The sequence below is a fragment of the Ambystoma mexicanum genome, chromosome 9 (genome assembly GCF_040938575.1).
Source record: "Ambystoma mexicanum isolate Mex_15411 chromosome 9, UKY_AmexF1_1, whole genome shotgun sequence".
NCBI classification, from domain to species: domain Eukaryota; kingdom Metazoa; phylum Chordata; class Amphibia; order Caudata; family Ambystomatidae; genus Ambystoma; species Ambystoma mexicanum.
The window spans coordinates 1,207,550,265-1,207,622,353 of NC_090931.1; positions in this window are offsets into that span (position 1 = coordinate 1,207,550,265).

Consider the following 72,089-nt stretch of genomic DNA (forward strand, 5'->3'; position numbering starts at 1 on the left):
GTTAACCACTGGCATTGCTCTGGGGAACCCTCCAGACCATCATTCTTCACCTGCCAAGCCATTACAAAAGGGGAAAGACCATATGCAAATCAGACTTGGTCCCATGCCAAAAAGGGGCAGTCCAGCCCGAACTGCTAGGTCACATCCCTTCTGCACGAGACCACAAGCATACCCAAACATGTTTCGGCATTGTTGGGCCTCATCAGTGAGGAGTATCTTGGGTCTCTAGGCCCAGCAGGCACGGGACCCACATCTGGGCATACCCGTCCCACTCGGGGTGACAAAGCAAAAACAAAGAGGTGATGGCTGGAAGGTTAAGAATGAATCTTAACCACTGGCATTGCTCTGGGCAACCCTCCAGACCATCATTCTTTGCCTGCCAAGCCATTACAGAAGGGGAAAGACCATATGCAAATCAGACTTGGTCCCACCCCAAAAGGGGCAGTCCAGCCCGAACTGCTAGGTCACATCCCTTCTGCACGAGACCACAAGCATCCCCAAACATGTTTCAGCCTTGTTGGGCCTCATTAGTGAGGAGTAGCTTGGGTCTCTAGGCCCAGCAGGCACGGGACCCACGTCTGGGCATACCCGTCCCACTCGGGGCGACAAAGCAAAAAGAAAGAGGTGATGGCTGGAAGGTCTAGAATGAATCTTAACCACTGCCATTGCTCTGGGGAACCCTCCAGACCATCATTCTTCACCTGCCAAGCCTTTACAGAAGGGGAAAGACCATATGCAAATCAGACTTTGTCCCATGACAAAAAGGGGCAGTCCAGCCCGAACTGCTAGGTCACATCCCTTCTGCACAAGACCACAAGCATACCCAAACATGTTTCGGCCTTGTTGGGCCTCATCAGTGAGGAGTATCTTGGGTCTCTAGGCCCAGCAGGCACGGGACCCACATCTGGGCATACCGTCCCACTCGGGGTGACAAAGCAAAAACAAAGAGGTGATGGCTGGAAGGTTTAGAATGAATCTTAACCACTGACATTGCTCTGGGCAACCCTCCAGACCATCATTCTTCGCCTGCCAAGCCATTACAGAAGGGGAAAGACCATATGCAAATCAGACTTGGTCCCACCCCAAAAGGGGCAGTCCAGCCCGAACTGCTAGGTCACATCCCTTCTGCACGAGACCACAAGCATCCCCAAACATGTTTCGGCCTTGTTGGGCCTCATCAGTGAGGAGCAGCTTGGGTCTCTAGGCCCAGCAGGCACGGGACCCACGTCTGGGCATACCCGTCCCACTCGGGGTGACAAAGCAAAAACAGAGAGGTGATGGCTGGAAGGTTTAGAATGAATCTTAATCACTGCCATTGCTCTGGGGAACCCTCCAGACCATCATTCTTCACCTGCCAAGCCATTACAGAAGGGGAAAGACCATATGCAAATCAGACTTGCTCCCACCCCAAAAGGGGCAGTCCAGCCCGAACTGCTAGGTCACATCCCTTCTGCACGAGACCACAAGCATCCCCAAACGTGTTTCGGCCTTGTTGGGCCTCATCAGTGAGGAGTAGCTTGGGTCTCTATGCCCAGCAGGCACGGGACCCACGTCTGGGCATACTCGTCCCACTCGGGGTGACAAAGCAAAAACAAAGAGGTGATGGCTGGAAGGTTTAGAATTAATCTTAACCACTGGCATTGCTCTGGGCAACCCTCCAGACCATCATTCTTCGCCTGCCAAGCCATTACAGAAGGGGAAAGACCATATGCAAATCAGACTTGGTCCCACCTGGCCTAGTAAGATTGTTGTCTCTGTCTTGCCTCTGTTCCCCCTCCTTTGCCTCGCCGTGCCTTGAAACACTTGTGTATAGCCGCGTTATAAATGCCATATCAAATCATATTATGTAACTCCCCATGTTTTTTTATATGTGGCGATGGCTCTCATTCTGCCTATAAATCACATTGCAACTTGCTAATGATCACACAGTCTTCACCTTGCAGCTTTATGGATCTGTGTAACAGAAACCAAAGCTTAGTGCACAAACTGATGAGGCAATTCTTCTGCTGTTTGCTTTCTGATGTTTGAAATAGTCCAAGAAGGCATATTGCACAATGCTTTCTTTATCAAGAATACCTCCAGAGGTCTCTTTTTCCACTTAATTGCACTTCATTGCAAACCCTATATTTCCTTGTTATCAGGTGTTCAGATGACCAGGTAGCAAACGCAAAAAGATGTGCCTCGAGGTAGTCCGATAATTTAGAAAACTCATACTCAATCTGAGTCATGGTAACAAAGGTCAGAGTGTGCACAGCACAATTGTTACCATTTTCCTCACAGTCTTAGATCAGAGAATAAGCACACAAACTGGTTATGCTTTATGATGCAAAGCCTAGCCCAGCAATTACTTTACCGCTTCCCGGACAACTCACCATAAATCTGTTAGAGATATTTCTTGGCAGTACGTTTGATGTTATTTCTGCAGTAAAGTGGTGAGTGTAGACTATATGAAACGGACTGGTGATTGTTTTTATACCAAGGTCACTAACGGTAAGCCAAGACTGGACTTAGTACACTCTAGAACATAACTTTGTGCCCTTGTATTTACAATACCATGTTATGCCCTTTTGGCAGTGTCTCAGAATACATTCACCATGTACATAAAATATTATCGTTCACACAGCGCCCAGAAAAAAACTCACTTCACTGTGTCCAATTGATTTTTATATTTGACCACATGTGATAAAGTGTAGTAACTCCTGCAGTAAAATTAGTTTACCACCCGCTCTGCATCCATCAGAAAAATGAACACAGAATAAGTACACAGAGACTAATTCACCTTTCTTTTGTTTTTTTTTAAACAGAACTACAAATATGAAAAATACAAACAAGGTGTGCAATGCACAATATCCACATGACATTTTAAATCTGTATTTCAAAGATGAAGAGGAAGCATTTATAAGCACAACTCATCTGCAGTTGGTTGTTTTCCCCGCGATAAATGAGCTAATGATTCCTAATGAAAGATTCCCTCACAGTAAATAGATTTTCTCCAAATGAGCTACAATTCATTTCTTGTTGATGAATGCCCAGAACTCTGTTAAAGCTGACCTTGTGCTGATCATAAGACTTTGCAATGTGTGAGCATCTGTCACATCTGAAGCTTGTTAAGATTGAATGCAGCTGCCCACGTTTAAATGCTCTGTGCACAACCAAAAATAAATTAGAACATTCCTCAGTCTACAATTGCATGTAACATATCCTTAGCTAGCACTTCAATTAACTAGACAGTCACCAAGAATGAAGCTTAATTATGTGCCCCGCCGGACCACCAGTGACCACCATCTATCAGGATAATGCCCACATGGGAGGTTCCGTTCATATGCTTCTATTTTCCTTTGAGCTTGGATGGAGTCCACAAAGTATTTTCCCCAGGCTGCCTGTCAGCACTTGCCGCATGCCCTCAGGGTCATCTAGAGATTAAGAGTGCCCGAGACTGCCAGACTCTTCTGAGACACCTGCACCAGCCCAACACGCCCAGTTTACTGGCTGCAGTGCTATTTAAGCCCTCTCCCTGAGACTGCCCACATTTACATTTTACTCACATTAAATGTAAAAGTGCCTGCCTTTCTCTGTGATGTAATTCTCCATCAGAACCACCTCCCTTTTAATCAACCACCCTCAAGCACGTGATTATTCAAAGCTGCATGGAATGGCAGCAAAATGGAGAAGAGAGTTACATTTCTCCTGCACTGCATTCCAGTTTTGCACAAGCAACAATAGGCTCACTTCAAGCCACATGAAGACAGCAAAACAGATCTAACTGTTCATGCTTAGTTTTCGTGCATTTCAAATTAACTTAGCACAGCACAAATTCCTGGACATTCAGTTGCCAATCTGCACCGAAGTGTGTACACAAAAATCATGAACTGACTTGCTCTGAATATTAGTAGGGGATATTAGTGGTTAGGGGATACTAGTATAACTTAGTGTATGTTAGTCTCATGTTATTCACTGCAACTCAGCCCATAATTGTGATGTGGTACAAAATAATAACATCATGTTATGAAACGCCAATTTTAAAACATTAATAATTTTTTCTGGCATGTGTTCTGTGCATTAACAATACTGACATCTACTAGATTCAACCTGAGTATCACATATGAGTCTTAGACTCTTGCTCACAAATGGGGCCAGTCTTTATCCTTGTTGAAATGTGGAAACTTAGCTACAATTCACAGTCTTCTCTCTCTACAGGATCCACTAAGAGTTGCATAAACAAACTGCAAACACTTCAAAATGATGTTGTGCGCATCATTAAGAACATCCCTGGGGGGAACACATTTCGTCTGCCAGAAGGAACTTCTCTGACTGCCATTTGCATCCACGGTTCTCTTCAAGGTCATCACCCTGGCACATAAATGTCTTTTTGGATCTGCAACTATATAGCTCAATGAAAGCCTTACCCTGAAACCACAGGGGAGATTCACTACATCTAGCAATAACCTTTGGCTTATATGTCCTAAGGCTAAGAGACCAAGAGCGAAATGACACTCCTTTCCCATTCAGGCTGCTATTGCCTGGAATAGGCTGCTGGCTGAACTGCAGAGGGAGAAGAATCTCCTCATCTTTCACAAATGGCTTAAAATGGCATTATATCATTGAGACTTCTCTATACCCATTATGACCCTTTAAGCTGAATTGATTTTTGTTGTTGTTGTTGTTAATCCTCTTGATGTGCGCCCTGATACCCGCAGACTGCGGCTTGTAAGAAATTAGCAAATAAATAAAAATAAGTATAGAAAAGCATAGAAGTCATTGTACATTGTGCTTTTTTGTTTCCAACTGATAGTAAAATGGTGATGTGTCTGCAGAAAGATCTTTGATGAGGAGAATCAGAACCTGATCATGAGGTCTATGATATTGTTAGTGGAAATACCACTAGCTGAAAAATAATGCCTCTGCCAGTAGTATTCTGCAAGTCTAACCAATTTTGAGTTTACCACTGGCATAGGTGGTGTTTCTGGAATACCTATGCAGGTATTCCAGCAATTTCCCCTCTACCAGTGGTAACTTTAAAGTATTTTTCAAAATGTTTCTTTGTAACCCATTCCCACCTTTAATGTGAAGGGGGAAATGAACAATGTACATTAGTAGTTAATTATACTACTGCACAATACTGGCCCTTTTTGCATTACATGGATGAGGTGGAGAGGGGGAGGCATCAGAGATTCCCAACTTTCCACCTACTTACTATGATCCAAAAATGAAATACCTCTGTTCCTCCTATGTACAGTGAAAGAATGCATTTTATTTTTGTGGTACTATTTTAAATTGTTTTTAAGAAGGAGGGCATAGGGGAAAATCTGCCTGGGGATTTACTGTTGATAGTATTGCCTTTGTAGGTATTCCTCCAATCCTAACTTTGGTGGACAGTAATTCCAAGTGTATTTTCTAAACACCACTGGAATTTCTGTTACCACCTAACTTTTAATGATACCGTCAGTGTTTATTGAAGCAAAACTTAATTGTTACCTCTCTCAGACACCTCTGTGCTAGTAAAATCTTTGTACTACGCCAAGGCTGGTTGTAGGACATTAACCCCCAAATCCCTTTCCTCCGTTTCTTTCCTCCAGTACCACAGTTTCGTCAGGTAGGCATGGTAGTGAAGCATAATTTATTTATGCATTTTATTAATTATTTGTACATTTGTTAAGTACACAAAACCCTCAGGCATCAAGGCACTGTTACAACCAGTTATACACTCAATATATGTCCTATGAAAACAACTACCAAGGAGGATCAGTACTCAAAAGAATGTGGACAGACATTCCACAAGCAAAAAAGAAGAGAAGATTTTAACAAGTGATGCTTATACTTGTTCCCCCACATGCTCACCTCCTCCCAAGAATGAGGTTCATTACTACCCTCTACTTCTCTGACATCTCTGTTACCCTTAAGGTGGAATGGTGTTCTGAACTATTTACGTTGGTACATTTAGCACTGCCTTTTTAAAATCTGCTCGAATATACCAAGTCAATGCTTTGAATAAAAGTGCCATATAAATAATGTAAAATGATTAAATTAACACCAGAGCACTACTAACACCAGAGTACTCACAAATAAGAACACACTGGAGACTAAACCCAATCAGGGATGTCTCACCCACATGTGCAAATACACTAGTGTACATCCTTTAAATCAATAGCACCCTCAGGATTCAGCATAGTTGGATCAGTCTCTCCAACTTCTCCTTACCAAACACTGCACCAGACAAAAATCATCAAAAAATGGAACTGAAACCCAAAAGAACCCACTACCGCAACTGATGCCTACCCCAGCTTTCAACCCAATGGTAGACTGAATCCTACCAATTTGACCTCACCATTAAACTTCCATCAGGAGGACCTCACATGAGTCTCCCTAACATTCTTCCCTTCAACTACCTACTCATTTTCAATCTATGATTACTGTGAGAAACCTGAAGGTGTCTCCCTAGCTAGTTCCCGAGGACCTCTCATCCATGTGGCCAGGACAAGGCCATCGCTATTGAATCCAGTTCCTGGGGGTGGACCAGTGAGTGAAGATCCCCTAGATGGGGGGTCCTTGGGGAGTGGGAATGGGACACCGATGGGTGAGATGCGGCATCCCACTTCTTTCAATACCTTTTCCCCATCCTACCACATAGGGCATTCAAAAACACTGCCCCGCCCACTTTTCAGACACGAACACTTTCACACAACATGAACGAGAATGGACTAACACCAGAGCCGTTTACCTGACATGTCCCAATAAAATGGTCAGGGAAAGTCAGGCCATTGACTAGAATCATACACACACCTGACGGCCCTTTCCCTTCTCCATAGGGATATAAGGTGCACAAGAGCAGAGTACTAGCAAGGCAGACCGCACAATGAGACAGCTAACCAAGCATGGCAGTTCAAGAGAACTGAGAGGGTAACAAGGAGGGAAGCAACCTTGCTCTTTCTATCCCAGGACCATAAAACATCAGTGCAAGAAAACGTAAGACTCTTTCGATTCTTCAGGTCCTGGGAAAAACCCTCCACCATTAATCCCTCTATTATACCTACGAGGTATGATTGTAATAGAGTGCAGAAATCTTTTGCCAATAAACTGCAAAAGGCCCAAAAAAAGATCACAGAGGAGCTGACGACAAAGTCTCCTCCCCTCTTGGTTACTACTCTGTCAGCACCAAAAGGGGTCCCTTACCATTGGAACCAGATATTCTGACTCAGCCTGATCCACATTTTGGGTTCAGGTTTAAGGATTCATCCACGACAGAGATGCCTGATATTATTAAAACCATGCATCCTACAAACTGTCCCGGAGAATTGCTTCCTTCTAAGTACATATTAGAGCATAGTGACCTTTTAGTCCATTTCCTCTTCAGACATGTCAACTCCTCATTTCAAACGTGACTTATCCCACAATCTATTAAGAGCGTTGCGGTTACATCTCTATTAAAAAGGTGGGTCTTGAACCTAATGATGCGGCTAATCTTAGGCCCATCACAAACACCTTATTTTTCCTTAAGCTAATTAATAAGGTTGCGACTGTACAGCTTCAGTCTTATGTCTTGGGAGCGGGTATCTTGCACAGGAAACAGTCTGGCTTTAGGAGTTTTCACGGTACTGAGAGCGCATTGTTCGATCTACAGACCCATATGCTCTCCAGGTTGAAACATAGCAAGTCAGGGCTGATGATGTTACTAGATCTATTGGCAGCCTTTGACTTGCTAGACCATAGGATCCTCCTGGACCGGATAGTTACTATGGGGGCCTTTCCAATTAGGCAATTAGATGGTTTAGGTCATTCCTTGAGGGTCACAAGTCGCGGGTTCACTGCGGCAACAGTGCGTCCGATGTGGAAATCATCACTTGTGGTGTGCCACATGGGGCTTGTCTTTCCCCCCTGTTTTTTAACATCTGCATCCTCCTAGTGCAACCCTTGAGTCGTTAGATCTATTCTTTTGTAACTACACTGACGACTTCCAATGTGTTCTGGAGATCAGTGGGGATCAAGAGAAAGACCAATTGATGCTGGACTCAGAGTACCAGATTATCAAGGGCTGGATGTCAATGAATTGGCTTTGTCTGAACACAACCAAGACAGAACTTATGTTGTTCGGTCCTTGGCAAGTCAGAGATAACCTGGTTTATTTTTATGCCAGTTTTGAAATTGATGGCAGTCAGATCATGGTAGTAGACAAGGTCAAGACCCTTGGTATCTACCTGGAAGAAGGCCTGGACAGTGATGCCGTTGTAGAAGCTATTACCAAAAGCACTAATTATAACCTTAAGGTGCTATGGCAAGTAGCACCACTGGTCTCCATAGAGAATTGCTCCAAACTTGTCAGAGCAGTAATCCTCCATCACGTGGACTATTGTAATGCCTTGTTGAGAGGCACAAATAGGACAGACATTTGAGTACTACAAAAGTTTCAGAATGCTGCTATTCGCATCATTTTCCATATGAGGCACTCCAAATCGACATCGGCAGCAAGAAAGAAATTGGATTCAATTTAAACTGCTGTCCATTTGCCATAAGTGCGTCTTTGGAAATGCCCCAACCTACTTGAAAGATAGGGTGAGCGCTTAACAACCCACAAGAAATTTGAGATCATCCAATGACTGCCTGTTAGAAGTACATCATGGTAAACGAGCCTGTGGATACAGCCGTGCCTTTCATGTGCAAGGAGCATGGGCTTGGAACGCTCTACCTGTCCAGCTGTGCAAAACAGAGAACTACTTCACGCTTAGAAAGCAGTTGAAAACCGCTCTATTCATGTGCAAAGAGTAAATTTATTGCTGTTTATCTTCTGTTCCTTCACTTTTGCCTTCTCTTGCTCCTGGATGCCCTCGGGGTTTGGCATGGTACAAATGTAATAACATAACATAACATAACATAACGTAACAAGATTGCAGACAATAGCTCAAGTGTGTTGCAGCAGATGTCAATGGTACATGGAGCGTGCCTACACTGATAAGCAGGACCGAGGAGACTCCTGCTACCGTGGTACCAGCCTTGAATCCAGATACAAAGAAAGCCAAGCGGTTCATCACAGACAGTAAGTCAAAGGGGGAACTGATAAGAAACCGAGCTGTGTTGAAGGAGAGTTGCAAAGTGGCATATTGAGAAAAGTTCAAAGAACTGTACATTGTTAAGGGAAGACGAGCTGCAGAGGGGACCAGCACCACCTGGGTGCAGACTCGAGAAACTCTGGTCAATCCTGTGTTGATTGAAACTACCGTTATACCAGAAGGCCGTAGGAGAGCCACCAAGAAAATGTCAAAATGTTCATACAGAGGTTCAGCAAAATCCCTGTACAGTCGAAAGTCTTTGATCAAAAACTTGTGAGAACATAAGGGAAGAGAATCCTGCAATCGTTGACAGCAAAAGGAATTGTAAAGTGTCAGGAATGAGCCTGGCTGAGGGTTGCCAATAAAGAGGGACAAAGTCTAAAGTCCCAAGAAACAGTGTGCTGACAAAAGTGAAACCAGCCGAGGGATGTCCACGGAGAACTGTTTAAAACACTATTAAATAGTGTTTAAAACCACTATTTTCATAGTGGTCTAACAGGCTAAGCCATGGACCGACACCTAACCCCATGTTTCTGCTAGGAGCCACCACTGAATCCCATGACAAACCATCAATTTCCTCGGTCTTTCTAAGGAACTGAAAACACACACAGATGAAACTGTCAACATTTGAAGAGAGCGGGGTCACCACCCAGGCTGGGGAATTCTGGTTGGGCTGATAAAAACAATCCCGCAAAGCAGCTCTACCATGAAACCTGGAACAAAGATATTTTATTGGTATATATGTGATTTTTTTTTATATGCACATTGCTACATGCCACCATGAGGAAAGATTATGTCAGACTGCAGCAGATCAGGGATTGCCATCTTCAACCAAAGGCATACTTAGGAATGAAATAAAACGTGGTCCAGCGTGAAGGTGAAAGGATGCTACAAAGAGTCAACACACAAAGTGGGTTATTCAGACCAGTCCTAGGCATGCCGCTGGTGTCAGTAAAAGTTTGCTTATTTCAAAATGTAAGAGTAGAAGCAAAAAGAATTATCAAAAGTACTAACTGCCTCATGTGATTATTCAATAAGACCTTCACAGAAGCACTTATTAAAGTTTGTAGTAGTGCTGGGAATGTTCAGTAAGTCCTGTGCTAATGTGTCTTTTTATGAGTGACTGAGATTCAGGGTCAGGCTGAGAACTGTGAGGGCTTGGTACGCCTTAAGTGAGAGTTGATCCTGCTGGCAAAGTGTAACCTTTGTCGCCAAATAATTTGTGGATCAGATAGCACTCAAGCAATGGCAGATCATGGGTGGTTTCTGAAATGGTTTTCACAGGCGCAGAAAGATGGGAGCTATCACTGAAGCAGGCTTGAGTTGAAGGGAAAGGCCTGAGCGAGAAAAGGCCAACCCGTGAGATGAGGATTGCACATCAACATGATGGATCCTCAGTCAGTTCCTTTAAAGATTGTGTTCGCTATAAAGTTTTATTGAGCAGATTCAAGAGAGATTTAAGACGTCTGGTTAGCTTTGCAGGTTACAATGGGAAGACCTTAAAAGATATTGAATATACTCATCAAAATAGAAATAGATACTATCAGAGGCTGAAGGAGGAGACTCAAATTCCATGCCAGCAATTTGGGCCTCATTACATGTATGTCAATGTGGTAATAATGTGGTGGTAATATGATTACTGTCACTTTTACCGCACTGTAAGATGCCAAGTGGGGAGGGAAAGTGGAGGGAAAAAACCTTCGAGCAATTGACCGGAGGTTTCCCTCCCCGTTTATCTCAAAAATAAAAGCAAGAACTACCTCTGACAGTAATTCTTTAAAACCTCAATGGAATCTTTCTAGTGCCCATAACTAAGCAATAAACCCTGATGGGCAGTGGCATTACTGGTTCAGATTAGCCCTGGAACATTGCAAGACCTGGAAATGCCCCTGTTCCTGAGGGGTTTATTGCTATTCGCATCCCGGCCCGTTTTACTCGGATACTAATATGTTTTCTTTAAGTTGCAATCGAGTTGCAAAACGATGTTGTTGCTGTTTCTCAGGTTGACAAAAACTACAAAACTAGATGGTCGCCATGGGCAAGGGAGAAGGGAACTATACTTAGTCCCTTCTTTCTTTCCATGGTGGCCATTACCACGACAGGGATACTCTGGAAACACTGAGTATTCCCGACACCGGTGAGGGACAGGGAGGTCACAGATAACAGGGGGATGGAAATTTCGGGTGGGGAGTGGAGAAAAGACAATGTGGGGGAGTGTGCGAGCACACTTACCTTCATCCCTTTGGGGGCAATGGTGGCCTCCCACTTTCAAAGAGATTAACAACAGGGATTTACCACGAGGTAAGACCCTTTTCTGAGCTTCCTGAATGGATGGTCAGTCGTCTGACCCCTCCAATAGGATGCTATTGGTGAATAACACCACCTTGGAATCTTGAGAATTTACTTTTTCCATCCGAAGTGGTAGTGCATCAGTAACAGTAAGTAGTCTGGTGGATTTACCACTGGATAATCTACGAAACTCATAAGAAGGTCCTGTGTGCTTTAATTGTGTTTTTGGGTGCTGTTAAAGAACCTTCTTAGTGTTGTGGATTCCACAGATTTCCAACAAAGTTGAGCTATCTTCAGATTAGCTTGACAGGTTTCTCTCAATCAAACTCATGGTCTTTTAGACTTTTCAGACTTTGTTTCTCGTAGGGGGAAATGCTGCCAAATGACAGTAGCTGTCTCAGTTGATGTTAATGCCTCTAGTAACAACTATGCCCTGAACATTACACCTTAAAATAGCATTTCTAGTTTTCAAGGAGCTTCCTGGTCGTCTTCTTGGATGTATTCCAAGGTTGAGCTGCAATGCACTTTCTCCCCTTTCAGAAAAATTGAATGGACCACCAATGTTACCTACAGGGCTTCTAGTGTCTAGTCTGCAGGAGCAGGTAATACCCACCCTCAAAAAACAATGCAAATGGTCCTACCATTCCAGGGGATGGACTCAAGGAGCAGGAACCATCCCTGTAATGGACGCTAACCCTGATTGTTGGAATCTTAAGGTCTTACACTGCTGGTGGGAGTCTCCCTGAAATTGAGTCATATCTGGTGTTATTACAGTTGCAGTAAAACATGTCTGACTGCAACATATGCTGGTAAAATAATCTATAGTTTTCATTTTGTATCTAAAACATGGCTAATTTTAAACCAACCATAGAAAACACAGTCTTCATATTTCCATGTCCTATCTAAAACATGGCTGACCATGAGCAATAGTTGGAAAACCTGTTCCTATGTTTCCACTTCCTGTCTTAACATTGGATGTGTTTAAAGGTTTCCCAAATGTATGAAGTTTTATACTAAATTGTCATTTAAGATTTAGATCTGTGAGAAAATACATTTAAAAACACACATTTAGGTTGCATACTTTTTACTTTACAATCAGTTGGTGGTGCTGTAGCCAGTGCATTTTTTCTCTCATCAGATTTAAAAGAAAAGACTTACAGGAGAAACCTGCAACAGACCAAGCACTGACACCACTTTAAAAGCACTGGCGCTAGTCATCTTTTGGTGCTGGGGCATGTATACTGAGGGGGCGATGTACGTTAAAAGAGCGTATCCCAAAAGATCGAATTACAAACTTATGGAACCCACTTGCCCGCATTTTGAAATTCGATCTTTTGGGATTTTACCTGTTTGTCCCCCTCACTGCCTTTAATGTATGCACGGGACACCCCCACAACCCCCGCAGACCATAATATCGAACTGTGGGAGCAGCGGACATCCTCACAACCCCTGCTCCCCTGTTCGTTATTATGGGCTTCGATCTAATATACTATGCGGAATAAACGCACATTCAGCATTTTAGCTTCGATCTGTTCATCCATTTCCCTGAGGGGGCAACTCCGTTATACAACATTCAAGGTCAATAGAGAGATGGAGTTTTTTTTCATTGGAGGTTTGTTAACCTGTGCTATAAATGAAAGCAAGCAAACGCAAGAGAATTAAAATCAATGTACAATGGTTCTACCTCTTCCTCAAATGCTGTTAAAATGGTGCATTTTATAGCACATTTATTTAGAAACATTGCGTAAAAAGCCCTAGAATTTACAGATTTTTCTGTGGGATAATACATGAACAAATCCCAGGATGCCAGGTCACAAGTAGTAAATAGGAGCATTTTTTAGAATATTCATGATGCCTGTTGCTACAGTATAGGCCAGCTCTGCCACTGTAAAGCACATGTTGATAATGCCAGTTTCCACAATATATGGCAGCATGACCATGTAAAACACTGTTTCATGTTGCTTGGGTCCAAAAGCATGGTCCTATGGGTGCTTGTCAAAGCAAATCCATTTCCCTTTGTTTCCCCCTCCTTGTCTTGTCACACCTAGAAACACTTGTGTAAGGCACGTTATAAATGACACATCATATCAGAAAACTCCTGGTGTGACTAGACCGTTACCCAATGGAAGTTGTGAAATGGATTTAATTTGCCCTATGCCCCCCTACTCATCTATTCATCCGTCCGCTGCCTCTCTGATGACATCCCCGAAACCCCGCCCTAATCTCCACCCTCCATGGTACTGTGTTACCCAACTTGACTTATCCGGTGTCCTCTCTGCAATACATGGCACACACCATTCATAGCGCCATTTCCCAGAATACATAGCCTTGTTAAACATGTTTCCATGCAACCTGGACGAATATTAATGCCAGTTTGCCACAGTAAAATATTTTCTGGATGTTGCTCACAAAACATTAATCTTACATTACTTGATTGAATTTGATTTTTTGCACTGCCATATCAGGTAATTAATGCTAAACAGACAAAATACAATAAGCAGAGAAAGCATGAAATGTTGTAGCTTCAATAAAAAACTAAAATCTCTAACGCAAAGGGGTTTCTCAATGTATGCTGCTATGTTCTAGAGTCAAGTCATTAACCAAGTTAGAATATTTATTATAGATTGCACCATATGAGTTGACAGACCTACACTTTATCAAATGAAACAAGTAAGCATGACACAACGGGAGCATTGCATTTCTAAATGTAATGTCAAATTGTCAAATTAGTTTGAACTCGAGTTTTGTTTGAGCAGAAGGCAGTTCGTTTTGGATACAGGAATGCCCAGACCCATTAGCCATCCCTTTTATAGATGTTTAAAAGAGTTAATGAGCATATATGTGTTTACTAAAGAAAAGGCCCTGCTTAAGAAATATAGTCCAATGCCAGTCATTTTTCTTAAAAGGCATGAAATTAATGTGCTTATATTCTTAGGCTAATTTGAAAGTCAACACTTCTACAGTTTGGCTGATCATTACTTGTGAATTCAAATAAGCAGATGTTTAAGGCATGTTATCAAACCTTGAAGTGTCCTGGGTCTCATGAAGAATGCTTCTTTTCCATTAAGCTGCCCAATAAAATTATCCCTTTGTTCAGCACAATATCTTTCTTAGCAGTTTATCTACATTATTGATTTAGCCCACATATCAATGCAATTCAGATAGATTGTAGGACACAATTTGAGTTTTAAATGTGCAAGAAAAAAATCACCATAAGCACTAGAGTTTCAGCTGTATAAAGCCAGAAATATAGAAACCCCAAGCCACCCAAGAGTTCAAAATTATTTACAACAATTCTATTATCATTAAAATATGAACTGTTTATATGTGCAAGCTAGGAACCAATAGTTTGTTACCAATCGTATTCAACTTTTTAGATTTGAACCAGTCCAAGAATAAGTGAACTATATTAAATCAAAATGTTTTTCTAATTCCAATACTTTTTCAGACAAAGCTAAGTAAAGTGTTATATTTAAAATGTCATTCTAAGAAATGCTTCATCTATTGTTTTCAGGGGGTGGATTTCAAGTAAGCAGAATTGTCCATGTTGTAGATTGAGCGTTTTGAAAGAAAGCTAAATCAAACGAGCCATGCCAATTTGTGTGTCTACATTGTTAAGTAATGAAGCATGTTGTCTAGATTAGTCATGTATGCTGGTTTTCATATGTCTGAGTGTTTGTCCAAAATGGAATGAAAAATGTAGTTAGGCAACAGCAGACTGGTTGTGTTATCCTTTTTGCAAACAAGCTGCCGGTGTGTATTGTAAGTTAGGGAATACCTTAAATGTTTTGATTTTTTTTTTAATAATACAAAATAGTAAGATTAAAACAGCATGTTTCTTGTCTCAGATTGTGGGTTGAGGTTGTTTTATGGAGGAGAGTATAAAATTAGTGTCATTATTTCAATAAAAATATCACTAGAAAAGTAAATATATGCCATAGATATAGAAACCACAAAAACGAGCGTGACATTAACACTCAGGAGTTGGGCACTGCTAGGCAACAGCAATGCAAGGAAAGAATTCTCTGAGGGCTAATGCAGTATTTAAACTATCTACATATTTATTTAAGTTTAAAAACAAATTCAAGAGGGATCACATCCCATTCAACCAACGCTTAATCAAGGTAATAACAAGCGACAAGGGACAATCCATTTTAAATCCCTTCTAATGTGCACTCCATTTCCAATAAGTCCATGGTCACACATCATGTTGTTACATAGTAGCCATGAAAGACAGAATTTATAACACTTACCCAAAGTGACAGTACTTTATAGTAAAACATGCGAATATTCAATAACATTATTGTTATCAAAGTTCCAGTGATTGATCAATTTCATGTGAGAATGGCATAATGGTACACCTCTAATGCCTACTAACATTCCTCTGGCAGGTATTATATTTGGCAATTAGAAAGTGCATATTGAACAAATAAATGAATACAAGTGTTGCCCCTTAAATAATGTTGAGCACAAAAACTGTACATTGTGCACTTTCATAAATTCATTATAATTTGCTCAAAATAAGGTAAAACATATTGCAAATAAGCAATTTAGGAATTCTGTCAAAGTGACAGAAACAACTCAATCCATTTGAGTGTTACTCAGTGGTTTCCAATTCCATACAAAGCCAAAACAAATAGATGCCCGAGTTAAGAATTACATTAAATGCCTCACCTGGTTAGGGAAGGCACCCCAGGCTATGAAGTACCAAGTGCCATTGCCTTTTATCCCAAAATAAACTACCAAAACAAAAACCAATTGAAACATCATAAAAAGAAAGGTAATGGGGGTATAAACAAGCAGAAAAGAGTGTAAAATCAAAATGTACTAAATGTACAAAACTGGAACCACAAGTTCAATATATGTATTTGTATTATGATTTATTGTGTTTATTGGTTAATTAAACGAAAAAACAAGAAAGGGTAACATAGTAAAATGCAAACATAGTAAAATCCAGTAAATGGCTCTGCTTGTAGCCTTAAAAAGATTCTTAAAAAATATCCTAAAATAATCTCATAAAAGGCACATATTGTTAAAAAGTAGAATACCACGCATCATCATCATACGTGCATGCTAATTTCCTTCCAGAAATAATAAATAGTGAAATTCATTACCAAATTTCCTCCTGCCCCCAAATAGGACCAAAATTGGTCCATACTGATAATAGTCATATCACAGATCAGATGGTGATACACCTTTTCATAAAAAGTGATTGATTTTCCACTGTCAGTCAGCAAGTGTCTCACAGTTGTAATTGCTTTTTTACATAGTCTGCACAGTCGGTCTTTGAGGGGAATATTGTACCAGGCACCAGAGGCTGCTAATACTGTGAGTTGGTTTAATCTTAGGTGCATAATAAACTGTCTTGCCTCAGGGTCTCGAAGTTTTTTTACGTAGTCACATGGAGTGTTCATCAAGAAGAATTGCATAGATTATTCTGAATAGAATGCTTTCGCCACTAGCTGGCTACTTCTAGAACTACGATCCCAGAACTCCACTTTTTGTTTTATTTCTTTAAACATAAGAGCCAGATTATCTGACTGCTGACAAGAGCAGCCTATCTTCTCAAGGAAATCATTAATATCTTAATAACAGATGGCTTCAACTGGTATAGCCTGTGACATGCCCAATGCCATCCTCCATAATTGTCTTTCAATGATGTTTAGTCATGCTGTTTCCTTTAACGTAAAGACCTCCAAACCATATAGGATACTAGGCACAATATAAACTTTATGCATTTTAATCAATCCCTCTATTGATTGCCCACTGTGTCAAAAGCCATACTAAAATCAACAAATTAAATGTACAGTGACTTATATTTACTCATCAGCGTGTCCCAATTAAAATACATTAAAATCCAAAGATTTGTCACTGTGCTAAAACCTTTTCTAAAACCAGACTTCTGTGGCCAAAGTATTTTTTCTTCCTCTATCCACTGATTGATATAGGCCTAAAGTCACATACTAAAAACCTTAGCACTAGCATCAATCATTGCAAGTAACCGATAGTTAGCTTGACAGTCCCTTCGGCCTTTTTAATATATCGGGATCATCACCGACTGGGTCCAAGATCTAGGAATTTTTTCTGGTAACCAAAATGATCAGAAAAATAATGTACAGAACAGTTGTCCAGAGCTTAGGGTTTGCCATCGCAAAACTTTTGGTATTACATCGGTCCTGGAGCTCTAGATGGTTTTAGATCTTGTATTAACTTCTCTATGTCTTCTTGATCGAATATAATATTGTTGTTATTGGCTAAACCTTGATTTTTCTCATTGGCCCTAGAGTAGTATTATGATAATATGGAGATAGAATATCATTTTCCCAGCTATCCCTAGAGATAGGATTAATTTCCCTCATGTCCAGGTGACTCGAGCTATGTTTATGGAAAATGTGCCGAACCTTTTTAGTGTCTCTTCCTCTTAATATATTATACAGAATTCTCCATTGGGCAATAGCCATTTTTCCCTTATGCATTTCATGCCAGTTTTTGAATTTCATTGTCAATGTTTCTTTATTTTAGCCTATAAAATGTCTTTCTTTAGTTGTTTCTTCTTATTAGCAACTTCAGTATCAAAGACTTTGTGATGGAGCTTATTTACAATACCATTGTGTTCTCTCTGCTCCTTAGCTAATTAATTAATAAGTGTCAGAGTAATCTGGCAATAGTTCTACACCAAAGAGAATTTTGGCACATTAGCCTCCATCAATACATTGAGCAATTCCGCACTAGCCTTGGTCACATTTTATTCTGTCCACTTAATTCGAGTTCCCCCATTTGGGAGGGCATAGTTAGCCTCCATTTGTGCATATATTTTAATTCGATCATTATTATTGATAGTGAATTCCACAACCACATGGTCACTTAGATTATTGGGAGTCAGAGAAAACTCCTTTACTTTCATAAAACTAATATCTGTGGTGACTACAAAGTCTATCTATAAGAACTGTATCCCATTTTCCAAGAAAAAAAACAATCTTTGGTTTTAACATTTATTAGCTGGTAGAGTGGATGTGTCTGGAAAAGGAGCAACCAGGGTCTTGTATCATTAGTTTGTTCCTCTTGCCCTGGACAAATTGCCCAAACCTGCTGCTGGTTCTCAACATAACTATAGTCCTCGGAAACCACAACCACTTTATTTGGGAAACATGGACATTGAGAATTAAAATCTCCCACCAGGTAATATGGGCCACTAGGACAGAGTTGCAGCTATAATTCTATCAAGATTTCTATATGGGCAATGACTGCCTCCAATCTAGCATTTCTTGGTGCGTTATATATATCTATCAACAGTATCTCAAAATTTTCTTTGTTTGCCCTAATATTCACCTTGACTGCTCGAAACCTGATCTAATTGGCTCATCAGGGAGAAAATAGTAGCTTTTAAGTGGTGGCCATTTTCATTTTTTTGAGATTTCCTCTGAAAAATTGTAAAACCATTCATGATCAGATCTTACATTACCCACGTCTCCTGCAGTAGAAATATATCAGCAGTGGCCAAAGAATGTAATCCAAAACATTGTCAAGAAAAGACTTACATCGCCTTGAATTCCAAGACGTTATGTGACAGGTGCATTGTTCAGTCCTTCTACCCCCTCGTATCCTGAATTATCCAGTTCTTGGGGGCAATCCTGCTGAGCTTTAGTGAGATGCAATATAAAGCAGATCTTTGTCACAATATTATGTATCACCTTCTGAGGTAGCTATTCATCAATGTTATATTGCAAAGACTTATTATTTTTCTTCTGAATTGGCTGAACCTCCTTCACCCGCTCATATCATATTTTTAATAAAGCACTCATTTGAGTCATAATCAGTTCTGTAATTATCGGAGAAACCAAATGGATCTGTAGAGAAGGAGCCAAGTGCCTATACCAGAAGTCCTGCCCCCATTTTGCATATATGTTGGCAACCGGAAATTGCGACATGCAAAAAACCAATAATGGTACCTATACCGCAAACTGTCCTTGAAACAAGGTATCCTTTGAGAAAACCCTATATGATGTATCCATGGGGACAGTCTCCTGAAGGAGGTTCTGAAAGAAGTGTGAAGATGAGTGAAAGAGAACACTGAATGACTCACCCAGAACAGATGACAATGAAGAAGGTGAATATACCTTATAGAATTGATGGCGAAGTAAAGAATAGAGCCACATTTTGGGAGGAAAATGAAGATTGCACGTGCTGAGAAGCACTGAAGAAAATACGATGCCATTTTATAACTGTACAGATTCAGTAACACAAGTAGAACTAAGTATTCATAAGACTGGCTATATGTAGTGAATAGACTGCAGGTGGTGCCACCAAAATATATATGTATAAGTGTGTATTGAATTTGGATGTTCCAAGACACATTTTTAGCAAACTTGGACCCAGTGAAGAGAAGGGCTGAAAGTGTGGTGCAGTAGAATAAAACAGCTGACGGCGAAGGAAGATTTGAGAAGGCTTGTCTGGCCCTGTGTCAAAGAGTCTGGGCACCAAAAACAGGTTATCTACTTGAGAAGATGCAATGAACGTGAGAAGCGAGCCAAGCACCTGTTTGAGGTGTAATGGAAAAACACTAGAAGTGCAAGATTTTACTCATTTAATAGTATTAAATACAAAGAAGGAGCTCAAAACGTGGTCTCCTGTCACATGGTCAGATGAAAATAGACTTTGAGCGAGCTGCACTGAGACAAGAAGATAAGGCCATGCTCTCACTCCCTTTTATTCTCAGACACAGTGATCCTTTGCAAAGCCGAGTTCAAAGCTTTATGTGAAAGGCAGACCGCAGGAGTGATGATGGATGTTGGGCTAGGGTGGGAAGGCATGACCACGCCAACCCTCCAGCACCTGGGGTACCAGCTTGTGTTTTGCTAGCGAGTGGAATATTCCAGAAGGGTACAAGCGTGTCAACCAATTATAGAGGGCCAAGTAGCAAAGAGCCCTATAGTTTGAGAAGCCAATTGAACGTTGTGTATTAGTATCACACGGATGATGACTTGCACTAGGAGTGGGTTTAGCTGTCCACCTGACCTTAGAGATCCAATAACAGGCCAGTCCCCCATAGAAAGTATACTTAGATGTTCCCTTTAAGCCTATCACATCCCCTAGTAGGTTTTCTTATTTTGCCACGTAGTATGACGTCACTCATGACAGGTTTTTCCAATAAACGATCGTTTTTTCATGAATTTATTATTGTTCGGCCCATTATGCCCATAGTACTTCCTGTTTTAGACAAGTGCAAATAAAACAGTTATGTTTTTGCAACTTCCTGAGTCGGTCTGATTATTGATGTATGAGTAAGATCTGCTTCCCGTCCATCTCAAATACTATTACGTCGCCTTAAAGGGCATATGGGTTCAGATCACTGCCCAATTGGGTTCCCAAGCTTTTCGTGGGATCTCAACTAATTTAATATCATGGGTAGTGATCATTTCAAGTTCTATTACATTTGGGGGGTAATTCATAGATTCCCACACAGAAGTAGCGCACGTGGCTGGTGCAGAGAGGGAGTGTGCGCTGTGGGATGTTTTTACCCATGCATCCAAGCCCTACCTCAAAAACTGTGCAGTACTGACATGGAAAACATCATGATGGCCAGAGCTTCCCAGAAAATGCCCAGGGAAGTGCATGAAGAATAGGCTGCCACCCATTTTGCCGATGTTATGGGCACAGAAGGGCACTGCCTAAAACCACCATTGGACTACCCACACAGTAGTCTGAAACCATTGGGAATGGCAATGCTGGTTGCCAAAAGCAATCTAGAATTGTGGGGAATTCATTTTCTTAAATCCCAAAAATGGGTGCAGTACCAGTACTCACCACTATCAGAAAGCCGGCGTTTTAAAACAACACCAGATTTTTTTTATGTGTGTAAAACTGAATAGATGAACCCAAAGAAAGACTTACTGAGAGGTGGATACAATGTTAAGTTATATTCTGAAGTGACTTGAAGGTTTATAACAAGACTGGCTGAGCTGTGGATTTCAACAGTTTAAGTAAATTTGGACTGAAAGACACTAAAAATCTAAATGTTTAAAAGAAATGAGTGACCTACTTTTGAGTGTCACATAGGTTGCAATTGTTTAAATGTCATAGTTTTAAACTTAGAATCAGCATTCTAGCTGCATATGTAAAAATAGTTAGTTTTATTTGAATGCAGGAAACTGGGTAACTAAAAGTGACATTAGCTGGGGCCTGGCTTAAGGAACTGAATTCTGCCCACCAGCTACCCCCGACAGGAGTTGAGACTTGCACAACAGCTGTGTTCCCAGGCCGACCTGCATTTTGCTGCTCCCACCAAAAGGGATATGACACTTCTCTGATTGAATTACCTGGGCTCTGCAGGAAATTGAACAAAGCCCTGTCCTGACTCAGGCAAATGTTTTATTATGGGGCCATAAATGGCTTCCTCTTGAACAATGGGCCTTCCAGGGCCCAGGCAGATGGTTTATTGCAGGGGTAATAAAAATGGCTTCCTCTTGGCAGAAACTGGGAGGGGGAGAAACTGGAGACAGAGGCTGAGCTTGAAGAAAGTGGAAAAACTGGTTTCTGTACCATGTGACCTGAAAAGACACACCCCTGTAGCCAGAATATGGTTTTAGAAAAAGATGAATAACTCATAGTACGGACTTGTCATAATTATTTAAATGATACCATAATTCTTGTGATTTTTCTGCCCACATTTTAAGGGGTTTTTAGAACCGGTGGCATGATCTGGGGGCAAGCTAGCAGTTAAGAGGGTATTACTTAAAATGTATGCATGTTAAAAATCTGACACTTCATCAAGTAATGTTCATACTCCTTGCGCACATGTGTATAAATTTGGGGTAATGTCTGATATTGGTAACCTGATTAAAAAGTGAAATATGTTGCCATTTCTGAATGCAAGCTCCCAGGAAGAGCAGATTTGGACAGGGTATACCTCCTGTGATATGTGATGGGTGCATGTAATTTTAAACAAATGTGTACCTGTGCAAATATGTCTTTTGGGTCAAAATATAGATTGTGTGTAATTTGACAGGGGTGGGTTCTCTGTATCATAAAAAGACCTCATCATGATGACACTTCATTTCATTCCCCCAATCAAGGGGAAGAGGATGAAGTGGCCAATGACAAGTGGAGAGGGGTAGAGCCTAGTGATGCTGCACACACACCCATTTTCAAAACACATAAAAGCAGACAGTCAGGACAGATAGGGACTTTCAAATCCATTTGCTGCGGGACGCTCTGCCGGGAAAATCCATACTTTACCTCCATCAACCTTCAGAGAGCCAACATAGAGACTTCAAATCTATCAATATCCAGAACCAGAGGCAGAGCAGAGCTGACCCAGACCACTGTTAGCAGAACCAGAGAGCTGACCCAGATCACTGTGAAGTGCCGAGACCAGACCAGAGTCCAGTCTAAAACCTGACCAGATCCGTGGTGAGGCCCATTTATTTCAAAAATATATTGTGAGTACCTAGCAGAACTGTGTAGAACCAATCTCTTAGTTAAAATAATATAATTCAATCTATTTTAATCTAAGTAGAACTGCCTCCTAACTGTCACCTGTCATTTTCTAGTTGCTAGCTGTCACTTGTCTTTTTGAACTTTAAAATTTCAAATCTGAAAAACGACCTTTACCATATCGCTCATATCTCCGTGACCGTTTGTCCTAGAGACTTGCAGTAACTTTCCTCTGAAAGCTGGGAATCGTGGCTTTTCAACGAACCTAGAACCGCATTCCCTATACTTTTTCCGCAATCGCGAAAAACGCACTCGCGAATTTGCCGCGATTTGCAAATTTCTCCACGTGTGAAAACAGAAGTTTTCTTGCTTTCCTTGCTAAAAATTCGTTTGCCTCTTAAGAACCATCCCTGAATCATTGCTAGAGTGAGCCTGGACTAATATTAACTTGATACCACTCACCCTGAACCTCTAGAGGGAATTAAAAGCATTTTAGCATATTTTTCACTTCATTGCCAGCACATATAAAAGCATTTTGGGCCTGTGTTTCTAACTTCTGTAGTCTAAGCTTGCTGGGGTAAACTGAATTACATTTGATTGCATTTCTGAGAACTGTGTGCTTTCCTTCCATTTCCTTGCATTGCATAAAAGGGGAGGGGATTGCCAGAGAAAAGTGATTACATTGTTTTGTTGAAATCATATTGAGTATTTTCTGTATTGCATTTTTCATTCAACATTACATCCATCTCAACTTATATAAAGCATTCTCTACCACCTTATTCTTCTGTTCCTATTCACAAGTGTGCTAGTGCCAGACTATCCATTATTGATTACTGCTCAGATTCAGTGTGATATTCAATTATTAAATTATTATAAAGTGTGATATATATATCTATTGTTTAAATTATCAAATAAACCTTTTAACTTGCAAAACAGAACTACTTCTTGGCTCAGACGGGTCAGGGGGATTCCACGAGAGGGGTGTCATATAGGGGTAGTCATCCAGAACGCATGAACTGGACATAAAGATATATCAATGAGGGTTTCCATTCAGTATCCCAAACTAGGCATTGACTTAGCGGTAGTGTTGAATTGAATCCTCTTACAAATTGGGGGCTCGAGCCAGACGTTTGGGTTAGATCTATCACTTGTGCAGATTAATACACTGTGCCAGCTGACCAGATACACATATCCGGTCGGATCACCACGCTGTGTTACGCTGTAAAGCACTCCTCAAAGGAACGCTCTAAGGATAAGGTCTGTTTTGCAAAAATAAAATACAAACTTCTGTAAGTCAGGAAGGAACTCAAATTCCAGAATGACGACCTTAGTAGACATGAAAATAGCCAGAGAGCACTTCTTACATAAGTTATTTGTGAGAGGTGAATGGACTCACCAGGACCGCATGGTCTGGTTGCAGGCCATCACGCAACAGGTCACGGAAACAGGGTCAGATATATGGAGAGATCAGGGTCCCTTACATGTGGCCCTGAGTGAACTATACATGGCTCCTAAAGCTAAGGATGAACAAGACAAGATGGTTAGGATAGCGGCATACCTGTACCTATATATGGGAGACATGCAGGATAAATGTACTGAAAGCCAAGATCTGGTGAATAAGCGACAGATGGCGTTAGAGAAGGTCCAATCTGACCTGGTCTCTTCTGAGCAGAGACTGCAGGGGAGCCAGGAGTCAGAAAATGAGAGTAGACAGCACATCATTAAAATAAAGAAGGATATGGACATCCTGCAACAGGAAAAGGCTGACCAGGATACCAGATTTCTGGCCTTGCAGAAGGAGTACCAAGAAGGTTTGGACTCCCTACTGCAGAGCCAGAAAAGGCTGGAGCAACAGTTAGACTTCAATAGGGTATGTGCTGAGCAGGTAGTCACCCTGCAAAGCCACCTAGATAGGGAGAAGGCAGAGAGCAATAAACTGATTCTGAAAGACCTGGATACCCAGGCAGAGTTTGATCAGGAGCGCCAGAAAGCTGGTGCCTTCCAAAGGCAAAGGGACGACCTGATGGTACAGATGCAGACTCTTAGTCAGGAAAGGGACACCTTAGGCCAGGAAGTCTGCCACTTAAAAAGAAAAATGGAAGAAAATCACCTGGCCCACCAGGGACTGGGTGACCTCCAAAAAGAACACCAGAACTTGTTAGAGCACTCCAGGAGGGTGGAGGATGCTCTAGCAAGAAAGGAGCAGGCCAATAGGGAGACAGCTCAGGAGGTAACCCTCCTGCAGCAAAGACTGGCCCAGTGCTCCAGGACCAATCGGGAGGCACAGAGAGAGAATGAGGCTCTCTGCCAGCACAATGATAGACTCCAACAACAGGTAGCGATGCAGGAGAGACTGATAGAGTCTAGTAAGGCCTTAACTGAGGAACTGAAGGCGCAGGCTCTTGCATTGCAACAGGGAGCAGGGGCGGATAGAGATGAGGTTCGCTGGGAAAGAGAAACTCCTGAGCATAACCCCAGGAGCCCTAGTACCAGAGGCCTTTATTTCTCTCAGTCCCTGGACTCTGCCACCCCCATGTCCCCTGGCGCACATGAGCACAGGGCCACAGGGATGGCAGATTACTATCCAGCCAGAAGCATGGGGCTCATAGGCCAGTACCACCCAGGAATGGAGGGACGGGCATCCGGGTATGGGCACCCAAGTACAGTGCAATTTGATGGGGAACCCCAGGAGAGTAGGCCCATTAAGGGCATCCTGAAAACCTCTGCCCAGTTAGGTCAGTGGGGGGGGTACCCATCAAATCCTGGCAGCAAGGAGGGATCTGAAGACTCCTCTGAGCGGTACAGGACACAGGAGACCAGGTCCCCACATTCTGCCAGCCATTCCCAGGCTCGCACAATCCGGGAAAACCTGGAAGAACAGACGGGAACCTCTTGGAGCAGTGCCTCTGAGTCAGAAGATGAATGGACCAGGGTTACCCGGACCAAAAAGGCCAATAAGGCAAAAAGGGCCTTGATTAAGGACCCATTGAAACAGATTAAGGCAATCAGGAGTGTCATCACGCCTTATCATAAGAACGCCAAGTACTCTGTTTGAGAACACTTGGAGCTCTATGAGCAAATGATGGAGACTTTTCATTTGAAGGACAGCCAAAGCTGTATCCAATATGTAAAGTGGACATTCTCCCCAGAGTACTCCAGTTTCTTTGCAGGGCCTGTAGGACCAAAATCATTCCAGGTGGTCCACCTATAGGGCGGCCATATTAAAACATTTTTCTGTTCATAGAAATCCTCAAGAGGCTCGCAAGGCAGCCTACAATTTACAATGTGGGGAGGATCAGGCCCCACAAGAATTTGTGCAGGAGTTAAAGCGTGCTTTTGCACAGACCACAAGAAGGGTGCGCACAGATAGCAGAGAATTTATTAATACGTTTTTCCATGCCTTGCCCAAATACATAATGACCCAGCTCGTGAGGGATTTTCACGAGAAAAGATCTTTAGACTGGGTCATTGAACAGGCAACCCGGATCTATGAGGTGTAGAAGCCAATAGAAAATAAAAATAATGCGCCCAAAAACCCCAAAGTCAACAACACCCCTGCTGCTGCCAAGGTGGCAGAGGTAAAGGTCACCCCCGTTTTAGAGTTGGAGATGGGGGGGCCTAAAAACCTACCTGCACCTAATAATGCTAGGCCCAGAAGGTCCTCGGGCCAGTCACAGACAGGGAGCCAGGGAGGCAGCCCCACAAATGGGGTCCCTCGCTCTCCTGATTATGTAAGCCCCCGTTACAAGGGAAACAGACCCATCCTGGGTTATGTGTGGACTCCTCCAGCCCAAGGGGGGGGATCCAGCCAAGCACCTAACCCAGAGAACTTCCCTCCCAACTTCTCACAGGAGGGCAGAAACTCACCAAACCCTGGGCAGAACTTCTTCCCCAGGTATCCACCCAACTTCCAGCCCCAAAATCCTCCACCCTTCTTTCCCCAATTCCCTGAGCCCAGACAACCGAATCCAGGAGAGGGGAGGCCAAGGGTGGAGGGGTATCCAAATCTTCCCAACCAGGGGTACTACCAAAGAAGGGATAGCTACCCTTCCCGGGATCAGCCCAGGGGAGAAAACAGGGCCCCGTATCAGCCTGAGCGGGTTTCCCAGTTAGAGCGCCAGGTTCAAAACATGGCGCGGGATCTGGGTCACATACTGAGGGCTCAGCAGAACCCTCAGATCGGCATGCCGGCGCAGAACGCACCCAACTCTGGACCTGGTGCTCCAGAACAATGACGGGGGCAGCACCCCGATAACTCACCGGTTCCCAGGGAGGAGGCACAAGGGGAAGGGGGGTGTAAAGCCTTGGAGGAAGCTTCCTTCCTCACTTGTAAACAGCCCCTGGAAACCCAGGAACCGGAAACAAAATCTCTTGCCCCTGAAAGTCTGCCTCCTAAGGAGCAGAGGGGGGGTAGGAGAAACAAAAGACCCAAACAGACTCAGTTTGAGGAGGAGGTACAGATCTTCCAATTTGAGGGAGAGGGATCCTCAGACGATCCTGGGAAAAGGATCTTCTCCTTCAGAGAGGGGGGAACTCCTCCCAAAGAAAAATGGGTCCCTAGGGATGCAAATCCAGACTGGGGAGATATGGAGACTGAGCTACCGCCGCCCACCGTCTCATCCCAGAACCAACAGCAAGAAAATCCCCTGGTTCAAACCCATTCTGGTGACTGCCTCCAAAAAGGGGGGGGCGGCCCGGAACCGGAGCCAGGGAAACCCACAATGGCTCTGATCTCCAGTTGCCAACTTTTTCTTTCAGATTCCCAAGGCTCTCCACAGAATTCTTCCCAAATCTCTTCGCTAGCGATGTCCAAAACCAGAAAGTTAGCCCACCAGTTGTCCAAAAATGTGCATTATCTGTGCCCCCTTGAGGAGAAGGAGGGAAGATACTATGCCCCGGTACAAGTACAGGGGCAGGGTACGATTTTGGCACTGGTGGACACGGGATCTCAAGCTACCCTTCTGTCCAGAAGGGCCTTTGATGAACTGAATGCAGGAAGGGGAGGGAATTACCAAATTCCTCTCACCTCACTTCCTGGACAACTCCAGAACTTTGACGGGAAGGAAATTCCCATCGAGGGGACGGCAGACTTGGACATTAAAATTGGGCGACACAAGTTGAAACACCCGGTCATATTTTTGACTCCAGAGGGCACCCCTTGTTTACTAGGGAATGACCTCCTGAGAAGGTTGTCACCCCTAATAGATTGTGTAAACAAGGTCCTCTGGACCCAGACTAGCCGACCAATAAAATTAAAACAGAGTGTCATCCATGTTAGTTTAAACGGCACCTGCCACATGGTTGAACAAACATCTGACCAAGTAGAATTTCACTTCCAGAATAGCCAAATTCCAGACGTGACAGTAATAGCAGTAGGACAACAGACTGGTGATGGAGGGTCCTCTCTATTTCTGAAAATCAACCTTCCCTCCAGTTTAAGGTGGTACTCCACGCTGGAAGGAAACACTCTGAGATTCTATACTAATCCACAACCAGAAACTCCCACTCCTCTAGTCCAGAAAGATGTGAAATCAGCTCAGAGCCTGGCTGATATTCAGCAAATTGGAGAGCAGTTGTTCATCCCTGTTCAGTTAAATGATGGGAAGGACTCTGTTCTCGCTCGAGTGTGCGTGAACAATGGTAAGAGCTTCATCAGCGAAGCCATGTTTCGCCAACTCCCAAAAGATCCAGCCATTCCCACATTCAAACTGATAGACAAATGGGAAATGGACCTGGAAGCACCTAATTCCAAAAAGCTCCTGCCAAGCAGGTGTATGCTCAAAATCTCCATTGGCAACAAGAGCATAGTCCACAATTGTTGGGTCGTGCGAGACGTCCCTGCCGCCTTTTACTTAGGCAGTGACATTCTCAATCGCTTTGCCATTAGTTTGGACCTAATAAACTTCAAAGCTTGGTCCCGATTAGTGGATAATCCCATGGGCTTTGATGATCCAGAAAAAGCATTTAGGTCAGCTCAATTGCTACCTTATGCAGTTGAAATTCAGATCAAAGAGGAAGTCACCATCCCAGAAAGGACCCGACAATTCTCCCTGGAAGGGAAAGTTAAAAGAGGACAATATCTGCAAAACCCTGATGCTTACATACATCTAAACGCTTCTCTCCAACAGCAAGGGTTGGGGTAAACCCAACACCATTAGTCAACATAGAACATGACACCATTCTAATAGAGGTGGATAACAGCGACTTAAAGAGTATTACTCTAGCCGCAGGCACCATTATTGGAATGGCGGTTGATGACCGACATTTTTCCATAGATTTAGGTAATGAACTGTTAGGGCCAATCCCCAAGGACTGCTTTGACAGTGACAGTGATGACAATACAACACCAGAGAGGATTTTTACCCGGCATGGGGGGAACTTCCTGGTGTACACTTCTTGCCCTTATGGTAAGGAAGATGTGACTTGTGACTTCAGGAGGGATGAGGTGATTTTCCAGGTCCATGAGGGCTGCCTTTCCCACCTGAAGCCTCCAGTCCAAATCAGCACTCTGACCAGGGACTTCTCCACCCAGCTGGAGGAGGCCGCTGAAATAGCCAAACCAGAAGTCTTTCCAGGCTTCAGGCAGATGGTGGAAGAGAGAGTCAACCTAGCTGATGCCTTTTCTTGGATTTCCAAGATCTCTTTGCGGTAGACTCATATGACTCTGGTCGCACCGACATCCACACAACAACAATCCCCACGGACCCTGGCATGACTCCTGTGTTTGTGAAGCAATATCGCTTGCCTCTCGCATCAATGGAGTCCCTTACTGAAATAATTAAGAACCTTGAGTCCCGGGGAATAATCCGTCCAGTCCACAGCACCTTCAATAATCCGGTGCTGGAAATATTAAAGCCAAACGGCCAGTGGAGACTCTGCGCCGACCTCAGGGAGCTCAACAAACGGGTCCATACTTCCCGATGGCCTCTTCCCTACAGTGACCAAGGGCTGGCCCAGATTCAGGGGTCACAGGTATTCACTGCAATAGACCTGACCAATGGATACTGGACCGTGCCGGTCAGTAGGGAGGACCAATACAAGCTGGCTTTTACCTTTGGGGGCCAGCAGTATAGATGGACCCGGACTCCCTTCGGATACCTCAACTCCGGCAATGAATTCAACATTTTCCTACATAAGGCCATGCCCGACCTGGGTGCGAGGGGTAACCTGGCTTATGTAGATGATGTCCTCATCAAAAGTTCATCTGTGGAGGAACACATAGCGGAGATCCGTTATGTTCTGACGCAGTTGAGGGCCGCCGGAGCAAAACTTTCCTTTCAGAAAGCACAGTGGTGTAGAACCCGTGTTAATTTCTTGGGGCATGAGATTACTGCTCAGGACCTCTGTCCCCAGGAAAAGAAAGTGGAAGCACTTCAGAAACTGAAAGACCCCACAACTCTGCGGGAACTAAGGAGCCTCCTTGGACTGACTAATTACAGCAGAAAGTTCATTGAGGGCTACGCAGAGATCACCAGACCCCTGATTCATCTCCTGAAGGGGGGGGTCAAGTGGGAATGCGGTCCAGAACAATCCGAGGCAGTAATACAACTCAAAAGAAGCCTCTCACAAGCGCCTTGCCTAGCTTACCCTGTCAGAAACAAGGAGTTCTTCCTGGAGATGGGGTTCTCTAATACGTGCTTGACGGCGGTATTATACCAAAAGCATGACAAGGTCAATAAAGTAATCTCCTATGCGAGCAAAACTTTATCCTCTGTGAAGGAAAAATTCAACGATTGTGAGAAGGCACTCCTGGCAACGGTGTGGGCATTGAAGAATTACCGTCCGTTCATCCAGGGGGAACACATCATAGTGGAGACCCCACACCAGCCTCTGCAATATCTCCAAAGTGACAGAATCGGCGCCGGAAATGTGAGTAATTCCCGAATTACTTCCTGGATTCTGTCAATGCAAGGTTTTCCGGTGGAGGTCCGATATGGCCAAAACAAGAAGAGTCCCCTCGCGCAAGGTCTGGCTGACTTGCATGATTGTGCCAGAGAAAACTGTCTCGAGGACGAAAGTCTAAAAATAAAGGACAACATGGAGGCACACCTTAATTCCCCACACAAAGTCTTTGAAGAGGACAAGTGTGAGGGAATGCCCACTGTCTATGTGGATGGATGCTCTTACCATGTTGACAACGACGGGGAGAAAGAACTGGTGGCTGGCGTAGGGAATGCATGGGTGAAGGAGTTCCCAGAACCCTCCGCTGGATACAAAATTGGTCCCCGAAGTAGTCAGGTGGCAGAATTGATGGCTGTGCATCAGGCCATCCTCACTGCTGTCCAGCATCAACTCCACGAACTGGTCATAATCACAGATTCGGATTATGTACGGAACGGGTTCGTGGAGCACCTGGTTAATTGGAAAGCCAGAGGCATGTTATGTGCTAACAACAAACCCTTGAAACATGGGAAGTTGATCCAAAACATTGATGATCTGGTCACCTCGAATGAGATGACCATCTATTGGAAAAAGATCAAGGGTCATTCCAAAGTAGAGGGACCAGACAAAACTGGAAATGACTTAGCTGATCAGCTGGCCAAAACCGGGGCCATCCAAGGGGATCTAATTGAGATTGAGTCCCTGTTGGGGGAAATCCAGGTCACTGCTATCACTAGGTCCCAGACAAATGCTCACAACGACCTTTCAATTGCACAATGGAGTAAGGAGACCCCTGATGCTGATTTGATTACCGCTCAGAAGGGGGATCCAATTATTGGTAAGTTTTACCAACACCTTGAGGACCCTGAGAACTTTCCCCTGACGGATACCGATTACACTGGGAAAGAGGACCTAAGAGTGTTGATGAAACGTCCAAAAATGTTCGGAATCCAAGACGGTTTGCTGGTAAGGAAATCCAAAGCTGGCCACGATCAGTGGGTGGTTCCTACCTCATTCCGAAGCCTGATGTTAAGTCACGCCCATGATGCGGCCACCGCCGGTCATAGGGGGTTTCACACAACACTGAAATCTTAAGAGAGGTTGCATACTGGCCACACATGGGGCAGGACCTTGACCAATACTTGAAGGGGTGTCTTGTGTGTGCACAATTTCAGCCATCATCCCTCACGCACCGTGCGCCTCTCCAAAAGAGGGGGATGACCCTGCCATGGTCAGATTTACAAATCGGCCCTCATTACGACCCTGGCGGAAAGTAACTGACCTGACCGCCATAGCGTAAATAGCGTTTCCGCCATTGCACGACGGAGTAAAGTGCGGCTAATTCTGACCCATCGGGCACGAGCACTACGCCATGGCGGAAGTGCAAAGTCTGCAATGGCGGAAATGTCCCCAAAACGCCCCTCACCGCCGTCGTACGGCGCCCTAGGTGCAATTCCGCCACCCATCATAGCGGTCACCGTAATGAGCGGCAATCGGAAAATACGGTGACCGTAAATATACGGAAAACGGAAGCAAAAACATGGTCCCGGAACGGGAAACAGCACGCCGTACACCTATAAAATCAGAATTCCCACACAACCATTAAAAATACTACCCTGAGACACATCCCAACCCGTCATCCACCCTAGTGAAAACAATAAAAATGGGAAAAGTAGCGAAAAAAGCGTGCGACCGCAAGCGGCAGGTCCACTTCTCCCGTGAGGAACTCACCGTGCTCACAGAGACCCTCCAGGAGAATGCTGCCGTCGTCTTCTCGACGCAAATGACCAGGACGGCACTTGCGAACAAGAAGGCCATATGGGCCCTGGTGGCACAGCGGGTAAGTGCGGTGGGGACCGCACCCCGCAACCCACAGAAATGCAGAAAGCGATGGGACGACTTGCGGATACGCGTACGGAGCATACTATCCGCCAACCGTAACATTGCCACAGCTACCGGGGGAGGATCGGAATCACCCATCAAGTTGACCCCCTGGGAAGAAATCTGTGCCTCCACCATTGGAATGGAGAGTATAGAGGGAGTCGGAGGGATGGAGAAAGGAGTGCAGACATCCGAAGAATCAGGTAGGTGGGCCAAATAAAACAATGCTAAATCCACAATGTCCAATCATGTGAAGTACCATGTGTCCACATAGTGCAACAGAAACACATGTCCAGGAGAACGTCCACATACATTGGCCTGATAGCGCACTTTAAAAGTCACATTAAATACATAAATAATTAAAAATCCTAAAAACACCCTCTACACGTGCAGCAGGCACACCCTAACTGCAGGCTGCAAAACAACTGCATCCTCAATCCACACAAAAATGAAACCACCTCCAAGGCCCTGACCCAAATCACCCTCAGGTACCACCCCAATGCATGTGATACATTGCCATTCCAATTTCCACAGACCCATTAATAACGCTCGCCCTCCTTTACTCCACCACAGGGTCCGATTCAAACGACGAGCTCCAGGACACCCCTACCAGCACACCTGCAAAGAGGGCCAAGACCAACGGCCAAAGACCCTCCACCTCAGCTGCACGGATCAAGACACGGCAGCAGCACAAATCAAGTGGCAGCACACAGGAGGGGACTTCAACAGGCACCCCAGCAGCCAGCATGCCCACAACAGCACCACCACAGGTCCCCCCAATGGATGCCACAGAAGGCACTGCTTCTGGTGGCAGCAGCACCATAGGTGACACTGCATTAATGGCAGCATGCTCCGACACCGAAAACGGTGATGTCGATGTAGGATCCATCCATGACTTGTCTCAATCCCCCTGTTTGTTTCATCCCGTACACCATGAGGATACCACGCAGGGGCACCCACAAGACGACGACTGGCCATCCCCCACAAGCCCTGTGTCAAGGCAACATGAGGTGATCAGCCCCTCTGTGACACCACCGCAAATGGCCATGGCCCAGCAGAGGCAACAGTCCCTCGACCAGGTGATCGTGCAACAGCAGCAACTGGCCACGCTCCTCAAGGACCATGCTGATGAATGTGGGGGTACTAAGGCAGCCATAGAAACATCTACTGAGACACTTAGGGCAGAAATGGAGAGAAGTACAGAGACACTAAGGGCACAAATGGAGAGAAGCACCGAGAGCCTGAGAGTACAAATGGAGAGAAGCACCGAGAGCCTGAGGGGGGAACTGCATGCGACGTCCAAAGACGTATGAGCTGAACTTGCCGCTGTGCGCCATGTGCTCACTGAGCTCTCACAAACCCTTAGGGACATGCATGGACGTGAGCAGGCAGAGACATCATCTGTTGCAAGTTCCGTCCAGGGCAGCCCCCAACGTAGATCTGGGAGGAACCTGCGCTCCACAGGCAGGGGTGCCCCTGATACCCGGAGAGGGGGCTTGCAATAGAGTCTGCCCACTGACAATGAGCATCTTTGGACACTGGTGTTCGGGGGGGTAGGAGGGTGGAGGGGGTGTGTTGGGCTTACTTGGGTGGCGGGTCGATGGGGTGTGTAACATAATTTCACATATGCTATAAACATTTCACAATCATCCAATGAGATGTGTGGACATTGATCTTTGTGTACGAGGCCATTATAGGTGTACAGTCCATATTGTGCATGTTCCAGACACACACAGTAACACAAGTCCCGTGTCCATGTATCAGCCACCAGGCGTGAGTGCTAGAAGCATGAATCTATGATAATCTGACGAATTTCACGGCCCTCCTGTGCCTCGCTGACTCCTTGAGGTGCTGCCACATCCCCACCCTCATCATGACCATATTCAGGTGCTTGCAGTTCTGCGTCAGGGGGCATGGGCACATTTCTACGTACGCACATGTTGTGTAGCATGACACATGCCATGACCATCTTTGCAACCTTCTCATGGCGGTACAGGAGTGCCCCGCCAGACCTGCTGAGGCAGCGGAAACGACCCTTCAGTAGGCCGAATGCCTGTTCTATGACTACACGGGTACGTGAGTGGGCATGGTTGTAGTCCTCCTCATGCTGGTTCTGTGGGTTCCGGAGTGGTGTAAGGAGCCATCTCTTCAGTGGATACCCGGCATCACCTGTATGTGGACAATAAAGGATGTTTGTGGAATGACATTGCTACGTACGCATCCCCCCCCCTTCCTGCCAGGTCATTGCCGCATCACATACCCCACATTATCATGCATGAAATGAGACTCACTGAGTAGCCAGGATCTGTTCCCTGCATGTCGCTCCATGTAGCGTGGTATTGTAGAGTTCCTCAAGACCATAGAATAATGGGTTGATCCACGAAATCGGGCACAACAATGTGTAATGATCCTGTTGGAGTCACACACCATTTGTACATTAAGAGAATGATATTGTTTTCGGTTGCAGTACTGGGCCTCCATGGCATGTGGGACAACCAATTCCACATGGGTGCAGTCGATGGCACCAATGCAACCCGGTATGCCGGCAAGTGCATGGAATCCCACTTTTGTGTTCGTAATTTCCTGCTCCGAGCGTGGTAGAGAGATGTAGTTGTCTGCGTGCTTCAGGAGGGCATCGAGCACTTGCAATAGTGTCCGTGACAACAGTGGCTGTGAAATGCCATGCAACTGTCCGACTGTGTGCTGGTAGGTGCCTGTGGCCAGGAAGTGGAGTACAGACACCACCTTCAGTAGGGGTGGGATGGCGGTTGGGCTATCTATCATGCTGACAAGGTCAGCGTGTGTCATGTCCACAATGGCGGTTATGGTGTCCCGGTCCAAACGGTAGAGGGTGTGGATCTGCTCATCAGTGAGGTTGAACGGATGTGCTCGGAGGCGTGGGATTGCGGGCTGCCTGCGTGATGGTAGTGGCTGTGCTGGTGGGCCTTGCTGGCCCTGCCTTGCCCTCCTCCTCCTCCTGCGTCTCCTCTGTGCGGCCGGTTATTGTAGTAGTTGGTGTTCGTCTTCTTCTTGAAGTTGGAGTACTTGCAGTGCTATCAGGTCCCCCAGGGCCAACATCGCTAGTCCTGCCGGTAGCATTTTGGAGTGGGTGTGGTTGTGGGAGGGGGTTGGGTGTGCAATTTATGTGTTTTCAGGCTGTATAGCCTCCACCTGTGGTGATTCATTCCACCTGTGCAAGCTGCAATCCCCTTTGGGCGAGCACGTCCCGCACACAACGCTGCAATTCGACGCATGGCATCTTGCTATCCCGATGGCAGTGAAATATTGGTTCATATGTTCATTCTGCTATGGTCCCATTGTTTCACATACTATCTGTGCAGTCGCGAACAAACTTGTGAAGGGTCAGTGGAATGTAGTACTCGATTAACGGTGGACCCTCATGCAGCACTGTACCGCGGTTCACCGACGGGCGGGGCGTCCCATTTGTGAGTGAAGCCAGTTGCCATTTTCACACACTGCCGCACTACATGGATGGATTTGTGATTTCAAGCGGTCACAGATGCCTTTTCGACGTGATGTTGCAAATGAGGAATTCGAAGGACAGCGCTTTCGGTTTCCAGCTAGCAGTGAGGAGACGCCCACAGGTCTGACTGCAGATATAAAGTTCTATTGTTTAATGTCCTTGGGACAGGGGCCATGGCGAGAATGCAATGATTGATATGAATAGTATGGGATGCGCAATAGCGTAGTGGACGATAAGGCAGGACGTTCCCAAATACATGTTACTTCACAACACTAGAATTCCGGGCTGGAGCACAGTGGATTTTGCAGACTGCATTACGCACAGACTCAATGGAAATTTCACATGTTATGTGAGTAAATAATCAGGCGTTTTCATACCGGGATGAGGGAATGATGTATGGATGCATGTACAGATGATTTAATAGAGAGTTTGCCATGTACATGGCTTTTTGTAATCTATCCACTTCCCCTGCGCTATGTGATGCAGGGCTGCCATAGTGGGACCATCGTCTATCTGCCCTTGTTGAACCCTCCCTGTCTCGACGCGCCTTCAAACACTTGTGTCTATGCACGTTACTAATCCCATCTAATGGATTCTGTTTTAACAGACGCATGCACACAAACACTCGTTTGTAATAGTGTTTTCACCTCGATTTATATAGTTATGATTCGCAAGTGATTTTTGGGTGGGAATAATCCTTTTGAGTGGGCTAGCATCCATATGGCTGTGGATTTAGTGTGATCATTGAAGTGAGTAATTCAAATGAAGTTCTGATGCCCATACTATTCTTTTTCATTTCATTTGGGTGACAGGTATCTCCTCCCCTTTTGCCGCTGCCATCTGTATGCCACTCCTGCAGATGGCTTTTACTCCCGACACCTGCTGCTTCGTGTTAATCAGTGGAGCACCATTACGATCTTATGGAACGATCGCCAATGGGCCACATGCCCTTACACAGTACTAGTGGCTAGGAGCAACATATCGACCTTTCAGCTGGACTAGTGCCTAACTAATGGGACGGCCCTGCGGTTCTAGGCGCTTCCATGTTGCCTTTTTGAACGTGAATGTAGCCCCTGTGTACCATGAAGGAACAGGGCGTCACACAAGAAGAAGCTGGTCATTTATTGCGGATGCAGCCCACAATAATGAAATATATTTTTGAGTTCATGACCTAATAGCTGTATGGGCTTGGTGATTTTGTTGTGCATTAAATTTTGATTATGATATTGCCCGTGTAGCGTTATTCTTTGCAAGTAATGTAGCATATTCCTATTTGTGGAGCGATGTATTGTGAGAAGATCTGCTTTGGGTTCCGGCTTCTGAGTATAGTTGCGTGGTACTGTACTGGGCGCGTTTGCCTACGAAGCCCAGTGAGGTCAGGGATAGGGGCTGCCATTATGACTGTTTTAATGATGTCATGCTCAGGGGCGGGGGATTAGCTTTTGTGTAACAGATGCCGGTCAGCCAGGTGGATTGGTGGAATGATGTGATTATCAGAATATAGCTGGTCACAGGTGCCTGTGTTTGCGTGCGTTTCTTGGAGGGAGACTGAGGTCATGTCCATTGGAATAGCTTCTGTATTCGTGCCATCTGTGCCCTGCAGCTCCCATTGGCCCCTCTTGAGATGAGCCTGGCTGCTCAGTCACTCTGCCAACTTGTGTGGTACATGCTTATGCTGATGGTTGGTTTGTTTACTGGCAGGAGTACAGGGCTGGTGCAGTCTCACTCAGGATACTGCTTTGAATGTTGCCTTACACTGGTGTCAAGCGATGGGGGCCTGTTGTTGTTTTGGCTCATATTTCAGTTCATGTCGCTGTACTTGAACCTTCACATGCCTGTGCTGCATCAGTACGGCAATGGTGCCATGGCAAATATGGGTGGCCACTCACAAGGCACTTGGAGCCCCTACATTCATTTGTTCGTTGGCATGCATGGGTGACTTGTACATTTCACTGGTTGCATTGTGTGACTTCATTGCACCTACGAGGAGTTGTGCAATGTGGCCAGGGAGTGGTGTACAGGCACTCAGTAGGGCCTTTTACGGTTGGTTTGCGATGCCGTACTTCTCACCATGGCGGAATGGTACTTTCCGCCATGCTTGATGGCGTTAGGTAAATGTCCGCTAGGGTCAGAATTCGCGTACCGTTGCACCATGGTGGTAATTACGGTTTCGCATGGCGCGCGTGCGCGTACTTGGTGCAGTTAGCGTTGGCGTTCACTACGGTGTCGCTAATGGCATCGTACTTTACGGTGACGGGTCATAATAGCACCGAGCGCTATTCGATGGCGGTATTGCATTTCCGCCATCGTTTTTCGATTTCCGCCAGGGTCGTAATGAGGGCCATATTATTTTAAACTTAGAATCAGCATTCTAGCTGCATATGTAAAAATGGTTAGTTTTATTTGAATGCAGGAAACTGGGTAACTAAAAGTGACATTAGCTGGGGCCTGGCTTAAGGAACTGAATTCTGCCCACTAGCTACCCCCGACAGGAGTTGAGACTTGCACAACAGCTGTGTTCCCAGGCCGACCTGCATTTTGCTGCTCCCACCAAAAGGGATATGACACTTCTCTGATTGAATTACCTGGGCTCTGCAGGAAATTGAACAAAGCCCTGTCCTGACTCAGGCAAATGTTTTATTATGTATTGCAGGGGTAATAAAAATGGCTTCCTCTTGGCAGAAACTGGGAGGGGGAGAAACTGGAGACAGAGGCTGAGCTTGAAGAAAGTGGAAAAACTGGTTTCTGTACCATGTGACCTGAAAAGACACACCCCTGTAGCCAGAATATGGTTTTAGAAAAAGATGAATAACTCATAGTACAGACTTGTCATAATTATTTAAATGATACCATAATTCTTGTGATTTTTCTGCCCACATTTTAAGAGGTTTTTAGAACCGGTGGCATGATCTGGGGGGAAGCTAGCAGTTAAGAGGGTATTACTTAAAATGTATGCATGTTAAAAATCTGACACTTCATCAAGTAATGTCCATACTCCTTGCGCACATGTGTATACATTTGGGGTAATGTCTGATATTGGTAACCTGATTAAAAAGTGAAATATGTTGCCATTTCTGAATGCAAGCTCCCAGGAAGAGCAGATTTGGACAGGTATACCTCGTGTGATATGTGATGGGTGCATGTAATTTTAAACAAATGTGTACCTGTGCAAATATGTCTTTTGGGTCAAAATATAGATTGTGTGTAATTTGACAGGGGTGGGTTCTCTGTATCATAAAAAGACCTCATCATGAGGACACTTCATTTCATTCCCCCAATCAAGGGGAAGAGGATGAAGTGGCCAATGACAAGTGGAGAGGGGTAGAGCCTAGTGATGCTGCACACACACCCATTTTCAAAACACATAAAAGCAGACAGTCAGGACAGATAGGGACTTTCAAATCCATTTGCTGCGGGACGCTCTGCCGGGAAAATCCATACTTTACCTCCATCAACCTTCAGAGAGCCAACATAGAGACTTCAAATCTATCAATATCCAGAACCAGAGGCAGAGCAGAGCTGACCCAGACCACTGTTAGCAGAACCAGAGAGCTGACCCAGATCACTGTGAAGTGCCTAGACCAGACCAGAGTCCAGTCTAAAACCTGACCAGATCCGTGGCGAGGCCCATTTATTTCAAAAATATATTGTGAGTACCTAGCAGAACTGTGTAGAACCAATCTCTTAGTTAAAATATGTAGTCTAAGCTTGCTGGGGTAAACTGAATTACATTTGATTGCATTTCTGAGAACTGTGTGCTTTCCTTCCATTTCCTTGCATTGCATAAAAGGGGAGGGGATTGCCAGAGAAAAGTGATTACATTGTTTTGTTGAAATCATATTGAGTATTTTCTGTATTGCATTTTTCATTCAACATTACATCCATCTCAACTTATATAAAGCACTCTCTACCACCTTATTCTTCTGTTCCTATTCACAAGTGTGCTAGTGCCAGACTATCCATTATTGATTACTGCTCAGATTCAGTGTGATATTCAATTATTAAATTATTATAAAGTGTGATATATATATCTATTGTTTAAATTATCAAATAAACCTTTTAACTTGCAAAACAGAACTACTTCTTGGCTCAGAGGGGTCAGGGGGATTCCACGAGTGGGGTGTCATATAGGGGTAGTCATCCAGAATGCATGAACTGGACATAAAGATATATCAATAAGGGTTTCCATTCAGTATCCCAAACTAGGCATTGACTTAGCGGTAGTGTTGAATTGAATCCTCTTACAGCGCCAGCTTGCACAAGCCGCGTGCGCCACAACCCATTTTGACTGCGTATTCATGGATTTAAACATCCATAACCAGCAGTGACCCTGCAGCAGTGCCAGTTACGCCCCCAACCCCGCCCCATGTGCCAAAAACATCACACAACTCCCCTACATGGTGCAGAGGCCAGTGGACCAGCACACAGCCCCCCAACCACGAAAATGCACTATAACGCCACTCAGCCCTCACGCAATAACCCAATCGCGTGTAAAACTCCCTGTGCACCCCTTGAAATATGCGTAACCTGCTTGTGCCAGCGAAATCACATTTAAAACTCCCTGTGCACCCCTCAGAATACGCGTACACTGCTCGCGCCAGCAAAATCACGAGTAAAACTCCCCAACCACACCTCGGAGTACGCGTAACTCACTCGCGGCAGCAAAATCACGTGTAAAACTCCCTGCACACACCTCGGAATATGCATACCCTGCTTGCGCCAGAGAAATCGCGTGTAAAACTCCCTGCGCACCACTCGGATTACACGTATCCCACTCACGCCAGCGAAATCGCGTGTAAAACTCCCTGCGCACCTCTCAGAATACGCATACCCCACTCGCGCCAGCGAAATCGCGTGTAAAAGTCACTGCGCACTGCTTGGATTACGCGTACCCCGCTCGCGCCAGCAAACTCACGTGTAAAACTCCCTGTGCACCCCTCAGAATACACGTACCCCGCTCACGACAGCGAAATCTCATGTAAAACTCAGCGCGCAACCCTTGGATACGAGTACCCCGCTCGTGCCAGCGAAATCACGTGTAATTCTCACTACCATACCACGAGATTCATGCAGCAGTGTGGTGAGAAGCCACATGCACTTCCTGCAGCCAGACCACGCCATAGGGGTCCACGCCACACCCCTCCCCATGCCCCGCAGGCAGCCCATCACCCCTGACCATGCCTCACAGGCAGCCCATCACCCATCCCCATGCCCCACAAGCAGCCCATCCACCCTCCCATGCACTGCAGGCAGCCCATCACCCCTCCCCATGCCCCGCAGGCAGCCCATACACCCTGACCATGGCCCGCAGGCAGCCCATCCACCCTGACCATGCCCTGCAGGCAGCCCATCACCCCACCCTATGCCCCGCAGGTAGCCCATCCACCCTGACCATGGCCCGCAGGCGGCCCATCTACCCTCACGATGCCCCACAGGCAGCCCATGCACTCTGACCATGCCACGCAGGCAGCCCATCACCCCTCCCAATGCCCTGCAGGCTGCCCATCCACCCTGACCATGGCTCGCAGGCAGTCCATCCACCCTGACCATGCCCTGCAGGCAGCCCACCACCCCTCCCCATGCCCCACAGGCAGCCCATCCACCCAGACCATGGCCCGCAGGCAGCCCATCCACCCTCCCCATGCCCCGGAAGCAGCCCATCCACTTTGACCAAGCCCCACAGGCAGCCCATCCACCCTCCCCATGCCCCGCAAGCAGCCCATCCACCCTGACCAAGCCCCACAGGCAGCCCATCCACCCTCCCCATGCCCCACAGGCAGCCCATCCACCCTCCCCATGCCATGCAGGCAGCCCATCCACCCTGACCAGGGCCCGCAGGCAGCCCATCCACCCTCTCCATGCCCCGCAGGCAGTCCATCCACCCTCCCCATGCCCCGCAGGCAGCCCAACCACCCTGACCATGCCCCACAGGCAGCCCATCCACCCTCCCCATGCCCCGCAGGCAGCCCATCCACCCTGACCATGGCCTGCAGGCAGCCCATCCACCCTCCCCATGCCCCGCAGGCAGCCCATCCACCCTCCCCATGCCCCACAGGCAGCCCATCCACCCTGACCATGCCCTGCAGGCAGCCCATCCACCCTCCCCATGCCCCGCAGGCAGCCCATCCACCCTGACCATGCCCCGCAGGCAGCCCATCCACCCTCCCCATGCCCTGCAGTGTTGGGTGTCTTGACCCACGTTCAAGTTATTAGGCTACAACATTTGTGCTGTGGGCTTAGGAAATCTAAGCGGGCGGAAACGCCCACATTTGCGCCAGAATCCAGGTGTTACTTCCACCTCCTTACATTGCATAGAGGGAGGGTGAATTGCCAAAAGGGGAAAAGTGATTATATTATGTTTGGGAACCTATTGGGAACTGCATCATAGAAATCGTGTCCCTTCTTTTGATTCAAAGCTGCAAAACTGTCATCTGTCATTCTGAAACTTTAAAATTTCATTTCTGAAAAACTTCCTTCACATAAACGTCCGTATCTCTTGAACCCTTGAAGCTGAGGTTCTAAGCTTTCCAACAAGCTCTAAACCGACTTGCTACTCCTTATAATTCCTTCGTAATTGCGCTCAACGCACGCGACTAAATTGCTGCGATTTGCGATTTGGCTCAAGTTTCTTCACGTGTCAAAATAGCAGCTCCTTGCTTTCCTTTGCTGAAATTCGTTTGCAACCTGACACTCATTCATAGAGCATTGCTAAAGTGATCCTGAACTAATTTAAAGTAGCTACCACCCACCCTGAATCTTTTATAGGGAATTAAAATCATTTTAGCATATTTTTCCCTTCTTTGCATACCACCTTTAAAGTACTTTGCCTGTGATTAAAATCATCCCTGTTTCTCTAAACTTGCTAGGGGGGAACTGAATTCGTATTGTACTGTGATTGTATTCCTGAAGACTGTGTGTTACTTCCACCTCCTTACATTGCATAGAGGGGGGGTGAATTGCCAAAAGGGGAAAAGTGATTATATTATGTTTTGCTGAAATCATATGAAGTTTATTCCTGTGTTGCTTCTTTTCCAGCTTGCATTTCCTTGTACCACATAAAGCATTCTCAGCTACCTCATCCTCTATACTACTCCTAAGTAATTAAACCAGTGTGCTAGTGTCACATCATCCATTGTTGATCACTCACTGTCATATGTCTAAGTGTGATATCAAATATTAATTTATTATAAAAGTGTGATATATATCTATTGTTTAGTTTTTCAAATAAACCTTTTCAATTTGCAAAACAAACCCACTTCTTGGCTCAGTGGGGTCAGGGGGGATTCTAAGAGAGGGGCGTTATACAAGGGTTCATCATCCAGATTATAACTTGTCATAAAAATATATAAATAAGGGCTTCCCTTGAGCAATCCCAGACAAAGCACTGACTTAGTGGGAATGCTTGATTGGAGTCATTAACAGCAGGCAGCCCATCCACCCTGACCATGCCCCACAGGCAGACCATCACCCCTTCCCATGCCCCACAGGCAGCCCATCAACCCTGGCCATGCCCCACAGGCAGCCCATCCACCCTCCCCATGCCCCACAGGCAGCCCATCCACCCTTACCATGGCCCGCAGGCAGACCATCCACCCTCCCCATGCCCCAGAGGCAGCCCATCCGACCTGACCATGCCCCGCAGGCAGCCCATCCACCCTCCCCATGCCCCACAGACAGCCCATCCACCCTCCCCATGCCCCACAGACAGCCCATCACCCCTTCCCATGCCCGACAGGCAGCCCATCCACCCTCCCCATGCCCCAAAGGCAGCCCATCCACCCTCCCCATGCCCTGCAGGCAGCCCATCCACCCCGGCCATGCCCCGCAGGCAGCCCATCCACCCTCCCCATGCCCCGCAGGCAGCCCATCCACCCTGACCATGGCTGGCAGGCAGCCCATCCACTCTCCCCATGCCCTGCAGGCAGCCCATCCACCCTGACCATGCCCCGCAGGCAGCCACCCCATCCACCCTCCCCATGCCCTGCAGGCAGGCCACATGGCACCATGCACTTGGGAGCCCGACTCATGCCCCCCCTACCGCCACCTCATTGATGGGCACCTGCCAGCAGGCCCCAACTCATGCCCCCCCAATTGACAGGCACCTGCCAGCAGGCCCCGACTCATGCCCCCCCACAATCTACAGGCACCTGCCAGCAGGCCCTGACTCATGTCCCCCTCACCCCACCCCCATTGATGGGCCCCTGCCAGCAGGCCCCAACTCATGTCCCCCACCAATTTACAGGCACCTGCTAGCAGGCCCTGACTCATGTCACCCCCCCCAATTGACAGGCACCTGCCAGCATGCCCCGACTCATGTCCCCCCAACCCAATTGACAGGCACCTGCCAGCAGGCCCCGACTCATGTCCCCCCACCCCACCCACATTGACGGGCACCTACCAGCAGGCCCCGACTCATGTCCCCCCCAATTGACGGGCACCTGCCAGCAGGCCCCGACTCATGTCCCCGCCAATTGACAGGCACCTGCCAGCAGGTCCCGACTCATGTCCCCCCACCCCCAATTGACAGGCACCTGCCAGCAGGCCCCGATACATGTCCCCCAGCCCACCCCCATTGATGGGCACTGGCCAGCAGGCCCCGACTCATGCCCCCCAATTGACAGGCAACTGCCAGCAGGGCCGGACTCATGCACCCCCACCCCACCCCACCCCCATTGACGGGCACATGCCAGCAGGCCCCAACTCATGTCCCCCCCAAACACCACGTCATAACTATACAGTCCCATGGCCCTAATGTCAACCCAAATCCCACACCCACACCCCCAGTACAAACACCCAACAATCCACTGCACCCACTCCCTAGTAAATTATCCATTCCATGATAGTCTGAAAAGAACCAGCATGCCCATCAACAAATGTCCTACAGAGCCACGCAGTGGCAAAACATTACTTAGCCAATGCTCATGGAGACATGAACAAAATAAATCATAGTACACTAAACCAATAATGTTGAATTATGAAATGTATTAAAAAGTAAAACAAATGACAAAATGAAAACCACACATGCAAATGAAGAAATAATTAGTGCAATAAGAAAAAGAAAGTCAAATCCAAGGGGAAAAAACAAATCCAAAAAATGAAAAAATATAAGTGGTCCATAGAAGTCCATAGAAAAAAATCATAAGTTGAAAAGCATAAAAAAAACATTAATCCATGTGAACACCTAAAAGAAAGTGTGTACTTGTCTGGAAAAATTGTAAACGAAAGTCTGAAGGGTCCATTATCCCAAAACAAAAGGAAACCTTCCTAAAACCCTATCTAAAATACAACTATATACAAAAAGTGGAGCAAAGTCCGAGGACTCCAAATAATAATAAAAACCAAATTAAATCTAAACCTAAATAACTATATACAAAGGCGACGAGCTAGTCCGATGGCTCACTTATTGATGTCCCGGGCCAGGGCATCATTGAACTCCATGTCGATGTTCTGGAGGCGGGCCTGCTCACTGGCCTCGAGGTCTCGCAGGGATGCAGCCATGGCCTCCTCCAACTCCCTGCGAGTTGCCTCGAGGCACTCAGCCCGCCTCAAAGCCCGGTGCATAGATTTCCCCACCCCGGTGCATGGAGTTCTCCGCCCTGGCCATTGTGAGCCGTGCCCTCTCTGCCCGCGGCTTCTCTGCACCTATTCGCTGGCCCAACCGCTGCCATACGGAAGACACTCCTAATCCTGGGTCCTCCTGCCCACCGGCTGATGCCTGCCCCGATGATGTAGAGGGCCCCGAGGCCACATGCCTCCTACCCCGAGCCTGCCGCCACCTTTCTGCTGCCTGCCGCCACCACCATGACTGCCTCCGGGTAGATGGCAACACTGATGGCTGTCATGCAGGTGCCCTGCTTGTATGTGCCTGCACATCGTCCGTTGCCAGGGGTCCAGTTGCTGGGATGACCACCTGTGCTGGAGCTCCGACTCCCGACTGTGGCAGGGATGGGATATCCACCAGCCTGGCTGCGTTGGTTGGTGCAGGTCCACAGGGGGCCCTGGTGGCATCTGGGCTGGAAGACGGCATGGAGAATGACTGGTGTATAGTGTGCACAGAGGAGGAGAGGGCCGCAAGACAGAGCGACACTTGGAGGAAACCCCTGACCATGAACCTTCTCAGCTGGGCCATGTTGGCACACATCTCTTCATGATGACGTGCGTAGTCGCTCCAGGAAGCATGCACGTCATCATGAATGTCACGTGTGCGCAACACGACACCAATCAGGACGGACTCAATCCTGTCACTGGTCCCAACGTCCGCAGGTAGAGGGGTGTCAGATGACATGGACCTCCCCCCTACCTACGGACGGGCCTGGGATGGGGCATCCCTGCTGGTGCATGGTGATGCAGTCACAGTGTCAGGGACAGTGACATGCACAGGCCCCTCCGTGGAAACCTGTTCTGCCTCCTGCCCCTGACCCTGGACTGCACCACTTGCACCAGTGGAACCACCTCCTCCAGGCCTTATGTGTGGCTCTGAAGCGGCCTCCTCCTCCCTACACACCACCAACCTGGATGGCTCTGCACTGCCTTCTGCCATCGCCTGCCACTGTGGGGGCTCACCCTGCCCCTTCCGCTGCAGCCGTAGTGACAGACGCGGCACCAGTCCCCTCGCTCCTGGATGATAGAATTACCTGGGAGGGTGACTGGGCCTTGCGTCGCCGGCCGGTGGAGGCATCCCTGCCGCTTTCCTCCACAGCGCCGTCTCTGCCCTCTTCTTCACTTGCCGCTGTGTAAAGGGAGACATTGAACACAAGCATCAGGGTATTGTACAATAGTCCCCTAGACACAAAGCAATAGCACATGAGTGGCACTGTCAAACGTCACTTCCATCATGTCCCTCCACACACATGGGTCAGTGCAGGCAACACACATGCAGGAACATGCATGGCACATGCAACAAACATTTGCATTCATGTCCAAGGCACTGTAAAAAGATCCAATGGTGAGCTGAAACTCACATACATCATGGGACATGCTGATCACATGCACACAAATCACCGGAGGGTCATGCACCCGGCCCTGTATACCCCCAGACACAGTAGATACAAGGATGACTAGGCTGTATCAGTGAATCAACAAATCGTCACAGACATTAGTCATGCATCCATGGCGTTCACCAGTCACTCACACACTACTCAGACACACGGATATGAACACCATGCATGTCCTTGACAGCAGCACCCATATCTCACACCCCAAACATGTCCAAGTACAGACACGGGCATGCATACATGTGTGCATTCTGCATGCTGCTCCGCAAGATGCATTGTAACACATACACCATCCATGTGGATCACGCCTGACTGGACTCACATGCAGCACCATCATGTCCCTGCACACACACATCCATACATGACCCATGTCACACATACAGCCAAGTAACTACCACCACACTGCAACATGCACTGTTTTAAACGGGAATGCATGGGCACTTATCGCTCGACTCCAGACGTGCCTGGAGTCCTGAGGATCCTGAGGATCTGGTGGTGAAGCACTGGGCGAATGCGCTCCTGGACCCTCATCTGCTGGGTGGTAAGGTGGACCCGGCGCCCCACTACATCCACTGGGTCCAAGAGGCGCTGGGCCTTCTTGAGGGTCCTGGACTTGTAATCCTTCCAGCGCTTCTGGACGTGGTTTATGTCATGCGGTGCCACCCCCTCCGCATTGATGGCACCCACTATGTCCTTCCAGATCCTCTTCCGTCCTTCCTTGTCGGCACACGATGGTGAGAAGAGGGCATCATGATGCTCCAGGACTTGCTCCACCAGGCTGCCAACTTCATTGGCAGTGAAGCTGGCAGCCCTCTGCCTCTCTGCTGGGGGGTTGACACTGGTGCCGGTTTGTGTTGTGTCGGACATGGCAACCCCTGAGGCAGGTGTGGGTGAGCAACTGGGTTCTGGGGCTGGGCTGTGGAGCGATGGAACACCAGTCGGGAGTCTTCTGTTCCAGCAGGGGTGGTCACAGAAACTGGACCCCTGCAGATGACTGATGTGCAGGCACCAAATGGCAGGGCACTGTTGGCAGAAGGCAGGCAGGCAGGTAGCAGCAGATGGTTTGTGGGATGCTCCCTAGAGGTCTGGGGGGCAGGAAAATGGCCTTCTAGGCAGGAGCGTGGTCTTCTGTGTGTTGTTGTGTGGCCAGCTTGATGCCGAGTGAATTGGCACGTGAAAAAACTGCACGTCAGCATGTAATTCGAGGAAAGGGCCTTAGCGCGTAAGTGACGTGATGCACGCGGTCATTTCCTACAGCATAGTTTAAAGGTCCAGCGGGGAAGCAGTCCACTGTACGTGCTGTTCGTGGAGACCGACGCATCTGTTTACTCTTCTGGATTCACACGCGATCACTTCACAGCATTTGAAGATCGTACCTCTTCTTTTGGCGGGGTGTTGCCTACGTGCACAAGCGCATGTGATTTTCTTTTCCTTTTCCACGCAAGGCAGGCGGTGAGTCACACAAGCTATTTATCCCACTGTGGTTCTCCCTGTGCATCGTGTACCGTTTTCGAGGTCATAGTAGCCCGCGTGTTTCACGTGTATGTGTATTTTGTGTCCCTGTGTGCCACACCGTACTGCTGGAGGTAAAATCCATGCATGTGGGCTACCGGCGTCGCGTGCACGTTTTTCTTTTGAAATTGTACTATTTTTTAATATATTTTTTTCTATTTTTTTTATTATATTTTTTTTTGGGAGGGGCCTGAATGTTGCATGACCCATCATTTTTCCCCAGGGGTCACATATAGCCTTGCAGGAGCACAGGGGTACCTATTCCATCCATTACCGTGCCCCCTTCAACCCAATTGCCCAGGACAATTGTTGAGTGTACCGCTCATCGGCTATTTACCATCTGTGCCATGGTTGGGAGGCCACCAAAGGGTAAGGGGGGGGCAAAGCTGGGCGTCCTCACAGGGGTGTGCCTGGTCGGGCACATGGGCACAGAGACCAGGGGGGACAGGGAGTCCAGGGTGACCAGGGTGGCTACAGTGGGGGAAGAGGCAGGGCTGCCGCACTGGGGCAGGATGCCCAGCTATGTGCTGGTGCAGACATGCCACCACCCCCTGTGGCTCCTGGTGATGCAGCTGTTGCATCACAACCTGTGGCCCATATGACCCAACAGCAACTTTCATCTGCTGTCACGGGCCCACCAGTGGTGGTAGCTGCAGGTGCAGCTGTGGGGACCACCACCAGGGCTCGGGCAGCGCATGTTGCGTTGCATGATGAGGACTCCCAGGACAATTTCCATCTTGTCAGGAGGTGCGGGTCACGTGTGTCTACTGTAGCTGTGACCGGGGCACACGTATCTGGGGCAGATATGACATCTGCTGCCCCAAGCGGCTGGATAGTGGTAACTGCATGGGCAGATGCAGCCAACACCACCCCAGCAGTGAGTCAGACCCAAGCCAGACCTTCCGGCCTCATTCAAACACCCACTCCCTTGGTCCAGTCCACCAGCGCCACTGCCCCCACTGATCAGGGCCACATTGGCCACTCAGGGTCAGTACCACCGCACAAAAGGAGGAAGCATGCTCCTGCGCAAGGGGCTGAGACCCCAGACATAGCTCCGGCGTCTGGCATGTCGAGGAAGAAGCCTTTCGGCAAGCAGGAAATAGACTTCCTTGTGGACTACCTGTTGGCACACCAACGCAATATGATTGTGGGCCGACAGTGCCATACAATGCACCACCAGCGTTGGGTCCACTGGCAGCATGTTGCGGATGGTGTGACATCCATGGGATTCCAGGTGCTCACATCTCAGGACTGCCACAAGCATTGGAATGACCTCCGACGCAGTGCAAAACAAAAGCGTGCCTCCAATTATTGCAAGTCTCTGTGGACTGGCGGTGGGCCAGCACCAGAGGAGGATGAACTCACACAGCATGAGGAGATTGCTGCAGAGTTCATCCCGGAAGAACAAATCCGTGGAGTGGGAGAGAGGATGGATTATGATGCATCGTCCGGTGAGTATTGATGCGTGTTACTCAATGACATGTGTGTTTGGCGTGTGTGACCCTCCCAGCTACAACTTGGTCCCTTCCTTTCATCAATCTCCCTCTCTACCTGTGGTGTTCACCAGGGGTCTGACCTCCCGGCCTAGCTCTCCAAACAGCACCTTGCAGCTCTCGCCTACTGCATTTTCATTTTCTGCTACAACTTCCAGTGCTATGCTGATGACACTCAACTCATTTCCAGGCTGCCCTTGGCCACCTCTTCTCCCTCCCTCATTTCTGATTGCCTCATTGACATTTGAAATTGGTGTACTGCTAAGGATCTCTGTCTAAATCCCAGCAAGACTGACATCCTCCTCATCAGTACACCTTCACCATCCTTTCCCCTCACTCTCTAGTCAGCCCCCCTTGGCCCTCCTACTATCCCCACCTGCAATGCCTACAACTTCGGGGTCACCTTTGACTCCACACATTCCTTTTCTGCACACATTTCTGATGTTTCTTGAGATATATTAACTTTTTGCTTAACCTCCTCAGGGGTACTGTGCCTTTCCTCTCAATCACCTACAAGCTCACAGTCTCTCAAGCTCTGGTTGTCTCAAGGTTGGACTATGTGACAGGCTCTTTCAAAATTCTACCTGCCTCCACACTCCGCCCTCTACCACTAATCCAGTACAGGACTGCGAGACTTGTCCTTGGCCTCAAGCCCTGGGATCCTATCTTTCCAGCTCTGAAATTGCTTCATTGGCTACCAGTGAATGCAAGGATGAAAATGTAGACCCTCTGCATTGTGCACAAGAATTTCTGGGGCCTGGGTCCAAAATACCTTCAATTATCCCTCTGCCAATACCTCCTCTCACGAGTCCTTTGCTCCTCTACCTCACACTCCCTACGGGTCAGTCGTTTATTGAAGAAACAAGCTGGGGGCAGATCTGTGTCTATGGCTGGGACCTCCCTTTGGAACAGCCTACCTGCCACGTTGAAACTTGAGGAGAAACATCTCTGCTTCTGCAAGCACCTCAAGACCTTCCTAGTTGCTCCTGCATTAGCCCCTCTTCTCCCCAGCTGAACAGTTTCCTCTCTTGGCACTGTGCACCTGGAGACCCTCTGTCCTTCAGGCCCAGGTATCTGCTCACCCTGCCTCCCTGCTGCACTGCCTCCAGGCCTCCCATTGCAATGGGTCCTGTACGTGTACCCATACAGTCCCCCACTCTTCTTCTGAACTCATCAGATTTGCCCTATCTAAATGATCTTGCACTTGCCACTTGCTGGCTGCACTACCACCTTTTGAATGCCTATTCTAACATTGGACTTCATTTTCATTCTTTGGTCTCCTCTGTTTGGCACGTTCCACTTCTCCCCCTTCCAGGGTCTTCAACCCTTTATCCTTTCTCCATGCACTTGCGTGTTCTCAATGTCACTGTGCCCAGTATGATCATTGTTTTCATTTCCTTTTCTCCTTTGTTCCCCTCCCTTTGCTTGGTTGTGCTCTGAGCCACTTGTGTAAGAGGGCAATCTTGATGAGATGTCATATCATGTCATATACATCCTTTGTCCTTGGTACAGTGTGTCTCACTCTGACTGTGCTGATGGTAGTGGCACCCGTGCACATGTGTGCACATTCATGTTCCATATGCATTCCATGTATGCCCCCAGGTGTCCTTGAACACCTGCTCATTGTAGTATGTCTCCAGGATGATCCAAGTGTAATGTTATTTGGACAGCCATTTCATGCTCACTGTGGGTCTGTGTGTCATCACACATGACTTTAGGGTGTCCAGATCTGTGTTGTGCACATGGCCCCCCTGTTACAGGCCCACTGCCTCTTTTCAACTGGTGTTGTGTCTTCTGCATGCATGGGTGTACTACTGATGGTTCCTCATCTGTACTGCATCATGTGCACTTCTCATCGGCTGTAGTGACATTTGACTGACGATATGCAATAGACACATTCCAACACTGTCTGCCAATGCACAGTTCTGTGGTGAACCTTTCATTGAAATGCAGTGCCTCCCTGCTATTGCCCAGAGGGTGGCTGTTTGACGGTATCCATGCTACATGGTGCATGCCATGTGCACATGATGGCTGCAATTGCCCTTACACTGCCATCATGTTTGGAGATTGACATTGCTACATACGTGTTGATGTTGGAAGTTGAGGGGGTACACATGCACTGCACCACACACACCCACTCCTGTGCCAATTCCAGCCCTTCAACATGCCAACACAATGCTGATGTGTGATAATGACCTGCCATGTATATACCCATGTCCCTCCTTTCACTGTATTGAAACACAGTAGCATATGTGCCTCCTGTGACACATGTACTCTGCATAGTCAGTGGTTGTTGAGTGCTGCACGTGAACATGCATGTTACATGTGTGATGGTGTGTTTGGTGTGATTGCCAGCTGTGGCTATTTGTGTGTTCCTACATGCTTATGCTGCGTGCCATCTCTTTGTTGACAACCCTCATTTCTGCCTTGGATATGTGCCTGCTAGAGGTTGTGTGTGATGCAGGTGATGGGCAACATGCAAAACATGTATTGGCTTCACATTTTGCATGCATCCTTTTCTGATTTCGGGACACCCTTGCATTTCAATGCCACTGGATGCATGTTGGGCTTTGAGTTGTGTGTGACATGTCTGCTTCATGTGTTGGCTGTCAATGTTGTGATCTGTATGTGTGTGGTATGTGCTACTGACATGTGTGTTCTTGTTTCTTTTCTTTATGTTGCAGGTGGTGAAGCACTGGAGGCAGAGGATGAAGATGTCATCCCAGACACGGTGGTCAGTTCACATGACCATCCAGGCACCAGTGGTGGTCGTGGGGTGGCAGCCCACGAGAACCCACACGTGCTCCAGGCCATCGTGCCCAGAGCGGACTATGAGTCAGGCTCTGATGTATCCTCTGACCACTATGTTGAGCCGGATCTGCATCATGACGTGTCATCATTGGTAAGTGATCCTGTGTTGGATGATCTTCTGTCTGCGACACCTGCAGTAGGGGGGCAGGCAGGTTTGGAATGTCCACCTCTGGTGGTTACGGGTGCACAGTCACACTCAACACCAGTTGGTGATGTGCCTGGGGCATCAGGTTGACGGAGGGATGCAGTCCTGCAGCCGCGGGTGACACCAACCCAGCACCACGGCTCCTTGGGCCCAGCAGGTGTCGTGTCCGGCAACACGGTGGCCTTGCACTACCGGGGTCAACTGAGTGGGAGCATGCCGTTATTGCCATAGCACAGCAACAGGGGGGAGCAGTTGAGATGATGGCTCAAGGTATGGAAAGTGTGGCCCGTTCCATCCTGCCCCCTGAAAGGCCAGTGCAGCTCCAACAGAAGGCTACGTGGTCCACGTGACGCTTACTCAGGTTGGGCATGGCGGCCTGTGACAGTGTGCACCGTGCTGAAATGGTGGCTCTGCATCAAGCTATTTCTGCTCAGGCAGAGGCACACCATGAGGCCCTGAGGGTCGAACACCAAACCCTCTACTCTGGGTGCTCTCATGATGGACGACAGTAGGCGGGCAGAAGACAGGATGGAGTGGCTTGAAAGAACCATCTCAGCTGAACTCTATGCAAGCCGGGAGGTACTCCGTATGTCATGTGAGGCCATGCAGGCTGAACTCCATCTTACATGTGAGTCCTTGCAGGAGGAAGCATGTGTGACATGTGAGGTAATGCATGCAGACCTACGTTTCATTGCCATGCAGGACTTCGCTTACCAGACCCGCATGCTTGCTGCTGCTAAGGGGCAAGGTGCGGATAGGTGTGGTGAGGCAACTGTCCCGCGTCCACCTTCTGATTTCCATCCAGAGGGTGATGACAACAACCTATCTCCCACATAGGTTGGGCCGTGCAGGCGCTGAGCCCAGTGAGTTTTTTCTTTTTTTTTATCTCAACATCTACACATGTGGGTGTTGAGGTGCACCCTGTACCTCCCCCCTCCTGGCCGCCCCTCCCACCCCTGGGTCATATGTGGGCAATTTTTCTTTTTTTTTCTTTTTTTTGTTTCCTGCAAGTATTTTTTATTTTTTTTTGTCTATTGTGCATTCATGTGACAGTGTGGTGCTTTGTGGCACTTGAAGGCATCCACTGTGTGTTCCAGCAGAGCCCATTCAGGCTTGTCTCGTGTATGTGTTTTGCTTGGGGTCCTGACACATATGCTACTCTTGCTCCCCTTTCCTTGGTTCAGTGTGACAGCATCTCACACAGGGGCATTGGACTTCTGTCATATCTGTGGCCAGCCTACATTCCTACTTGTGTGTACACCCATAGTGGGTATTCCGGAGGGCTTCTCCAATGCATGTCTATGCTTCATTTTGCTGAGTATTCTGTTGACTGTGCATTTCATCATGTTGCTTATTTTTTTTATTAATTGACTGTCTATGTTCATGCACTTCCTGCTGTAGGTGGTACCATGCACCCTTTGGCTGTGTAACGCATACTGATGGTGGGAGGGGTCTATGTGCTGACAATGTTGCATTGGGACACTTGGCCTACAGTGATTTTGATATGCCACATGAACGCTGCACGCTGAGTTATCCTTGTCACCACGTGTTTCAAATACTCTCATTTCCTTGCTTCCCCTGCTTTGGCCATCTTGCAGCCCTGCCTGGTGTTTTGTTGTGCCATTGGAAATATGGCCAAATTACTTTTGACTTGACTGTCATGTTTGTGGCCTGGACCTGCTCAACCCCTCCCATTGGTTGCACTTGGCCCTTGTGACAATCCGGCCAACCAGGAGGCTGGAGCCTGTCACCACTACCAAAGGCCCATAATGGAGGCCCTGTCTACCCCTGTGCACCGCCCTTCTGGGTCCCTTGATTGTCCTCCTGTCTCCACTGCCCCCTGTCTGTCTCCACCTGCCCCCTGCCAGTGTCCCCCTGTCTCCCCTGCCCCCTGCCTGTCTCCATCTGCCCGCTGCCACTCTCCCTCTGTCCCCCCTTCACCATCACACCCCCCCCTTCTGAACCGTCTTCTTTCCCTCTTCCCCCTGTGTGTGCTTTCTTTCCCCCTCCCCCTTCCTGCCTTCACACCTTGGCCCCCTCCTCCCTTCTCTCCTCCCTCTCCCTCTGCACCACCCTTTCCCCTCCTCCTTGTCCTCTGTCTTTTTTCCGGCACTACCCCAATTGCTGTCAGGCATGGTGATACATAGCTGCTTGTTCTTTGCAGACATTTCCCCCTCTACCTCCGTCCATCAACCCCCCCACCTTCACCTTTTTGAGTTTTATTTTGGCACTTACTTTTATCATCAGTCCATCCACCACTGATTACAGGCCGTCTGTTCCACTTTTCCCTTCTGTGTTTCTTCTCCCCCTCCCCAGCACGATCTTAATTCTTCATTGACCTTCCATAGTTTGTCACTTGTTTTGTTACTCTCCTCACCTCTTCCCTCCTCTTCCCTCACCCCCTCTCCTTATGTGACTCCTGCACTGCAACTATTGCCATCAGGCAAAGCAATGATGATGCTAGTTTTGTTTTCCCAAATTCCCTCCCTAGACTCTCCCTTATTGTTACTAGCACTTGTACTATTTACTTTGATTTGATAGTTCATTTTCACATTCTGGACTGTTTGAAGGACTTGAAGGAATGAACAGTTATTCTCCCTTGATCCCTCCCTCCTTGAGGCGCTTTGATGCAATGTGTATCAATGAATCAGTGATTGCTCACTGTCTGCCATTGTCGATGTGGGGTACCCTGTATATGATATGTTCTGCTGGTCCATGGCTGATCCTATGTTGGGTTTGATTTTGAGGTGTCAGGGGATTGGTGTGTTTTAACACACAGGGGGTCCTTGAGTGCAATGTTCACATGTGCTGTGTACAGGACACTGAAGCTCACTTCATTTCACATCCATGTATTCTATGCATGTCCCTACTGACACAAACACTTAGGCAACGCCACCCAACACCAACTACGGTGACACCATGCTCACACGTGCACCCAGATTGCCTTCTCAGGCATTCTGTGTCCCTACAATCCATGTTCACTTCCGATTCATTGATCGTGTACATGCATGACAGGTTACTATTTGGTTGATTGTACTTATTTTTCATGATGCTCCAGGGGTTTCCCCAATGCAATGCACACTCACTGTGTTGTCCGGTGAGCGGTGTGTTGCAGGGGACACACATGCAGCACACAGTGTTTGTAATGCCAATTTGCTATTGTCCAATGTGCATGGCAACAGGTATTCTGACTTTTGTTGCTTGCACCACTGGTGGCATGCATTTGTGCCACCGTTTTCAGGGTGTGAGGTTTTGGTCAGTCATTTCTTCAGATTTCAGGTCAGGTGTAATTGGCTGGTGTCTATTTACATTTCTCACGTGGCACTTCATGACTATTGCATCATGTGTTGTGCATATGGTTTGATGTTTTGCCGTTGCATTCCATAGTATGGTGTGACAGACGGGGGTCATGAGAGGTTTTGGGTGGCAAACCAGTACTTTCATGGTCTGTTTTGCAAGGGGCGGGGGATATGCACCTTGCATGTGTTCCTTTTGGTCACATGGGATTGGTTGTGTTTAAGTAGCTAGGGATGCACACAATGTGGCACTTCCGTGGACACCTTCTCAGGGTGATAAGGTTGTGACAGTTAACTGTCCCTTTCTCATCATCGATTGTCACCTGGTATGTGCCAGGCCTGTGTGCACTCCGCAGGGGTTGGAGTTTAGGTGAAAAATGCGGCCACAAGCTGGGTACGGATGCCTCGCCACATGCCCTTTCCCCTTTCATGCGCAGCGGGCGTGCGTGTGGTTGGGGATACCACCATGTCCACCGGTACACCCCGCCGTGTTGCAACGTTGTGCAGGACACATGCTGCCACAATGATCCTGCACACTACTTGAGGTGCACATAGTAGCTGTCCGCCAGAGCGGTCAAGCGATCAGAAGCATGACTTGAGAACTCCGAATGTGCGCTCCACTGTGCCCCTGGTTGCAATATGGGCTGCATTGTATCTTACCTGGGTGGTGTGGTTCTGTATTGGCGTTATCATGTAGGTGCTCAGAGGGTAGGCACTGTCCCCTGGTAAGGTGATAATGGTTGTCATTAGTTGGGCTTGTGTATTTGTCTGTGTGTGACATGCATGTATGTGCACAGGCATTTGTACTCACCTATGAGCCATGTGTCGCCATGCTTCCCAGCTTCCAGTGCCCGGCTCAGGGCGGACGTTCTGTATGTGAAGCTGTCATGGGTGGACCCTGAATAGTTTGCATAGACAGAGGTGCTGATTCCCTTGGCATCGCATACAACCTGCACGTTGATGGAATGCCAGTGCTTGCGGTTGCGGTAGATGTTTTCAGTGGTCCTAGGTGGACGTAGGGCCACATGGGTGCAATCTATGGCACAAGCACTCTGGGGAAGTGTGCTACCCTGTAGAAGTCTTGGACCACGGCCTGCCTTCTGCGGGTGTTCTGGGCATTTATATGTGCCTGCGGACTGAGGGGCGTGCAGTGATGATTGCCAACACCTGGTGTAGGCAAAGTGACTGCATGGGCTGTGAGATGCCCCCCACTATGGCAGTTGTCCGCTGCAATGACCCAGTGGCCAAAAAATGCAGTACATTGAGCACCTTCTCCAAGGGGCCCAATGCCTGGGAGCACAGGGTGGGTAATGTGAGTTCATCCTCCCACACAGTGACCAGCTCTAAGATGATATGACGTGGAAACCTTTACCTGCCATATACCTCGTCATCAGGCATCCCAAAAAGGCTGGTCCTGGGCAAATGTGGGGCCTGACTATTCTCCTCCTCCTGCGGTGTCCCACAATCACTGCTGCGAGGAATGGGACATTCATCACAGCTGTATATGCTTGTTTGTTATTTGCATGCACTTTTATGCTGTGCGGGGGCGCTTTTGCCTGCTTTCTTGTGGCAGACATATTTGTGCGTATGTATTGACGTGCGCGGGTTTTCCATATTTTCGATTCCATGAATACGTGTTGTTCACATGCGTGTGGGCGTTGTGTGTGTTTCCCAGTGGTACTTCTCACGTTACGCCTACATTTTCACACGTTGCTCCCCATTACCCTTGTTCCACCCCCTTTTTAGGTGTGTGTGCGAGAAGTTGTGCGCTTTCCCCGTTTCTGTTGCACACGCATTTGGAAAGTCGCAGTGACGTGTAAGGTAAGTGCAGATTTGACGCACATCCCGGGGAAAACACACGCAGGGCCTTCCGCATGTGCTAGCTTTTTCACGCTTACGCCAGGTGCGCCACAAATTTAGGCGCACATTTATTCCATGAATTACCCTCTTGGTCTATTCCAATAAGGGCTTTCAGATGTAGCATAAAGATCTATTATTTTTTATTTTATTTGATGAAGTACTCCTTATTCGACCTGAGAGTAGTTCTAAGTCTAACACCTTATTGCCCTTCTGCTTGAACAGTTCATAAGGCTATCTTCTCTCTTCAGAGCCATGTATTTCTTTTCTATCCCTATTTCTTTTTTGAGTGACTGTTGTCATTGTCTCCTCTTCATAATCCACTTCTGTGTTTTCTAATGAAAGCAAGAAATGATGTTTAATTGAGTACTTTATCACTGTCATTTCTTTATCTAACCTACTGGTCACCAGGACTAAGCCTGATATGATATAATATGATATGATAGGTTATTTATAACGTGCTTAATACCCAGAGGTTTCTAAGCGTGGACCTGGGGATCGAACATGTGTTGCTCCATGTCGTCTTGCTTCCAAGGCGAGCATGTTGCCGCTGAGCTATCCTCCCGAGGCCTTGGATAGAGCCTTGAGGTTTCCGCTTCATACTTGCTTGATCTATTTTTATAAATGATCATATGACGACTTGACAACTCAGATTGTTTGGAAAAGCCGACACCAAGCCTTGTGTTGTTATTGCTGGTTTTGAGGTACGATTATCATTTATGCAAACACGTTTACTCTTTTTCAAAAACGTTTTACTCTGTATTATTAGGGGCTTCTCTGTAATTAAAAGTCCTGTGCCAGGTGCATTTGGGATCATCACAGTATTGTCCGTAGTGAATGGCTCTAAAGAATCTGGGTCTATTGTTGTAGAGATATTAGACCTTTCCCCTCTCTTTGGGGGAGGACCACCACTCAGTGGGGCACACGTGGATCCCTGCGGTGCATAACATCACAGGACGGGAGATCCCAGCGGTCCACGGGAGCGAGATTCCACCTGAAGTTCACTTTCTTCAAGTAAAGTGACGCACCAAGTCACCAAGGACATGGGGAGTGGAGTACTCCAAGGCGCCAGGCTCACCCCTAAATGCCTGCAGGGCCGACGGGATCCAGGAAATTGTATTTTTCCCCACTTCTCTCATAATTAAGGGCTACAGAAAGGACAGGACTATTGGCAGGTTCAAAGCACACTTTGTTCTGGGGTACTGTTTGGAAATAATGTGACTCTCCTTAAAAAAAATTTGCACAATCTCAAACATAGTAAATAATCATAGACCCGTTTGCCATACACTGCTTTAACAAGTTACCTAAACACTTGCAGAGAGAGGCCAAAGCCTCAGGGTTAAGGCATATGCTGGGAAGTGTTTGTCACAGCTTTGCAATGGGACAGGGGCAGGCTGAAGCTCAAGTGCTAGGTTTGAAGCAAGAAGTGCATGGGGGGGTGGAGGACCCCCTCCCACTGCAATGCAAGGAGGGGTATGGTAGAACAATCATGTCCCTCGCCATCCCCACCTCTCTCACACACACAAACACTGTAGCAGAGTCGAAACCAGAGCAATTGGAAAAGCAGAAATAACTCCTCCCTTCCAGCCAAAAACTCACATACTGTTTAGCAACTGCCTTTATACCAATTTGTGGTTTTTGGTTGTATTAGGTTCTTGTGTAAGTGTAACAAACATTTCCATTGTCCAGTACATTAGATTGGTCAGGTTTTGGTGCACAGCTTTGCATTATGGGACTTGTAGTCATGCACACATAACTAGCTTTTGGAGGGAAATGTTTAAATAAATGAAGAACAATTGATGCACATAATGCTATTTGAGTACCAAGATTTGCTTCACAGTGATTGGAAAGGTAGGGAGAACAGCAGGCTGCTAATTCTGGCAGCAGTCCTTAAGTGTGTGGTTTCAAATGTAAATGTTTGTAACACTTATGCTTCACCAGAATAGTCTTAATAGCATGTGTAACGAAGTTAGATTCTCCCACACAAATAAGTTTGCCCTTCCACCACAGTCTCTGAAGTTAGCGCCTCTCCCAACATTTGAAGGGTTAGTTCCCATCCAACTGATGGGGACAAATCTGTTTTTTTATTTCTTTTTATCTTTTAACAAGATTTTAATAAAGCTAGTGAGATTTATATGACCATTTAATAAACAGCATACTCATGCAATAGAATATATCCTGATTTTATTTAATGAAAATTGTTTATTATGTTCTAGAACAAATTTGTTTAAAAAAACAACTATTCGGCTCACTATTCGCTTCTGGCCGAATAGCTCGCCAGCTATTCGTTATTCGGACGAATAGTAATTTCACTATTCGGTACACCCCTACTTGAAACTAGAGGATCGATTTTGCAGGAAGAAATTGTCTGCTTTCACTGCAACATCAAGAGTGATTCAAATTAAATCCTCCTCCCAGGGTATATGTTGGAGTCGATTTAAAGCATCACCAGTATCTTTAACAAATGAAAATAAACTAGTGACAGTTGGCAAGAGGAAGAAATCTACAAAGCTAGACATGGGTTCAGTCAGAGATACAATTGAACTAACAATGGATCTGCCAGGTGGCTATGATTGATTTTTAGAGATTTTAGTTATTAGATATAGTGTTGCGATGGTTGGGCATTTAACAGATAGTAATCGAAACTCATCTTTGTTTGATTGTTCTTCCCCATAACACCTGTCAAGCAGATTCTTCAGACGCGAAGAACCCGTCTGTTGGATATTTAGGCAGCTTCTGGTAGCTTCTTTTGTCTCTCAGCAATTTGTGGACCTCCTTGATATAATCTTCAGGATCCCAGATAACCACATTTTCCCCTTTGTCGGCGGGTTCAATCACCAATTCTGTTTTTTTGGTCAATTCTTTGAGGCAGCCCATATCACCATGGGACAGGTTAGTGGGGTTCTGGAACCAGTTGATTCTGTCAAGGTCTTTCTTTACCTGATGCTCAAGTTGTGTGATGATTTTATTATCAACAAATGGTGGTATAAAGTATGATTTGGGCTTGATGTTGCTGTGGTGGCAGAATAATTCATAATCAGCATGTGATAAATCAAAAGATGTACTCATTGAGGTAGAGTCGGTCTCCAAATCTGTGAGGCATGAAGGGGCTTCCATATCTCTGACACTCATCGTTCATTGACTGCAAGAATTTTGTCTGCCTGTATTTCATTCACCAATGCGAAAACTTTCTTTAAATAAAGTTTCCTGCAAAATGTAAACATGTTGATGAGGGTCTCAACTTGATTGATGCTTTGATCAGGAATAAAGGAAAGACCTAATTCCAGTAAGGTTTGAGTCTGATGGTCAATAGCAAATTACTTAAATTGACCTGTGTATTTGTAGGCGCCATTCCCCGGGCAGTTATTTCTTTGATCGAGTTAACATCTCATCTTTGACTGGTACTGCTTCCATAACTGCTGTCCTCTCCCTCTTACTCTTTTCTTTCCTCTGCCCCTGTCTGCCACATCTGATGTGAAGCGTTTTTCTCTTTGTGGGTCTTTGAATTTGGCTTTTTCTGTATAGATGAAGATGACCTATACAAAAAAGGACAAATTCAAAAAAATCACGTCTATTTTTGACATTTGAGGCTCTGGAGACTGGAGGTATGGCTTCCTCTTCTACTGACCTTGCATCTGAAACATGCCATAGATCTAGCTCATTACACATACCAGGACTGGTACTGTAAAGATCATGTTGCCAGTCTCCACAAAATATGCAAGCATGCCCATGTAAAGCACTTTTCATGCTGCTAAAAAATAGGAATGTATTACCATTGTAAAACACTTTTGGAAAGGTGTATACAATGAATGTCACCCACCATCCATCCCTGACCAAACGCACGTACATTTTCCACTGACATATATGCACACATGCAAATGGACTCACACATGCAGGCGCACACTCATTCTCTCTCTTACTCTGTTTCTCTCTCTCTCTCTCACACACACACGCACACACACAAACACACACACACACACACTCTCTGGAGTTCATTTTGCTCTTGGTGTAATGCGAATGTAAGGTCTAAAAGCCCTGTGTCAGGCTTTTAGACATTTTATTCACACCATGCCACATTTTCATTCATTTGTATGGAAGACAAGTAGGGCAGTATGCCACCTGCATTTCTGCCACCTCTCCCTTCCTCTCTGCCATAAAAATGCAGCAGCATTTGCGCATTAATGGATTTCAGGCTGGGGCAAATGCTGAGTATCCCTATCGAGCCCGCTGGCTTTAAAGCAATCCTTTTTAAAACGTTGCCTCCCATGACACTGCAAGGACGTCATTTCACCAAAATGCCAGGGGTAGCGGAAGTGACATCACACGACCATTGACCCTCCTATGACATCGCAGGAAGTGATGTCATTTGACCCAATCCCGAAGTGACATCACGGGAAGCGAAGGAACACAACCTTTCACCCCTTGACAAAACAGGAAGGGGCATCACATAGCATTGTTCCGAAGTACACAATGAAAAATATGGTTACGATATCACCATAATGTGATATACATTTCGTACAAGAACGGATCACCATATGTATCATTAATAGAGGCCGATATTACCAAATGACTGTGAATGCAAGCAGTCATCCCAGGCCAAATGATAATGATGTGTTATTATAAAGCACTTAAATGTAAGCATTGTATAAAGAACAAATATACATACAATATCAGCCAACCTGTCTGGTTAGTCATTTATCAATCTCAGAAAGATGAAAGGCTGAGTTGAGGTGATTAAGAACAGACTAAGTCAGGGACTCACCCCCGAAGTGTGCCTGAAATAAACCTTTAATGAGTCTAGCTATTATTGTATAAAATTCCAGAAAATCAAATCATTTGTTACTCCTATTCGTTCTTATTTAGGGTCACTGCTCAAAGTGTTACACTAGTGCAACACACAGCCAGCCCAGGAGCTTACATTTAAAATAAAATATATGTATATTTTTTTTTGTTAGGGGTAGCAAGGGAGACTGCAGTGGCAACAAGGGAGACCTCATGGTTCTCAGTTGCGACCCCTAAATTACGTCCCTGTGACACTGCCGGCCATGCGATCATGTTTGGCAGCGTTTATTCATTTGCACGGTGGGGTGAAAATGTAAAGGCACTAGGCGGCATGCGCCACCTTTTGTCCTGCACAGGTTCACTGTGCATGCAAATGAACAAAATGTGGCAGCGGGGATCCACCTATGTGTTCATTTAAAATGAACTACATTGCATTCACCTCACGCATGCACACAAACACGGTTTTCTTTTTTTAAGTTACCTTTTTAACTCAGACCAAGGCTAACTTCTCTAGCCGCTGAATTCAAGGAAATCAGGCACTGAAGCAGATGAAACCCCAACTCCTCTTGGGGATACGGGTCAGTCACAGAAGAGAACATGGCCACCAAAAGGGGAATTCTGGAAGGGGACCAAGGCTGCAATACATGAAACCCGGCATGCACCATGCCTAATATCCAGGCAGCCGAAGGTGCTTGTATTTGAATGTATTTCTTGCACAGTTTTCCCTTGTTCATGGATCAGGTCCATGCAGACCGCATGTGGGCTAACCAGGACTTGCAATCTCCTCAACTCTTACGTTTGCCAGTGGTTTCCGTTTAGCTGCTTTTTACACACACTATTTGGCACTGCAGCAATTGGCTCTTTTAGGTTTGAATCAATAAGTTTTAGATGAGCACTGTACAACAGATTTTATTCAGAGCATTCCTTCATGTTAGAAATGCAGATGAATGTATAATCAATAATTGTCTTTCAGGTGGCAGGCTGCTCGCAAGATGGCTGCTTGATCCGAAGCCTCCATCTCACAATTCCATATGCAGCCATCTGTACGCATACCCAAAGTTTATGTGCCACCCCGGGATCATACCATTACTGCGACCAATTAACTGCAACCACCAAAAATATCTACTTTTTTATTTTGTCCACCTTTACATCCCATATATATGTGTGGAAATTGGTAAAGCATATAATTCATGAAGGGGGAGGCTGTGGGGGTCTGCTCCTGCATAAATATAGGGTGAAAAGTGGGTTGAAATAAAAATAAAAGGTTTGCATTTTCAGTGGTCACAGTTAATTGGTTGCAGTAATCACGTACATCCTTCCACCCCCAATTACCTGCCACGAAGCTCAAAGTTCACGCGAATCCAATGGTGGCTCCGGTCAAGAGTTATTAGCCACAGTGAGCTTACCGAACGAGGTTGCTCACAGAGAAATGGGAGACAAAGCGGTTCAGGTTTGGCAACCTCAGAGTCCAGGAGGCTTCTAACTGAGTTGAGTAGCTGCCGGAGCTGGAGCAGAGCTTCTACTTGAAGCTGTGCTGATAGGTCAAATCTCCAGTGCGGGCTGGGATCCCATACATCTGGACTACAATACTGCAGGTAGTCCTTCTTCTATGCCAGAGCCGACCTCTCTCCTGGGGGACCGGGCAGCCATCTTGAAAGAAGTTATATTATATTTGCTTTCCACTGATGTAGCGTATTTTCTTCATATTTGGAGACTTCCACAAATTCATTGGGATATCCTCCAGTCAAGCACTAATCTGTTTGTTCTAGGGGGCTGTCCTGAAATTTTGATGCCTACAAAATATAATTCTGTCAATCTCAGCAGACTCACATCGGTAGAATGGTTCACAGAAAGTCTTTTAGTTCAAATGGGGGAAAGAAACAGATTCACCATCTGCAAAAGAAACATCACTCTTCATTCTGAGGGTCACATCCTTGTAGAAAGATTTGAGCTTGATTATGGCAGAACTTGCCGTCATTCAAAAAACAATGTCCTCAATTGATAGGTGCACCCAGAATATGTAAAATGAAATTAAATACATCATGAGGGATGTGATCTTATTTACGGGGATGATGGATCATGCAGAGGAGAGAATATTCTCTCTGGGGGATATGATAGAAGTCGTAGATCACCTGTAAGTTAGGATATGTGAAAGGGAGGCTACTGTCAAACAGCTTGAAGATGAATAAGGGAGGAATAATATCAGGATCTTTGAAATTCCTGAAATTCCTAAAAAATCTGAAGGCACAGAACCTATTGCTTAGCTGGAAAAGTGGAGTCCTACAGCGTTACCACATAATCTCTCCCCAAGTCTGGAAATCCAGAGAGCACACTTTGTAGGAAACTGTGCTAAGAACTTTGAGGTGAAGCTTAGGCCACTAATAGCATGCCTCCTTCGCTAGACTCTGGTCATCCAAATATTGGATGCAGTTAAGAACAGAATTGACCACCTCTGTTATGAGGGTTGTCCATTATTGATATTGTAAGACTTCTCCAAATGTACTATGTCAAAGAGGAAGCAATGTCTCTTTGCCGTAGAGGTCTGCACTATGGGCTCCTATCATCTGCAAGGATGGCTAACACTACCACAGCCAGTCTTTAAAAAATATTTGATGATCCAGAGGCTCTGGGGAAATGTGTAGCTGCAACATCAGAACACCCCTTGGACACATCCCCTGCTATCCCTCTCAAGGAAGGGGCAGCAGTTGCACATAAATGGTGGTCTCTCAAATGTTCCAAGCAGGAAGTAGAGTCAAGACTATCCCACTTCAGATTTCAGAAAGGATCCTCGGGCAAGCCTAGGTATGGTGTTGTCGAAATGGTTACTGTAATGCACAATGAATGCAAAGCACATGATACGTCCAGATCCCAATTGAAATCCAACAAGCAGCCCAGTCCAAGGTTGACATGGAATGTTGAATTTGGCTATGATCATCTAGGTGCAAATGGAAGATTTATACAACCAGGGGAATCTGCTTTCTCTGTTATTTCTGACTCGAAAGATGGAATTGGGACCACAAAAGCTTTTGTGGAACCGACCCCCTTGAGACCGCTCTCCAAACAGAGCCCTATCTGGTCCCAGAAGAAGTTCCAATTAGTTGGTAACATTGCTTTGCCTTTAGTAGCTAATCTCTTTTGGCTACAATGAAGCTGTTGGCTAGTTGGTTGATGGGGATATCTGATGTCAGTGGTTTGTTCTTTTGGTCTGTGCTCTTTTTCTCTCAATCTTGCTTAATGGCTTTTAATCTTATCTATTTCCACAATGTTACAACAACTAAAAAGAGTTGCTATGCTGCATGTCTCCAAACGTGCCTGCCTCCTTTCCCTCATTTAAGTAGTCAACGTGTCTTGCAAGGACTCCCTGTACTGATGAAGTTAATATACCCTATCCCAATACAGTTAACGTCACACTATGGTTAATATCATGTCTTGGAATGTGAAAGTCCTGAGAGAACCTATCACAACACAACAGATCTTATTTGTCTGAGGAAATTAGAGGATCATGTAGCCCTCATTCAAGAAGCCTGCCTCCCAGGAAAAAATCTGCATGGCTTAAGAGACCACGGGTAGCGAAAGTCTGTTACTCGAAAGCAAAGGGGCGAAATGGAGGGGTTGCTATTCTGTTTCATAAGAAGCTGTCAGTACACATTATTACTCTAGGGCTCCAGGCCCGGATGGGATTTCGAATATGGACCTGAAAAAGTACCCCAAGCATGGACTGAACCTCTGTCAAAAATCTTCCAAAACTGTAATAGATCAAACTCATTTCCTCCCTCATGGAAAAATGCAAATGTAGTCCCGATATTTAAAAGGTTAGCCAAGGATGACCCACGCCAGTACAGATTGCTGGATGTGATTGGCAAATTATTTGGAACTCTCCTTCTGGAACAACTACAGAATGGGCTACAAAAGGTAGGCTTCATTGACCCATTCCAGACAGGTTTCATGAAGCAAACTGGAACTACAGCAAACATCCTTCTCCTAAGCAGCCTAAAAGCGCAAATTCTGCAGGGGAGACCAAGAGTGTTTATGGTGCTCGTTGACTTGGTCCAAGCTTTCAACCAAATCAACAGGAACCGCCTCTGGACAAAACTGAGACAAAGGAACTGCCCTGACTCTCTGCTGAGTCCTCTTAAAGCACTTCATACGGGAACCAGAATGAAAGTAAGACTAAGTCGACAGGGCAACCTAAGTACATAAATTCCGACTGCCAGGGGAGTTAAACAGGGCTGTCCACTTGCTCCGACGCTCTACAGTGCCTACATTGCTGATTTCAAAGAGAGTGAAACGGGAACTAGAGCCTTCCCACCGACAATAGGTGGTACAAAGATTTTGCATATTCTCTATGCCGAGAATATCATTTTGATGGACCAAACTGAGGTAGGCCTACAAAGGCAAATAAACAACTTAATGAACTACCTGAAGGAAAACAACCTGGAGTTAAATAAAACTAAAACAAAAATAATGATCTTTGAAAAAACTCCAAGAATATCAAAAACCTCAAAATGGTACGCCGAGGGAGTAGCCCTGGAAAAAGTGACATATTTTAAATACCTGGGCATTACCTTAAGTAACAACTCTGTGTAGAAACCGATGCAAATACAACTTTATGCCAAAATGAACTCACTAACATCACAAGTGAAGGCGCCTGACAGGAAGTACTGTTGTTTCTCCCTGATCCCGATCCTGAACTTTTACAGAGTTAAAGAGGCTCCCGCAGTGACATATGGTCTTGAGGCCATGCCCAATACTCCGGGAAAGATCTGGCCTAAACTGGAAGGCTTGTTTTGGTGTCAGGTCTTGGGTCTGCCCTCCTCTACTCCAGTGACCCTGATTCGTAAAGAACTGTGCCTATCGTTGCTGAAAGCAATCATAGACTGAAATTCGCTATTGTTGTATTGGAAAATCATCCAACAATCGCAACCGAAAATCTTCGAAATCATTGCAAAAGAACTCGAGGAAGGCAAAAATCTTGTCCTAAAAGGATGGGCATCTGACAATATTCATAAACTGGAGGACAATAAAGAAGCTACTAGAATTGGACTGGAGTAAAACCTTGGAAAAGGCTGCATCTTATGAACTCTCCACAAAGATCTTTACCGGCCTAAATAAGGTAAATGAAGTGAGAGGGTATCTGAAGAAATTCCCGAATAAACAGCTGAGTAGTTCATTCATGAGAATGCGTCTAAATTTGCTGAAAACTCGAGAAATATTGGTAATTAGAGATAAATCCACCTCCAACGAATGCCGGTTTTGCCACAACAGTAACCAGGGAGACCTACTTGGGTAAAATCATGAGACCAATAAAAATGTTGGGGCGAAGAGGAGTGATGGTCCCTCCTGATGAGCGGCAAAAAAACAGTGGGTAATTGCAGTAACTTTGTTCATGAAAAACATTGGGCTGGAAACCCTAGATACCTAATTGAACTTTGTACGAGGAAAGGACTTTTGGGACTCAGCGCAGGGGGACCAATATTGACATAAAGTCAACAAGGAAGATTACTCAATATGGATCTTTCCAGATTTTCTTTTCTGATTTTTCTTTGTAAAAATTGTAATACAATTAAGACAAATAAGAAAAAATTAAAAATAAATGTGTAATACATGTGATGAGAATGGCAGATTAGTTCTGGTTGAGTGCATAATAAATGATATTGTGACAACTGTGTTAAATATATATGGTCCTAATCAAACAGATCCCAAATTCTGGTGTAGGTTATGGCAGGTGGTACAATGGACAAACTCTTCTTCCATAGTCATTGGTGGCAACTGTAACCATCTGGTTGACCCCATACATGGCAGGAAATCTCAATGCAGGATTAGGACATCATAAATGCACTAGCCCTTTGCGCAGTTTATCCAGGGAAATATGTTAGTGGATGTGTGAAGGTTGTCCAACCCTTCAGAACATGAATATACTTTTTATTCCCCAATACACACCCCCTTTTCCAGAATTGATTATATATTCATGAGTAGATCACTGATGAAGCATGTATAAAGAGCCGAAATGTTGCCTCTTGTAATCTCTGACCCTATCCAGTAATCAGATTTTTAGACTAAAGAGATAGCCCAACAAGGCACATTAAATTGTGGCTCAACATGGACCTTCTGCTACTCCAGGAGTTCCTGTTCAATGAACGAGGAAACACACCACTTACAGTAGTGTGGGATGTGACTAAAGCTGCAACCAGGGGGCAAGTTATTAGTTATGTGGCCAGGCGAAAGGGCTGTAAGACAGACCACAATCAGGGATCTAAAAGCTATTGAAGCACTGGAGTCAGAATATTTGAAATTACCTTCTGAACAAAAATTAAAAGAGCTTATTAACACCAAATGTACCATAAACTTTGGACAAGGCATCCAGAGTTTTATTGAAATACCACTCCACATTTTTGGAGGGAGCTAACAAAGATGGATCCCTGTTGGCATCCTATCTAAAAGCTAGGAACTAGAATAACAGAATCTGATAAGACCCTTTAACCACCTGAATCTGTCCCTTCCGCTACCATGATTAAGACATACTTTGAAGCTTTGGAGTGTGAAATTACACTAGAAGAAATCAAATTGGCCTTTAACAAGCTGAAAAGGGAGACACTCCAGGCCCTGAGTGGTTTCCTATCAATATTATCATACCTTCATTGATGTATTGGCTTGGAAACTGCAGGCTCTGTTTCTGAGATACAACTCTGATAATGTTCCCAGTGGATCTTTTTATGAAGCCATGATCCATATAAGCCCCAAACCTTGAAAAGACCCTCTGGTGGTGAAAAACTAAAGACTGATTTCATTGATCAAAATTGAGCCAAAAATGTATGATAATGTGCTGGCTTTGAGACTTGAACCCCTGTTACCCAAACTAATTAACAAAGATGAAACCGGGTTTATCAAAGGCAGATTATCCTAAGTTTTAGAATTAAGTAAAAGAACAGATCAACTTTTTGCAGGCGTCACACTCGATGCTGAGAAGGGTTTCGACAGGATGGGCCGACCTTTCTTCGCTGAGGTGTTGGGGTGCAATGTTTTCGGACCCACACTAATATCCCTGATGATGATGCTTTAAAAACACCCTAAAGCTATGGTTTTCGTAAATGGTGTGTCTTCCCATTAATTCGTCCTTCACAGAGGCACAAAAAAAGGCTGTCACCTCTCCTTTTAGTACCTTTCCTGGAGCCCTTATTACAACAGATTGTATCTATGACTTGATCAAAGAGGTGCAGACCTAGACTTTCACTGTCAAACCTTCCGCCTTCTCTGAAAATATTGAAGCTTCCCTGCAGGGCACATCTACCTCTATCCCAACTTTCCTGGCAGTACTCGTACAATACTTATCCATATCAGGGTACAGTCTAAACATGGATAAAACTCAAGTTATACCCCTAAATAACCATTGTTTCAGATAACACATTTAAGGTTGATCTCATATGACACCCAGAATTAAATATATGGTTATTCGGGTTTACCTACAATATAAGTGACACAATAAAACTCAATTGTGAAAAGATTAAAGCTAAAAAGTAGTCCCGTTTGGATGGGGAGTCCCTGTTAGTACTCTTCTGCTGGGGACGCTTTGAAACAATAAGATGTACATCTCCTCAGTGATTCTATATGACCTAGGAATGTTACCCCTTTAGTGGCCATCTTCCTTTATAGATAGCATCAATAAGATGCTAATTAACCTTTTGTGGAAAGAGGCCTAGAATTTCAATTAATAGACTGCAATTACCCCCTTTACAGGGTGGCCAGGTGTCCGAATTTTAAAAGATACTGCGAGGGGTTTGTGATAAGCCAAGGTATGGGTGGTACTCAGAGGCACACCAATCCTCGCTCCCAGTAGGGTACAATCTAAAAGGTAGCTTGGCATCCCCATTTAGAACAGAGGACACCCTGTTCCTGTCAACCAAATCAGCTCTTCAAGGGATAGACACAATTGCATTTACATGTAAAGCTCTACATAGCTGGGAAATTAGTACAAGTCATACAATTAAGCTACCTAACTAATTTCCCTTCTGGTTTAACAACAATGTGAGAATAGCAGGTAAATCTATAGATTGGCCTTTTTGAAGGGGAAGGACTCTAGTATACTTATACTAGGTGTGGTCTGCCTCACACGTAATCACCTTTACCTTTTTGCAGTCAAAATATGGTCTTCCGAAAGGTGCATTGTTGAGGTACCGCCAACTGTCTAAATGTGAAAGAAAGTCAATGTAACATGGCTCTGACAACATTGATATACAGAAAAAAACCTCCCTCCTGGGTATCGGACATGTACAGGGATATATCCATATCAGCACACTAAATCCCAATAGGAAGATTCACCTGGCATGGAAGAACGACTCTGGATCTACATCCCTGGATACTTTAGTGCCCTATCTCTGGAAAAATATCCGATGCACGTCCATTGCAGCTGCAATACTCAGACACTATGAATATTGTATAACAGATCCTTCTTCCCACCATCTCGGCTTGCAAAACCAGGGAGATCCACATCATGCCATCTCTGCTCTACTAATAATATTTTTGAGTGTCTATTTAAAGCTACTTAGCTCAGTGTTAGCTTTTAACACATTGGCAAAGTCGGCACATGCAAAAGAGAAAGTCAAAGAAAGTCACCTTTCCTGTCACATGAGCCCACATGGCATATTATTTCAGGGATAGGATTCATGGATATGAGCCAAAGATATTGGAGCCTGATTGGTGCTGGCATCTTGTAATGCCTCAACCCCTCTCGTTACTCCAACCCTATTCCTATACTGTCCATATCTTTCAAACAACCTCTTAATTTTCCTCAGAGGCACTCTAACCACAATCTACCCCTTGCATATTCCCTCTACTGTCACACCCCTGCCCTCCACCCTATCCTCTCCCAGCATCACTAGGTTTTGATCGCTATTGCACCTCAAATTTTCCTAATTTTCTTCACAATTGTTTATCGCTCTTCAATATTTTTACTCAATAAACAAGATACAGGCTAGTTAACTTTACACATTAATGAACACCGTGATCACTTTGTTCTCTCTTGCCTTTACTCATTTACCCTATACAGGGTTTAAGATGCCACCTTACGTGAACCTGTTCACATGTTATATTTTTCTGCTCTACTCCCGTTGGAGTATGAGATGTCTTCTTCTGAACTCCCTTGAGTTAGGATTCTAGGTGCTATTCTTCTCTTCACACAATATTTCTCATTACT